The 69,764-nt window shown below is 39.7% G+C and overlaps 2 protein-coding genes across 3 annotated transcripts; one reads left to right on the top strand and one right to left on the bottom strand.

Annotated features, from left to right (window-relative positions):
• Window positions 1-30,292: 30,292 nt before the first annotated feature.
• Window positions 30,293-42,831, top strand: LMOD3 (leiomodin 3). Of its 2 annotated transcripts, XM_036868403.1 has the most exons (4): window positions 30,293-30,424; window positions 30,888-31,210; window positions 33,625-35,016; window positions 42,452-42,831. In XM_036868403.1, the coding sequence occupies exons 2-4, from the start codon at window positions 30,917-30,919 to the stop codon at window positions 42,476-42,478; spliced, it is 1,713 nt and encodes a 570-aa protein (XP_036724298.1). In that variant the 5' UTR covers window positions 30,293-30,424; window positions 30,888-30,916; the 3' UTR covers window positions 42,479-42,831. The 2 variants fall into 2 exon arrangements, with proteins under 2 accessions (XP_036724298.1, XP_036724297.1); XM_036868402.1 differs by lacking the exon at window positions 30,293-30,424 and having other exon boundaries at window positions 30,711-31,210.
• A 1,985-nt stretch (window positions 42,832-44,816) lies between these two features.
• On the bottom strand, window positions 44,817-68,266 carry ARL6IP5 (ADP ribosylation factor like GTPase 6 interacting protein 5). The gene is made up of 3 exons (XM_036868405.1): window positions 67,636-68,266; window positions 48,775-48,992; window positions 44,817-46,810 (listed from the first exon to the last, which is right to left on the bottom strand). The coding sequence occupies exons 1-3, from the start codon at window positions 67,809-67,811 to the stop codon at window positions 46,638-46,640; spliced, it is 567 nt and encodes a 188-aa protein (XP_036724300.1). The 5' UTR covers window positions 67,812-68,266; the 3' UTR covers window positions 44,817-46,637.
• Window positions 68,267-69,764: the final 1,498 nt, after the last annotated feature.

Here is a 69,764-nt window from a genome sequence, read left to right as displayed (position 1 = left end):
GGCTGTGTTGGGTCTTTGCTTCTGTGCGAGGGCTTTCTCTACTTGTGGCAAGCGGGGGCCACTCTTCATCGCGGTGCGCGGGCCTCTCACTGTCACGGCCTCTCTTGTTGCGGAGCACAGGCTCCAGACACGCAGGCTCACTAGCTGTGGCTCGCGGGCCCAGTCGCTCCGCGGCATGTGGGATCTTCCCGGACCAGGGCTCGAACCCGTGTCCCCTGCATTGGCAGGCAGATTCTCAACCACTGCGCCACCAGGGAAGCCCAACAATATATTTTTAACAAGTAGAACAGTGGCCCAAATCTAGGGTTCTCCTTTCAATCAATTAGTGACATTAATAAAGCAATTGTTTTCCCTTCTTTAAAGATAATATGTGAGAAGGGAGATTTATGTCAATTTAAACTGACCGATTTATGAACCATCACATCAATAATCATTCTTTGTCACAGGCTGTTCTTAAATCAGAAACAGAGCCAATCTGGGAAGATCAAATTTGTGGCCACTCTTATCTTCTAAATTCATTCCTGATATAGAGGACAGCTGATCCAAAATAACCTAAATAGAATCTCAATTTGGTTCTATAAATAGGATTTTAAATAGCGTATTTACTTCTACTTATGCTTGGCTTTACAAAGAATTAATTGATGCTAAGTTCCTTGTGTACATAGTGCAATTTGCTTTAAACAAATAGTTTCATAATGGTGCTAATAACTGTTCTCATAACTGTAAATTCTAAAAATCTCTTGGTAGGGTTCCGGTCTCTCTGGCTATAGAACATCTCCTGGCATATTCACATTCACTCCTGTGTTGTAGGCAAAGTTAAATGTACAAATCTAAGAAGGAAAATGGCATGTGATCAATTGTGCTCTAAGACATAGATGCATGGCTCTTGGTCCAAGCTCCCTCTTTGTATATGGCGGTTATGTACTGGGGGGATTCATTCTATATTTCTCTACTTATTCTTTCCTCTAGGACAGGATTTCCCAACCTCTGCACTGTAGACCTTTGGGGCCAGATACTTCCATTGTAGAGCCCTGTCTTGTGCAATGTAGGATGTTTGGCAACATCCCTAGCCTCTACCCTCTAGATGCCAGGAGCACCCTCTCCCCAGCCGTGACAACTGAAAATGTCTCTAAACATTGCAAAATATCCCTCGAGGGGACAACCTCCCACCCCAATAAAGAACCTCCGCTCTAAAAGGAGGAGTTACTAATCTCTTTGGTGACAATCTGACCTCCTTTGGGCCACAGTTCACTGGTGAGGTGGTTGTGTGTTAAAGAGCCCTTAACCTGACCTCTGTTTTGCTTTCTGAAGCTTCTTAAGTCATGAGGGCCCCTAACATAACAGCTGAAAGACCCTGGGTTCAGCCTAAATGGAATTTAATACAGCTTTAGCACTTATTAGCTATTTAGCCTTATTTACCCCTTTCTCTAAGCCTTAGCTTCCGAATCTGTAAAATGGGAACAATAGTAATGTTCATCTCTGGCAGCTGCAGCTCATCCTGTATTCAATATTTATTTATACCACCTTTCTTTGATAGGAAAATCCTCAATTTTGTTTGGGCAACATTGTGCCCAGGGTAGGATTGTCAGATTTAGCAAATAAAAATGTAGGATATTCAGTTGAATTTTAATTTTAGATAAAGGATGGATTTTTTTTTGTAAAAACGTGTCCCACTTACTAGAAATATATTTGTTAGACACATGCCTGGGCTGCATATTCTGTTTGCCCCTCCAGATCTAGCTCTACCCTGTGCTCTGTTCCCAGAGGAGGCTGACATTAATGGACTATCTCAAAGCACCAGTGACCTCCAGCTTCCAAAGGGGTTCAGTCAATGGGAGGCACTAGCAGGAAATTGGAGAGAAAGAGGGAAAGAGAGAGGTTGGAGTATTTATTCCCCAAGCTCTTCCCCCACCCCTGCAGCTTTGGGGCAGTGGCTGCATTCCTCCCCGAAAAGCCACACCTCCTGCCTGATGGCTACAGCTCCTTCTTGAGATTCCACTGACCTTGGTCTTCCCACCCTTCAGGTCTAGAGGTGTAAGAACCTGTCCATGCCCGCCCACTGTATCTCCTGGCAGTTTTCCCTATTTCTGACCCCACCTCTGGCTTGAGGGTACCACCCATTTCCCAGGGGTACTCAGATGAGTACAGTGTCACCCACACAATTTCTAACAGATGAACTTCTGAGGTGTATTGGGATTATCAAATGAGGTGATGATGTCAAGCTTAGCAGGTGCCTGTCACAGCAAGTGCTCAGGAAATGTACAATTGACCTTTTTTAAAAAATAAATTATTTATTTATTTATTTTATTTATCTTTGGCTTCATTGGGTCTTTGTTGCTGCGCGCTGGCTTTCTCTCGTTGCGGTGAGCGGGGGCTACTCTTCGTTGCAGTGCACGGGCTTCTCATTGCGGTGGCTTCTCTTGTTGCAGAGCACGGGCTCTAAGCGAGCGGGCTTCAGTAGTTGTGCCACGCGGGCTCAGTAGTTGTGGCTCGTGGGCTCTAGAGCGCAGGCTCAGTAGTTGTGGCACCCGGGCTTAGTTGCTCTGCGGCATGTGGGGTCTTCCCGGACCAGGGCTCGAACCCGTGTCCCCTGCACTGGCAGGCTGGTTCCTAACCACTGTGCCACCAGGGAAGCCCACAGTTGACCTTTGAACAACAGGCGTTGGAAATGTAAGAGTCCACTTATACGCAGATCTTTTTCAACAAATACACAGTTGGTTCTCTGTTTTCACTGGTTTGGCAACCTGGATCCAATCAACTGTGGATCAGAATTTCCACGTGCAGGTAGTTAAATCTGTGGAAGGGAAACCTGCGGAATGGGAAGACCGACTGTACTATGCCATTTTATTTAAGGGACTTACTTGAGCATCTTCAGATGTTGATATATGCGGGGGCTCCTGGATCCAATTGCCTGCGGATACTGAGGGAAGACTGTACTGTTGTTTGTAAGGAAACATGTAAAGTCAGTAAGCCAAATCAGAAATCCTCTTAAAGCTTGACCTCCCTTATTCATTCTTTACTTCTTCTCTGACAGACCTTTGCCCCTGCCCCTCCCTGTCTCTCTCCTCCCCCACCCCCAATCTAGACAGGTGCAAGTCCCCTTGTGCAAGTCCCAAGATTGAGATACTGCAAAGAGAATAAGAGGGAGTCTCACTTTGTCCTTGAACCTGAGCCAGGTCCGAAGCCTTGCCTTAGGATACAGTGCTCTTACCAAGCATCGAACAATTTTCTATTTTGCCTTTCTTTCTGCAGTTGATCCTTGTATATCTATTCCATGGATCAGAGCCTTAAAAGGGAAAAGAACTGAGTAGTACCCCCAATCCCTAACAAAAGTTGCAAGGAACAAAGCCTGACTACTTGTTAAATGGAATTTCTTCAGGTTTATTGAGTTATAATTGACATATAACATTGTATAAGTTTAAGGTGTACGACATGATGATTTGATACACATATATATTGTGAAATGATTAGCACAATAAGCTTGATTAACACATCTGTCACCTCACATAATTTTTTGTGAGAACACTTCAGAGCTCCTCTCTTACCAACTTTCAAGTATATAATACAGTTTTGTTAACTACAGTCATCATGCTGTACATTAAATCCCCAGAATTTATACATCTTATTACTGGAAGTTGGTACCCTTTGACCAACACCCCCCAAGTCCCTGGAACCACCATTCTATTTGCTTCTATGAGTTTGGCCTTAGATTCTAGATATAAGTTAGATCATATAGTATTTGTCTTTCACCATCCGACTTAACTTCACTTACCATAATGCCCTTAAGGTCCATTTATGTTGTCAAAAAAGGCAGGATTTCCTTCTTTTTTATGGCCAAATAATATTAATATTCCATTGTATTTGTGTATATACATAGATAGATAGATAGATAGATAGATGGGTCACATTTTCTTTATTCATTCATCTGTCAATGGTCACTTAGGTTGTTTCCGTGTCTTGGCTATGGTGAATATGCTGCAATGAACGTGAGCGATCTCTTTGAGATCTGATTTAAATTCTTTTGAATATATGCCCAGAAGTGGGATTGCTGGATCATACAGTAATTCTATTTTTAATTTTTTTGAGGAAACTCTGTACTGTTTTCCATCGTGACTGTACCAATTTACATTCCCACCAACAGTGCACAAGTGTTCCCTTTTCTCCAAATCCTCACAAAGGGAGTTATTATTGTGTGTCTTTTTGATAATAGCCGTCCTAAGAGGTCTGAAGTGATATTTCACTGTGGTTTTAATGTGCGTTTCTCTGATGATTAGTGATGTTGAGAATCTTTTAATGTACGTGTTGGCCATTTGTATGTCTTCTTTGGGAAGATGTCTATTCAGATTGCCTGCCAATTTTTTTATTGGATTATTTGGGGGATTTTTTTGCTATTGAGTTGTGTGTGTTCAATATACATATATATACATACATATATATATATATATATATATATATATATATATATATATATATATATATAATCTCCACTTTGCTGAGAGCTTTTATCGTGAAAGTGTGTTGAATTTTGTCAAATGCTTTTTCTGCATTGCCTGAGAGGATCATATGATTTTAATCCTTCATTCTATTAATGTGGTATATCACATTTATTGATTTGTGTATGCTGAACCATCTTTGCATCCCAGGGATAAATCCCACTTGATCATGGTGTATGATCCTTTTAACGTGCTGTTAAATTCAGTTTGCTAATATTTTGTTGAGAATTTTTGCATCTATATTCATTACGGATCATTATCCTTATCTGGCTTTTGTAACAGGGTAATGCAAGCTTCATAAAATGAGTTGGGAAGGATTCCCTCCTCTTCAATTTTTTTGAAGAGTTTGAGAAGGATTGTTATTAGTTCTTTAAATGTTTCATGGAATTCACCAGTGAAGTCGTGTGATCCTGGACTTTTCTTTGTTAGGAGGTTTTTGATTACTACTTCATACTTGTTAGTCATTATTGGTCTGTTCAGATTTTCTTACCTTTTTTTGAAATTTTATTTATTTATTTATTGACGTATACTTGATTTACAATGTTGTGTTTGTTTCAGGTATACAGCAAAGTGATTCAGTTATACGTGGTGTGTGTGTGTTTGTATATAAAGATATATGTATATATATATTCCTTTTCAGATTCTTTTCCATCATAGATTATTACAAGATACTGAGAATAGTTCTGTGTGCTCTATAGTATGTACTTGTTAGTTATCTGTTTTATATATAATAGTGTGTGTATGTTAATCCCAAATTCCTAATTTATCTCTCCCCCCACCCCTCTTTCCCCTTTGGTAACCGTAAGTTTGTGTTCAGATTTTCTATTTCTTCATGACTCATTCTTAGTAGGTTGTATGTTTCTAGGAATGTATCCATTTCTTCTAGGTTAGGCAGTTTTTTGGTATATAATTACTCATAGTAGTTTCTATGATTCCTTGTATTTCTGTGGTATCAGTTATAATGTCTCCTCTTTCACTTATAATTTAGTTTGAGTCTTTTTTCTTAGTGAGTCTAGCTAAAGGTTTGTCAGTTTTTTACTTTCTCAAAACACCAACCTTCAGTTTCATTGATTTTTTTAATATTGTCTTTCTAGTCTTTATTTCATTGATTTCTGCTCTAATCTTTATTATTTCCTTCCCTCTGATAACTTTGGGATTAGCTTGTTCTTATTTTTCTAATTCCTTGAGGTATAAAGTTAGGTTGTTTATTTGAGATTCTTCTTCTTTCTTAATAAAGGTATTTGTTGCAGTCAACTTCCCTCTTAAAACTGTTTTTGCTGCATCCCATAAATTTTAATATATTGTATTTTCGTTTTCATTTGTCTCATGATACTTTGATTTCCCTTTTGATTTCTTTAACCCATTGGTTGTTCAGGTGTGTGTTGTTTAATTTGCAGGTATTTGTGAATTTTTCAGTTTTCCTCCTGTTATTGATTTCTAAATTTATACCATGTGGTTAAAAGATGTTTGATAAAATTTCAGTCTTCTTAAATATGTTAAGAATTACTTTGTGGCCCAACATATCATCTTTCCTGAAGAATGTTCTATGTTTATTTGAGAAAAATGTGTATTCTGGTGCTGTTGGGCAGAATGTTCTATGTGTCTTTTAGGCCCAGTTAGTCTATAGTGTTTTTCAGGTCTGCTGCTTCCTTATTCATTTTCTCTCTGGATGATCTGTTCAGTATTGAAAGTGTGGCATTGAAGTCCCTGCTATTACCGTATTGCCGTCTCTTTCTCCCTTCGGGTATCTTAAAATTTGCTTTAAATATTTAGGTGGTGCAATGTTTGGTGCATTTATTTTTATTTATTTATTTTTTAAAATAGTATATAATTGTTTAAACTTTCTATTTATTTATTTATTTATTTTTGGCTGTGTTGGGTCCTCGTTTCTGTGCGAGGGCTTTCTCCATCCGTGGCAAGCGGGGGCCACTCTTCATCGCGGTGCGCGGGCCTCTCACTGTCGCGGCCTCTCCTGTTGCAGAGCACAGGCTCCAGACGCGCAGGCTCAGTAGTTGTGGCTCACGGGCCCAGTTGCTCCGCGGCACGTGGGATCCTCCCAGACCAGGGCTCGAACCTGTGTCCCCTACGTTGGCAGGCAGATTCTCAACCACTGCGCCACCAGGGAAGCCCCTGGTGCATTTATATTTATAATTGTTATATTCTCTTGATGAATTAACCCTTTTTTCACTATATAGTGACCTTCATTATTTCTTGTGACCGATTTTGACTGCTCGCAGAGTGTAGCTGTGAGGGGGCTGGAGCTGAATACAGGGGTCTTTCAGGACTGCTAGTAGCACAGATAGGAGTGTCTCCTGCTGGGCCCCTGTGCCAGCAGGCGTGCTCGTGGACTGTGGCTGGAACAGCCTGGAACCCCATTTCAGGGCCCTTTCAGAATCTACAAACTGAGCTTGACAGGCTTAACTCCAGAAGCTCCCAGACCATGGCCAAGAAGGGATGGAGCTGGTTCATGATCCACAGTCAGTACTGAGATATGTATGACTACTGCTCAACTTGTATGTGTGTATTACTCCTCATGGGTAACCTTGGCATTTGGTGCTGATGATGGAACAAAAGCCAAATGGGGTCATAGCTAAGTTCTCAGGGGCATGGAGCTGTTTCTGGGTCTGTAACCAAGACCGTGGTCCATGAATCAGCCACCTGGGTTTAAGCCTGCCTTCTCACAACATCTCTCCTCCGTCTTTGACTGAAAGGGGGTTTTGCAATTCTCTACTTTGGTCCCAAAGCTCCCACAAAGACACTTTTGTCTGTGAATAGATACCAAATTATTGTTGAAGGGGGGACACAAGTGAGGAACATCTTATTCAGCCATATCATTTGATAAATGGTTTTAATTAGGGGCTGAATATAGGTTTCATCTCAGACACTGACTTGATGGATAGTAGCTGCCTGGTGTGTGGGGCTCTGTGAAAGATTCTGAGGTTGCTCCTGGGCTTAGAGAGTGCCATCATCAGTTAGTAATATCTGCCATGGACATGACTTAGGGGAATGCCGATACAAGTGCCATGTATTTGTCATTCCTGATCTGTAATATGAGGCTCAGCCAGTGGTGGTAGTTGTAATTTTCTGCTGGGTCATGCCCTGACTTGGCCTTGGCAAGGTATTCAGATGCCTTGGTAGCAACTGGGTAATTCGCTGTTTACTTATCTTGCCTAAAGTAAGAATTTACTTTTGTGCTAATTAAAATTGTATTTTAATTTTAATAACTGATTGACAACATAGTATGCATATGTGTTTGAGCTCTCAAGAAATGTTTAAGCTTTTAAAATATGTTTGGATGCCAAGAAAGATGGAAAATCTATTAGAATGAATGCAAGAAATAAATTTACTTTAGATCAAAATATGCTAGTGAATATGCTTGTTTTTATTTTTTCATGAAACTTTGGAATGTTATTTCTCTCCGTTCTTGAAACAAATATTTTGAAAAAAAGGGGACGATCATGTTAAAAGAAATTATAAGTGCTGTGACATACAAAAATCCTCCAAATGATTTTATTACAAGCAACAGCAGACTAATTTCTCCCCCCAAATTAGTGCCTACACTAACTGTTAAACATGCAAATACTGTGTCCTCACAGTCTTGTGTCTTACCCAGAGCCTTGCACTTGTATTCCCCCAGTTGCTAAGTGGTTGTTATTGTAAAGGCACCATCTGACCCTCTATAATCCCCAGATTGCATTTCAGTGGATTGCAGTTGGGCAGACAGATAATTTTTTTTTTCAATTTTAGAAGCTCCCATCATACCTACAAGTATTTTTTAAAGTGATGTTAGTTTGTGTTGCATGGAAACGTTTGCTGAGCAAAGTCAGGGAAGGTCTGGCAACCAAAGACAGTGAGCAATGCTTAAATCAATCACTCTGTGATATCAGGGGGGAAAATTTGAAGCCAATAGTGTGAAATTTGTTTTGAAACATTTAGCATATGACACTGTCATTAATTTAAAAATAGGACCCAAGAAATATGTGAAGTATGTAAAGAATGACGTTGGTCACAGGATTAGGGAGACAACCTCACTGTGACTAAAAAAATAAAAACAAAATGGTGGTGATAGGGTGGCCACAAATCAATTTCCAGTTGTAATTCCCCTAATAGTTTTGTTGTGGTTTCTCCCTTCTGGATGGGTTGAATCCATTTAAGGCACTGTGCCTTAAAAACTTGAGAAACAATGACTCTGGCTCACTGCTGGTCATCTGTGGCATTTTTTCACCTCTAACTCCACAGTTTTATCTAGAACATCAAAAGCTCACAAGGTGAATTGATTGTGACTTTCAGTTGCAACTCGAATACCAGCTACAGTATGGCTGGCTATACTGGACTACAGCTGGTTATTTTGGGTTCAAGTTGTTTTAAATGGTTGTCACACAACCTCCGACAGCCTCGCCGTGTAAGCTGACACTCTGGTTAGTCTCCAGGCTGCATACAATTACAAGGTGGTAATATCTGTGTCCTGATGGAGTGGGGGGTGAAATCCCCTAGTGAGAGCTCTGTTGCACACTAGAGACCATTGCAAAGGCCTGGTTCCACATGTCAGGGCAGAGGTGGGGACACCTGAGTTTGGGCTTTCTTTATGCTCCTGTTGTCCTCATACGTTTATCAGATTGTTTTTGATAAGAACTTTGGATGCTTTTGATAAGTACCCCACATACCCTCCTTTCCCCCCCAGTCACCTTAAGTGGCTCATTCATTCACTCAGCCAAAATACTTGATAACCCACTGTGTGCATTGAACCAGGCGAAGACACAAAGAACAGACACTACAGCCCTTGTCCTTCTGAAGTTTTCCAATGCTGGAGACATTGCATTCTTTATAACAAAAGATTTGCCAAGGAATAACCAAGTCAACTTTCAATCAGTTTACTAATAGTTATCTTTTATATTTTTGTCTTAGAACGTCATCTCTCCTCCCTTTTACACCGTGAAGAAAGGGGAAAAATATGTTAATTGAAAACGTTACCATTTGGAGGACAAACTACTGGCATATCCTGTCCAGCAGCATGCCCAGCTCTTCTTCATAATCACTGTAGTCAGGCTGCTATCTCATCTTTCACTCACTAACCCCCAGCCACACTAGAAAGAGAGAGGAGAAGTGGAAGGAAGGGAGAGGAATAGTCATCTTGAACACTGTAAATTATTTCAGCAATCAATTGACCCTCAATACATGAAAATTTATTACCATTCATTCAACATATTAGTTTTGAGTCTCTTTATCTCTCTGGGCACTGAAACAAAGCAAACAAGACAAGACAAAGTTTCTGATCTTACATCGCTTGTATTCTAATGGAGAATAGTCAAATTGAGAATATTTAACAGAATCCTGCATAGGCTAAAGGCAGCTCTCAGAGACATTGCAAAGATGTTTTCATGGATGGCAGAAATATTTGCCATATAAGTGCACATCCTACCGAAAAGACTACAGAAAGGAACTCATTTAGATTGGTAAACTCTAGTGTATTCATTTTTAAAAATCATGTTTTACAGCCATTTGTAGTCATATTTCATGCACAAGCATAAGTAATGGTGCTTTTATATTTGTGCAAAGAAATCATTCGTGAAGAAATATTACTGACTTGGTATTATAGAACACATTCCCAAGTCATAAATGGTAACATTTGAAAGACAAATTGGTTTTGTCTTAGACGACAATAGACCCACCTTTAGAAAAAGAGTAACCGAAGAAAGTATTTTAAGATCACATCACGAGTTGAGGGACAAATATGATTAATTACATTATCTATCTGTTGGCTCTTCCCTAACAAAGACAGCCACAGGTTTCTGCAGTGAGATATGCAGACTCTCACTTACACAACTGAAAAGATTAGAAACGATTTTTTAAAAAAGGTACAGCATTTTTTGCAAAAAAGAGCCTGGAAGAAAACAAACCACATGTTAAGAGTAGTTATATGTTAACGGGTGATTTCAATTTTTTTCTTTCTGTTTACCTATAGCTTTTATTTTTTTCTATAATGAACATGTATTCATTTTTCTATAATGAACATAGAAACATACATTTCTATGTATGTACATAATTTAAATAAAGTTATTTGAAACAAAGAGAAGGCATTAAGTTATTTCCAATGACCAAATTTTCCAGCTCTTTCTTTGGAAAGGGACCAAAGAAGAGGCTTGTTTGTACCTTAGTAAGATTTGATAAATTTCTTGAGACAGTGAACATGGTTTCAGGTTATGCTTCTCCAGTTTCTTGAAGCTCTGGCCTTTTCTCCAATGTCCCGAATGCTTCTTGAGTAACAGAATTGTGATATCTAAATTTCTCCTTGCATTTCAGCCAGCTGAAGTGCCCTTTGCCTTGTCTCCTCAAGTGTGTGGTGCCACCAGTGTCATGGTTCTTGTCTCCACTTATGAATGGCCTACATTTTTTTTAAATTTCACCTTTTGTTTAAAATTTTATTTCTGCATTGAGGTAAAATGTGCATTTAGCAAAATGCCTAGATCTTAGGGGTACAAATAGATGAATTGTAACAAATGTATTCACCTATGTAACTAACACCCCAATCAAGATATAGCCGTCACCCCAGAAAATTCCCTAGTGCCAACTTTCCAGTCAATCCCCATCCTCCATAAACAACTGCTCTTTTGATTTCTATCTCCATAGTTTTGCTTTGCCTGTTTTTGATCTTCATATAAATGGAATCTTACTGCATGTATTCTTTGGTGTCTGGCTTCTTTCACTCAACCAAATGTTCTTGAAATTCAACCATGTTACTGTGTACATCAATAGCTCATTTTTATTGAGTAGTCTTTCCTGTATTCCTATACCACAATTTGTCTACCCATTCTTTTGTTGATGGACTTAATACTATCAACTATTTTTTTAAAATGGCTTTTTATATTGTGAAATAATTCAGAAACAAATGAATAGGATCTTATATAATAAATACGAGTGGACACATTCAGCTTTATCATCTATTTGCTTGAAATATTTTTATTCAATAATTTGTCAAGTATTTTTAAAAATTGTGGTAAAAAAGCATATAACATAAAATTTATCATCCTAACCATTTTCAGTGTACAATTCAGTAGTATTACTATATTAACATTGTTGAGCAATAGATCTTCAGAACTTTTTCATCTTACAAAACTGAAACTCTATACCCGTTTATACAACTCCGCACTGCCCCTCTTTCCAACCCCTGGCAACCACTGTTCTATTTTCTAACTCTATGAATTTAACTACTGTAAGTATCTTACATAACTGGAATCATACAGTTTTTGTTATTTTGTGACTGGCTTATTTCATTTAGCATAACGTCCCCTAGGTCCATCCATGTTCTAGCATGTGTCAGGATTTTCTTCTTTGTTAAGGCTGAGTAATATTGCATTGAAAAGAGAATTCAACTGCAGAAGTGTAACCTTTTCTCTTTTCTTGCCTACCCTGCACATTTTATTTAGGGTTACCACTTCTCTGCTATAGCATCATGTTTTTTTTAAAAACATATTGCTCAAACTATGTTCTATGACTGATTACCTTCCTCTGTGCAACTCTTCGTCACCTCATTTGGATTTTCAGAAAGTCTCAAAAGATTAAAATTTTCCCAATTAGCAAGGTGAGAGTGGATTTGTTTTCTTTAATTCTTCCTTCTCTGTATTCTCCAAACTGTGTTAAAATAACTTAATCCTTTCATACCATATACCCACCACATCACTCGCTTCTGTACCCTGTAAATATTTTATAAATTCCTGTCTAACAGCAGTGCTGAATTTAGAAATTTTAATGTGTCTATTTTGGATTTTTAAGAAGCAGAATATCATGGCACTTTTTTTGGGGGGTGGTTCGGGGAGGAAGCTGAGCAGCTCTTGAGGAATCTTGGTTCCCCAACCAGGGATTGAACCCAGGCCACGGAGTAAAAGCTCCGAGTTCTAACCACTGGACCGCCAGGGAATTCCCTCATGGCACTTCTTTCTTTATGGTTACAAGATTATGGTTAAGTGCCTTGTGGCACTTATCCAGTGTTCTTTAGTGAACAACTAAATTGCTGAAGTAGAGAAACTAACACAAAATGACAGAATGTTAGTTTAGGAGGAACCTCAGAAATCATCTAATCCAGACTCATAAAGCGCACAACATATAAAAATAATTATATATAGTACATAGTTTTATTTGCAGGGTTGTAAATTATATGTTGTAAAATATAACATCAAATCTGATTCATGAATATTTTTACTTAGGACAGAACTTTTCTTTTTTTTATAAAGCAAACAGTTAAGAAAAAGCATGAAGTAAATAATGATACATGGACATGGAAAAAATTGGGCAGGTGAAACATGAATGACTGAAGTTTGATGATACAAAATTCTGACCTAAATTTCTTGTTTATAGCTTAGAAAAATGGTTCTCTAACATCATTAGACAAATGCTTTTTAAGCTAGAATGAACAGGACTTATAACTGTCTACCATTCTTCAAAAAATTTTCTTTAGAAAAAGTGAAAATGTGCCCTACTTTTTCCATGGAATGTCATACCAGACAATTGAAGAGAGAAAATAATGTAATAGAGAGTACTGGACCATGGCATGTGACTTTGTTTTCTAGTCCCTGTTTGCTAACCATAAATTGTGTGACTAACTCAGGACAGTGGATGTAATGTTACCAAATTTTTCTTGCAGCTCCTTAAAAACTGCTATTTCACTACTAGTCAGTTTAACAAACAGCTATGGAATATCTCCTATCGAGCCATGTGCACAGGGAAACAAAGATAAACTATGGTTCTTGTCGTCAAAGAAATTCACCATGTAGGGCAGGAAACTCTTCTCTGTCACCTTTCTGAACTTGAATTCAGTTAAATATCAAGCTGAGTGCCTTCTGTGTTTCTGAGTATTCACTTTGTAGATAATGCTACCATAAACATTCTTGTATGTATTAAGGTGTTTTGGGGTTTTGTTCTCTTTTTTCTGAGGGAGGGGTGGGCTTTGTGTATATATTTTTTTGTATGTTTGTGATTAAATACCTCCAAAATATTATCCAGAGTGGCTCAAGTTTACACACCCATCAGCTGATCATGTTTCCCTACATCCTTATTGACAGTTTTATACAACTTTTTAATTTTGGTAAATGTGAGAGGCATAAAGTAGTATGTTACTATTGTTTGAATCTGCATTATTTGATTACTAACAAGATTGAAAATATCTTAATATGCTTATGAGACATTTTGGTTTCTCATTTTGTGAAGTGCCTCTCCATAGCTTGCGGGATCTTGGTTTGCCAAATAGGGATTGGACCCGGGCCACGGCAGTGAGAGTGCTGAGTCCTAACTGCTGGACCGCCAAGGGATTCCCCTTTGTTCACTTTTCTATTGGGTTTTCTGGTTAATTTTCAGAAGTTCTTTAAAAATTTTAAATATTGGTCCTTAGTTGATGATATACACAGCAAAAAATAGATTCCCAGATTGCCATACATCTGTTACTTATGTCTTTTGTTGAACAGAAATCTTTACCTTGGGACTTCTCTGGCGGTCCAATGGTTAGGACTCCACGCTCTCAATGCAGGGGGCACAGGTTCAATCCCTGGTCGGGGAACTAAGATCCCACATGCTGCATGGTGAGGAAGGAAGAAAGGAAGGAAAGAAAGAGGGAAAGAAAGAGAAGAGAGAGAGAGAGAGAGAGGAGGGAGGGAGGAAGGGAGGGGGGAAAGATCTAATGTAGATAGATCCGTCACATTTTACCTCACAGGTTGTGCTTTCTTCATCTTGTTAACAAACTATTTTCCTACATTTTCTCCTAGTAATGTTCTGGTTGTAACTTTTGTGCTTAGGTCTGAGTTTCTTTGTGTGTAAGAATGATTCAAGTTTTATTTTTGTTCATTCAAGAGAGTCGATTTTGTCAATAGTGTTTGTTAAATAATGCATCTTCCCCCAGTGATTCATGATACCAATTTGATCATATATCCACTCCCCACGGGCATAATTGGCATATGGACCTGTGTCTGTACTCATTATATTCCTGTTTGTTCCTGCAGTAGTATCACGCTTTAACAGTTGCTTTAAACATTATAGCTTTCCAGTATGTCTTAATATCAGGTAGTGTGAATTTATTCTCTCTGCTCTTCATTCATTCATTTATTTATTTATTTATGGCTGTGTTGGGTCTTTGTTGCTGTGCACGGGCTGTCTCTAGTTGCGGCGAGCAGGGACTACTCTTCATTGCAGTGCACGGGCTTCTCATTGTGGTGGCTTCTCTTGTTGCGGAGCAGGGGCTCTAGGTGCGTGAGCGTCAGTAGTGGTGGCACACAGCCTTAGTAGTTGTGGCGCATGGGCTTAGTTGCTCCACAGCATGTGGGATCTTCCTGGACCAGGGCTCGAACCCTCTTCCCCTGCATTGGCAGGCGGATTCTTAATCACTGAGCTACCAGGGAAGTCCTCTGCTCTTCTTTTGAGAACTGTTTTAGTTATTGGTAGACTTTTTCTTCTTCCATGTAAATTTAGAATTAGTTCCAATTCCATTTAAGTCTTGTTGGAATTGCATTATAGTTATGATAATTTTGGAGGGAATCAACATCTTTACAATGTTAAATCTTTTCTTTTGTAAACATTATATATTTCTCCATTTACTTAGGTCTCTTTTAATGTTCTTTTAATTTTTTTCCATAAAGGTTGTGTGCAGCTTTTGTTAAGTCAATTCCTGGATTCTTTACAGTTTTGGTTGCTTTGACATGCTATCTTATTTTCTAATTGGCTACTGCATGTATAGGAAAACTTCTGAGTTTTGAAACATGGATTTTGTATACAGAAATAATGTTGTTTGGGTTTTAATCTTTTTAGTTCTAATAGCTGTCTTTGCTTAATTTTTAATGTAAATAACCATATAATCTGCCATAAATTATATATTTGTCTCTTTACTTCCAGTCTGCGAGTCCAAATGGCTCTTTTTTCTTATCATTGAATTTGTCAGTACTTCCACTACTATAAGGAGGAGAAATCGCATTAGCGGGCATTCTTTTTTTTTGTTCCTAGCCTTAGATGTAAGGCTCCTGAAGTTTCCCCATTAAGTATATTTTCTGTAGGTTTTGATAAGTAGCCTTTAGCACTTTTCTTAGTTTTTTAAGACTTTTTATTGTAAGTAGGTATTAAACTTTAGCAATGACTTTTTCTGTAGCTATTGAGATAAACATGTGGGTTTTTTCCTTTAAGTCCGCGAACATGAATTCCATTGGTTGATTTTCTAATGTTGAATTATCTTTGTATTTTTAGGAAAACCCTACCTGTTCAAAAATTTTTTTTTCTAATACAATGTCGGATTCAGTTAGCTAATATTTCACGTAGGATGTTTGCCTTATTCATACATGTGATTTTCTTTACTTACACCTCCTATCCAGTGTGGTATCAAGGTTATTCTAGTCTTATAAGTGAGTTGGAGTGTTTTTCTCTTTTTCTATGCTCTGCAAAACCCTGTATGAGATAATTTAATCTTTTCTTTAAAGATTTGGTAAAATGTTACCTCTAAAATCATCTAGACTCTCTTTTTTTGTGTATATGGGAAATTGCCATTTCAATTTTTTGAATGTTTATTAGCTTATTCAAGTTTTCTATTTTTTTCTCAGGCTAATTTTGGTATTTGATGGTTTCCCAGAAATTTTACACTTCATCTGAGTTTTCAAGTTTATTGGCATTTATGATATTTTGTATCTAGAGTTATTTCTGCTTTGGTTTGTGTCTTCCCTCACTTTTGACATTCTTAAACAGATTTGGGAGTGGTATGTCAAATATATAAGCTTTTTAAATAATTAAATTTTAGTTTTTGTTAATCTCTAAAAAAAAAAAATATTGCATTGAGTGTATATACCACATCTTGCTTATCCATTCATCCGTTGATGGACATTTGGGTTGTTTCTACCTCTTGGCTATTGTGAATAATGCTGAGATGACTATATCTCTTTCTTAAGAGAAATAACTCTTTGAGACCCTGCTTTGATTCTTTTGGATATATGTGGTAGTTCTATTTTTAATGTTTTGGAAAACTGCCATCCTGTTTTGCATAGTGGCTGCACCTTTTTTTGGGGGGGGGGGGGCACCATTTTACATTCCCATCAACAGTTCTTCAAATATTGTAGTTAGAACTGAGGTCCTAGGCTACCTTTTCCTTTCACGCTCTTCTTTCTCTCCCCAGAGAGAGTCGCTGTCCTGAATTTGTACTTCTGTTGCCAATGCATGATTTTATATTGCTCAATTGACTTTGGGCCTCTATTACTGTGGATAAGATATCTGCTGTCACTCTGATTTTTGTTATTCGTAGATAATTTCTTTTTTTCTCCGGTAATTTCTTTTGAAATTTTATTGCAAGTTTTATTGCAGCTGCAGTTTTATTGCAAGTTGCCTGAGTATGGCCAGGTGCAGCTGTTTTAAAATTGCTGAGGGTCGAAAATGTTTTAAAATTTATTTTGCTTGCTATTCAGACAGTGCTTATACTCTGAAGACCTAGGTCTTTCTTCAGTTCTGGAAAATTAGCCTTAATTTATCTTCAGATATTGCTTCTTCACTATTCTCTCCACTCTCTTATTTTGGAATTCCTGTTAAACAAATGTGGGAGCCTTAGAAACGGTCTCCATACTACGATTACGTTTTCATCCTTTTGGCCCCCGCCATCATGTTTTGAACATCTCAGTTCTATGTTGCAATTAAAAAAAACGCACCCTGTATTCAGCTGGAGTTTATCCCATTCATCGCATGGTTTATTTAAATAATTATATTGTTTATTTCCAAGATGTTTAATTAATTTTTTTCACATTCACCTAGTATGTAATAATCTATAATTGTTTCTGAAACAGAAGTTTTACTTTACTTCTGTGAACATTTTAAGTATGATTGTTTTAAAGTCTGTCAAAGTCTATAAACTGGGTTAATCTGGAGGGAACGAATGTTGAAACACTGATTTTGCTGGTTATGTTTCCCCCGCTCCCACATGATTTGACTCCATGACCCATTTACTTACTGTGTTCTCCTTAAAAAAATTGTCTTCATTCCGAAGTCTTCATTTCAAGATAATAAAACAGAAGGCCATGCTAGCCTCTCCATGATACTGCCAGTACATAGTGGCCTACATTTTAATGATGTAAAATGACCCCTACAGGATATTATCTAAATATTGACACACTTAAAACATGATGTCAGGTTTTTCTGATATTAAAATCATATATGCATTTGTAAAATATTCAAATGACTTGGAAATGTTTAAAGCAGAAAACAAAGATTGTTTCATATTGATAAAGATTCTCTCAAGCGTGGTACAAAATAAATATAAAGAGAATGTATTTAAATGTTTTAAAAATTTTAACAAAATAAGCCATTTAATAACAGGCATTTTTCACTTGATGAATTGTAGATATCATTCCATAATAATAAATATGAAGCTTCATCAGTTTTTTTTAAAAATAAATTTATTTATTTATTTTTGGCTGCGTTGGGTCTTCATTGCTGCACGCGGGCTTTCTCTAGTTGCGGCGAGCGGGGGCTACTCTTCCTTGTGGTGCGCGGGCTTCTCATTGCGGTGGCTTCTCTTGTTGCGGAGCATGGGCTCAGTAGTTGTGGCACACAGGCTTAGTTGCTCCGCGGCATGTGGGATCTTCCTGGACCAGGGCTTGAACCCGTGTCCCATGCATTGGCAGGCGGATTCTTAACCACTGCACCGCCAGGGGAGCCCTGGAGTTGTAATATTTTAGAGTATTTCCTTCCAGTCTTTTCCCCATGTAAACTCATAAAATAGATTATTTTCTTTCTTTGACTCGCTTAGATCATCATTTCACAAAATGTGTTCTGAGAAATATATGCTCTGTGGTAAAAAGCTTTTTGTGCTTATCAGTTCAGAAGACTCTTTTCTCGATTTACAAATTCACAATTCTCATTGGCATGTTCAAAGCTTTTTGATTAAGAAATACCTCTAAATTTCTTTAACCCAGCATTCTCCAGACCAGTTTGATCCAAGAATCTTCCTTACAGTGTCTTAACATTATCAATAGCTGTTTGGTGATATTAGCACAGCTGTTGATGATTACATTACTTGCAATCTACCAATTTTCATCATTTCTTGTACCAACAAGCAGAGCAGTTGCTTTCTTTCTTTTCCCTTTAAAATTTATTTTATTGAAGTATAGTTGATTTAGAATATATTAATTTCTACTGTACAGCAAAGTGATTCAGTTATACATATATATACTTTCTTTTTCATATTCTTTTCTGTTATGGTTTATCACAGGATATTGAGTATAGTTCTTTGTGCTGTACAGTAGAACTTTGTTGTTTATCCATTATTCACATAATAGTTTGCATTTGTTAATCCCAAACTCCCAGTCCATCCCTTCCCCACCTTCCCTCCCGCTTGGCAACTACAGGTTGAGAGCTCCCTTCTAAAAACACTATTTTGGGGGGCTTCCCTGGTGGCGCAGTGGTTAAGAATCTGCTTGCCAATTCAGGGGACACAGGTTTGAGCCCTGGTCTGGGAAGATCCCACATGCCGCGGAGCAACTAAGCTCGTGCACCACAGCTACTGAGCTTGCACTCTAGAGCCCAGAGCCACAACTACTGAGCCCATGTGCCACAACTGCTGAAGCCTGCGGGGTGCCTAGAGCCCGTGCTCCGCAACAAGAGAAGCCACTGCAATGAGAAGCCCACGCACCACAATGAAGAGTAGACCCTGCTCGCCATAACTAGAGAAAGCCCGCGTGCAGCAACGAAGACCCAATGCAGCCAAAATAAATAAATAAATAGATTTATTAAAAAAAAAAAAGCCAAGGGATTGGACTAGTCAAGGTCCATTTTTTTAAAAATAAATAAATAAATAAAAATAAAAAATAAAAACGCTATTTTGGGCTGTTCTGCTTATTTAGGTTGGGACTGATCTTTACCTATTGAACTTTTCTGAGTCAGGATCTAGAGTTTCTTGTCTTCATGCCTTCCTAGATATGACTATTATTTCTTTCTTTTTTTTGTTTAAATTGATTAATTTATTTCTTTTTGGCTGCGTTGGGTCTTCGTTGCTGCGCATGGGCTTTCTCTAGTCGTGGCAAGTGGGGGCTACTCTTCGGTGCAGTGCACAGGTTTCTCATTGTGGTGGCTTCTGTTGTTGCAGAGCACGGGGCTCTAGGAGCGCGGGCTTCAGTAGTCGTGTCACGCAGGCTCAGTAGTTGTGACTTGTGGGCTCTAGAGCGCAGGCTCAGTAGTTGTGGTGCACGGGCTTAGTTGCTCTGCAGCATGTGGGATCTTCCCGGACCAGGGCTCGAACCCGTGTTCCCTGCGTTGGCAGGCAGATTCTTAACCACTGTACCACCAGGGAAGCCCATGACTATTATTTCTTATGTTATACTCTATGGCCAGAGAAGAATGCACTGAAATTGTGGAAATAAATGAAGATCACCCAAATAATAACAAACAGAGGCTATTTATACAGCGCTTGCTTTGGCAAGGGAGTCGGTCACCATCACTGGCATTTGGCAGACACTCAAAGGCAGGCAGGGAAGTGGGAAAGTTTATCGTGGAAACAGGGAGGCTCAGGTCTCAGAGCAGTTGCTCTCTGTGCTATGTGATGCCAGTCTTGTAGGTATGTGAGAAGCCATTTCTGCTGGATGATAGAAAGCTAATAGAGGACATGGATTAAGAGCCCCTTATTTAGAGGCAGTCCTTAACTCAAATGCCTATGTTTCATTTTAATATCTGTCAAAGGAGGTTAATAAAAGTACTGACTCTCCAAGATTATGAAGAAACTGACGTATCATACATATATCACTTAACACATGCTCAGGGACATTAAGTACTCAAATATGTTAGCAATGTGGCTGTAAAATTAATAGCAGCAGTAATAGCAGTAGACTGTCAATATTAATAGGAATAATAGTAGCAACAGCCCTAGTAGTTGTAGCAGCAGCAGTAGTAATAGTAGTAGCCATAGTAGTAGTTGTTCTAATGGTAATAGCAGTAACGGTAGTACCAGTAATAGTGTAGTAGCAGTATTAGTAATAGTGTAATAACATCCTCACGCCTTCAGAAGTTATAGAATTAATTTACCTTTGAAATTAAGCCAAAATCAAATCAATTTAATTTAAGAATTTTGAGATGGCTTGTTAAAACAATGAAAACAAAATAGTAAATATCCACTTGTAATTCATGCTGCTCTGGGGTCTGGTAAGAGCAAGGCAGGCTGGCTGTTTTGACTCTAGGGAAGCACTTGCCTTGTAAATGTAAGAGCCCATCCTGAGGTAATGTAGCCGTGGGTCAGGGAAATTTGAGGAGAGAGAGAGGCGTTATTTCACACTCACAAAATCTTCAGGCAATTTGCAGCCAGTGAGCAGAGTTGTGGTGACCCAAATGGAATTGCATAAGAGAATAGCATGCCACAAACAGGACAGAACTGATTTATTTAGTACCATTTGGGAACCATTTATAGAAGTTGTGTCCATTTATAGCTAGTGTTTGGGGCTGATGAAGGAGATGGCTTATCCACTATCTTCCCTCTCCTGAATGAAGGTAGGATGGAAAAATGAATAGCTCCAAGAAAAAAGTGCTTCTTCTTACCATTAGGATTTTCCTAAATGTATCAAGCTTTAAACATTTCTTCTACATGTATCTTATAGGCTGTTTTGGAAAGAATAAATTGAAGAGCCATTTATTTTTGTTTTGAACAATATTTGCCAGGTATCAGGCAGAAAAGAGTCACACAATTTCTTTGTGAAAATATAAGATTAATATTTAATAAGCATTTAACATGGATTATGTCATTTAGGTTTTTTTTTTTTTTTTTTTTTCAAAAATCCTGTAAAGTACGTATTTACATTTACCATCGCACTTTTACAGATGAAGTAATGAGGCCCAGAGGTTGACTTGCCCAGGGCAGGGGAGGAAAAATTCTTTCTCCTGCTACCTTCCTAGATTTTCCAACTCTGGCCCTGGAAATTGGACTGACAGAAGACAGATTCACAAGAGAAACACATAAAAATTTACTTAAGTTTTGCATGACACAGAAATCTTCATAAGGAAATGAAGACCCCAAGAAATGGTAAAGTTGAGCGTTTTTTTAAAAATTTTTTTTATACAGCAGTTTCTTATTAGTCATCCATTTTATACACATCAGTGTATACACGTCAATCGCAATCGCCCAAGTCATCACACCACCGCCCCCACACCCCCGCCGCTTTCCCCCCTTGGTGTCCATACGTTTTCTCTCTACATCTGTGTCTCAATTTCTGCCCTGCAAACCGGTTCATCTGTACCATTTTTCTAGGTTCCACATATATGCGTTAATATACGATATTTGTTTTTCTCTTTCTGACTTACTTCACTCTGTATGACAGTCTCTAGATCCATCCACGTCTCAACAAATGACCCAATTTCATTCCTTTTTATGGCTGAGTAATATTCCATTGTATATATGTACCACATCTTCTTTATCCGTTCATCTGTCGATGGGCATTTAGGTTGCTTCCATGATCTGGCTATTGTAAGTAGTGCTGCAGTGAACATTGGGGTGCATGTGTCTTTTTGAATTATGGTTTTCTCTGGGTATATGCCCAGTAGTGGGATTGCTGGATCATATGGTAATTCTATTTTTAGTTTTTTAAGGAACCTCCATACTGTTCTCCATAGTGGCTGTACCAATCTACATTCCCACCAACAGTTCAAGAGAGTTCCCTTTTCTCCACACCCTGTCCAGCATTTGTTGTTTGTAGATTTTCTGATGATGCCCATTCTAACTGGTGTGAGGTGATACCTCACTGTAGTTTTGATTTGCATTTCTCTAATAATTAGTGATGTTGAGCAGCTTTCCATGTGCTTCTTGGCCATCTGTATGTCTTCTTTGGAGAAATATCTATTTAGGTCTTCTGCGCATTTTTTGATTGGGTTGTTTGTTTTTTTAATATTGAGCTGAATGAGCTGTTTATATATTTTGGAGATTAATCCTTTGTCGGTTGATTCATTTGCAAATATTTTCTCCCATTCTGAGGGTTGTCTTTTCATCTTGTTTATGGTTCCTTTGCTGTGCAAAAGCTTTGAAGTTTCATTAGGTCCCATTTGTTTATTTTTGTTTTTATCTCCATTACTCTAGGAGGTGGATCAAAAAAGATCTTGCTGTGATTTATGTCAAAGAGTATTCTTCCTATGTTTTCCTCTAAGAGTTTTATAGTGTCTGGTCTTACATTTAGGTCTCTAATCCATTTTGAGTTTATTTTTGTGTATGGTGTTAGGGAGTGTTCTAATTTCATTCTTTTACATGTAGCTATCCAGTTTTCCCAGCACCACTTATTGAAGAGACTGTCTTTTTTCCATAGTATATCCTTGCCTCCTTTGTCATAGATTAGTTGACAATAGGTGCGTGGGTTTATCTCTGGGCTTTCTATCTTGTTCCGTTAATCTATGTTTCTGTTTTTGTGCCAGTACCATATTGTCTTGATTACTGTAGCTTTGTAGTATAGTCTGAAGTCAGGGAGTCTGATTCCTCCAGCTCCGTTTTTTCCCCTCAAGACTGCTTTGGCTATTCGGGGTCTTTTGTGTCTCTGTACAAATTTTAAGATGATTTGTTCCAGTTCCATAAAAAATGCCATTGGTAATTTGATAGGGATTACATTGAATCTGTAGATTGCTTTGGGTAGTATAGTCATTTTCACAATACTGATTCTTCCAATCCAAGAACATGGTATATCTCTCCATCTGTTGGTATCATCTTTAATTTCTTTCATCAGTGTCTTATAGTTTTCTGCATACAGGTCTTTTGTCTCCCTAGGTAGGTTTATTCCTAGGTATTTTATTATTTTTGTTACAATGGTAAATGGGAGTGTTTCCTTAATTTCTCTTTCAGATTTTTCATCATTCGTATATAGGAATGCAAGAGATTTCTGTGCATTAATTTTGTATCCTGCAACTTTACCAAATTCATTGATCAGCTCTAGTAGTTTTCTGGTGGCATTTTTAGGATTCTCTATGTATAGTATCGTGTCCTCTGCAAACAGTGACAGTTTTACTTCTTCTTTTCCAATTTGTATTCCTTTTATTTCTTTTTCTTCTCTGATTGCCATGGCTAGGACTTCCAAAACTATGTTGAATAATAGTGGTGAGAGTGGACATCCTTGTCTTGTTCCTGATCTTAGAGGAAATGCTTTCAGTTTGTCACCATTGAGAATGATGTTTGCTGTGGGTGTCATATATGGCCTTTATTATGTTGAGGTAGGTTCCCTCTATGCCCACTTTCTGGAGAGTTTTTATCATAAATGGGTGTTGAATTGTGTCAAAAGCTTTTTCTGCATCTATTGAGATGATCATATGGTTTTTATTCTTCAATTTGTTAATATGGTGTGTCACATTGATTGATTTGTGTATATTGAAGAATCCTTGCATCCCTGGGATAAATCCCACTTGATCATGGTGTATGATCCTTTTAATGTGTTGTTGGACTCTGTTTGCCAGTATTTTGTTGAGGATTTTTGCATCTGTATTCATCAGTGATATTGGTCTGTAATTTTCTTTTTTGTAGTATCTTTTTCTGGTTTTGGTATCAGGGTGATGGTGGCCTCTTAGAATGAGTTTGGGAGTGTTCCTTCCTCTGCAATTTTTTGGAAGAGTTTGAGAAGGATAGGTGTTAGCTCTTCTCTAAATGTTTGATAAAATTCACCTGTGAAGCCATCTGGTCCTGGACTTTTGTTTGTTGGAAGATGTTTAATCACAGTTTCAATTTCATTACTTGTGATTGGTCTGTTCATATTTTCTATTTCTTCCTGGTTCAGTCTTGGAAGGTTATACCTTTGTAAGAATTTGTCCATTTCTTCCAGGTTGTCCATTTTATTGGCATAGAGTTGCTTGTAGTAGTCTCTTAGGATGCTTTGTATTTCTGCAGTGTCTGTTGTAACTTCTCCTTTTTGATTTCTAATTTTATTGATTTGAGTCCTCTCCCTCTTTTTCTTGATGAGTCTGGCTAATGGTTTATCAATTTTGTTTACCTTCTCAAAGAACCAGCTTTTAGTTTTATTGATCTTTGCTATTGTTTTCTTTGTTTCTAGTTCATTTATTTCTGCTCTGATCTTTATGATTTCTTTCCTTCTGCTAACTTTGGGTTTTGTTTGTTCTTCTTTCTCTAGTTCCTTCAGGTGTAAGGTTAAATTGTTTATTTGAGATTCTTCTTGTTTCTTGAGGTAGGCTTGTATAGCTATAAACTTCCCTCTTAGAACTGCTTTTGCTGCATCCCATAGGTTTTGGATCGTCATGTATTCATTGTCATTTGTTTCTAGGTATTTTTTGATTTCCTCTTTGATTTCTTCAGTGATCTCTTGGTTATTTAGTCACGTATTGTTTAGCCTCCATGTCTTTGTGTTTTTTACGTTTTTCCCTGTAATTGATTTCTAATCTCATAGCATTGTGGTCAGAAAAGATGCTTGATATGATTTCAATTTTCTTAAATTTACTGAGGCTTGATTTGTGACCCAAGATGTGATCTATCCTGGAGAATGTTCCGTGTGCACTTGAGAAGAAAGTGTAATCTGCTGTTTTTGGATGGAATGTCCTATAAATATCAATTAAATCTGTCTGGTCTATTGTGTCATTTAAAGCTTCTGTTTCCTTATTTATTTTCATTTTGGATGATCTGTCCATTGGTGTGAGGTGTTAAAGTCTCCCACTATTATTGTGTTACTGTCGATTTCCTCTTTTATAGCTGTTAGCAGTTGCCTTATGTATTGAGGTGCTCCTGTGTTGGGTGCATATATATTTATAATTGTTATATCTTCTTCTTGGATTGATCCCCTGATCATTATGTAGTGTCCTTCCTTGTCTCTTGTAACATTCTTTATTTTAAAGTCTATTTTATCTGATATGAGTATTGCTACTCCAGCTTTCTTTTGATTTCCATTTGCATGGAATATCTTTTTCCATCCCCTCACTTTCAGTCTGAATGTGTCCCTAGGTCTGAAGTGGGTCTCTTGTAGACAGCATATATATGGGTCTTGTTTTTGTATCCATTCAGCAAGCCTGTGTCTTTTGGTTGGAGCATTTAATCCATTCACATTTAAGGTAATTATCGATATGTATGTTCCTATGACCATTTTCTTAATTGTTTTGGGTTTGTTTTTGTAGGTCCTTTTCTTCTCTTGTGTTTCCCACTTAGAGAAGTTCCTTTAGCATTTGTTGTAGAGCTGGTTTGGTGGTGCTGAATTCTCTTAGCTTTTGCTTGTCTGTAAAGCTTTTGATTTCTCTATCGAATCTGAATGAGATCCTTGCTGGGTAGAGTAATCTTGGTTGTAGCTTCTTCCCTTTCATCACTTTAAGTATATCATGCCACTCCCTTCTGGCTTGTAGAGTTTCTGCTGAGGAATCAGCTGTTAACCTTATGGGAGTTCCCTTGTATGTTATTTGTCATTTTTCCCTTGCTGCTTTTAATAATTTTTCTTTGTCTTATTTTTTGCTAATTTGATTACTATGTGTCTCGGTGTGTTTCTCCTTGGGTTTATCCTGTATGGGACTTGCTGCATTTCCTGGACTTGGGTGGCTATTTCCTTTCCCATATTAGGGAAGTTTTCGACTATAATCTCTTCAAATAATTTCCTGGGTCCTTTCTCTCTCTCTTCTCCTTCTGGGACCCCTATAATGCGAATGTTGTTGCGTTTAATGTTGTCCCAGAGGTCTTTTAGGCTGTCTTCATTTCTTTTCATTCTTTTTACTTACTTCTGTTCCGCAGCAGTGAATTCCAGCATTCTGTCTTCCAGGTCACTTATCCGTTCTTCTGCCTCAGTTATTCTGCTATGTTATTCTTCTAGTGTAGTTTTCATTTCACTATTGTATTGTTCATCTCTGTTTGTTTGTTCTTTAATTCTTCTAGTCTTTGTTAAACTTTTCTTGCATCTTCTCGATCTTTGCCTCCATTCTTTTTTCGAGGTCCTGGATCATCTTCACTGTCATTATTCTGAATTCTTTTTCTGGAAGGTTGCCTATCTCCACTTCATTTAGTTGTTTTTCTGGGGTTTTATCTTGTTCCTTCATCTGGTACATAGCCCTCTGCCTTTTCATCTTGTCTATCTTTCTGTGAATGTGGTTTTTGTTCCACAGGCTGCAGGACTGTAGTTCTTCTTGCTTCTGCTCAAGCTTTTTTATACTAGGTTTGAAGAAGGGTGGAAAGTCATGGGGAAGTGTGACAGGACAGAAGGGTATGAGCAAAGACAGTAAACTAGGGGAAACTGAGCAAGGCCTGTTTGTTTGGTTTCATCTTGGGCCCTCTGTTTTCAGAGGTAAGGATGCTTCTGTCACAGGAGGGTCTTATGACCTGCTTCAGGGGTGAAGAGGAAGGTCAAAGAGTCCTTCCTGCACATGCTCTTTCTCAAATTCCTTCAGCTTAAAATATTCAGTATGTCAAGGTGCCATATTTGGGGTAGCATGTTCTGAACTTCATCAAATGCAAAGTTTCTTAAGTTCTCTGAGCCTGATCTGTAAAGTGAGTGGCTTGCAATAGTGCTGTGATTCTCATACTCATTTATAGATCAGAATCACCTAGAGAGCTTTCCAAAAATACAAATTCCTGGATCCAAACTTGAGAATTCTGATTTAGTAGCTTCTGGGAGGTGCGGGTCCCAGGGCATCCATGCACTTAATAAACCTCTGCCAGAGATTCTGATCTGTGATGCTCTATCTGGCTGTAAAAAAGTCAATCGATTATCCTACAGCTTGTTACTTTCTCTTGACATCATAGCTGGATTCTGTTGTGAGAAGCCGCTGAGGTGGAGGGGAACATCATTAAGAGAAAGCACAGCTAAGTCATCTGTGTGTCAAATGAGGCTAATTGCACCAGCAAAACCCTCCCTGTCAGCATATGGATGAAATGCATAGTGGAAGCAGCTGGGAGAGATGTACCCACTTTCCCAACTCATTCAGCAGGACGGAAGTTAGCTGAAGCAGCACCCCTTACAGAAATTTCTAAATGTGTGTGATCATCAAAAACATTTGGTCACCAGAATAGAATTTGAATCTGAAAGCTTGCAAGCAACAATTCTGATCATTTTCTGAGGATAGCTTCACATTTACATGCAAATGCTGGGTTTTCTATTTATACACATTTCCATCTAAAAGCCTCTGAGTTGCTCTCTGTAAGAACAGCAAGATTTTTTAAAGCGCTTTTGTTTATTGCTGTTAATGTAATGGTTTCTATTATGGAAGTGGTTTATTAAATGTATTACATTTTACAATTGCCTTTGTTTTTCTTTAAATATTTCTGTGGTTACCCATGAAATATGAGACTAGTAATATATAACATCTATTGAGGGTTTTACTCTGTGCCATGCACCATCCTACTTAATTTCCATATCTATATCTAGTTCAATATCTATCTGTATCCTCATTTAGTTCCCTCATTAATTGAATATGATAAATATTACTGTCAGATCTCTTTTATATGATGAGGAATTTGGGTTAAGTTGCCCAGTATCACATAGTTACTAAGGAGTGGAACTGGGGTTTGAATCTGGCAGACTAATTCCAGATCTTCTGCTTTTATATCGGTAGTTCCCAAAGTATGAATTTTGGAAAGTAATTACACAGGATATTAGTGATTTTTAAACGAAAAAAACCCATGAACTAACTGAATAAGTTTGGGAAATATTGAGCTAAATAAATGGATTTCTTTCACATGTGATTTCTCAGAGTCTGTAAAAGCTCATGTGTTTTACAAATCTCTAAAAGACAACTGCAGAATATAACATTTCCATACCTCCTTGTACACAAAACTCTTTTTGGTACAGTCTCTTTAGACCACTGTTTTGAAAGCTCAGTCTCTGAAATAATGGTCTGCAAATCAGTTGTGTAAAGTGGTCTACCTCGCTGCCTGCTGAGGCCAAGCACTTATTTCCCTGTTACAGGACCAGGATGAAAGGAATCCTCACAGGGGAGAGGTCAATAGTAAGCTGTCACAATGCATCTGTGTTCTTTACTTTAAAATGATCATTCAAGTAAATTGGTAATATTTTTCTGGTGAATAGTTTAGCCATATATATGAAAAGCCTCTCAATCTTGGGGTGTTCAAAAAAAACCACTGGGGTTGGAAGAAAATAGTAGCACGTCCATTTAAAACTTCTCACATTTAATTTTTTTGCGTATGTTTTGTTATATAGATGTATATATAAATTTAAATTCATTTATATTTATAAATGTTATAAATATATATTGAAGAATAAGTTGACAATGTGTATTTTATATTTATGTATAAATATAATTATAAATTATGTATAATATTGGAATAGTAACATATATGTATAATTTGCAAATAATTTAATATATATGTATTGGGGATGGGTAATAATAATATTGAGGGAATCACTTAGCCATACATATAAAAAGCCCTTAATTTCCTCATATTCTTTGACCCAGCAATTTCACTTCTTGGAATGTATTCAATTTATCCTAAAGAAATAACTTTGCATGTATATTAATGTTTAACTACAGGGGATATTTATTGAAGAAGTGCTTGTGAGCATTGAAAGCAGTCCAAATATCCAATAATTGGAGATTGGTTACATAAATTATGGTACTTCCATATAAAGAATCTTAACAGGGAGCTATTAAAAATTATGTAGTAGTAGGGCTTCCCTGGTGGTGCAGTGGATAAGAATCTGCCTGCCAATGCAGGGGACACAGGTTCGATCCCTGGTCCGGGAAGATCCTACATGCTGTGGAGCAACTAAGCCGTGCTGCACAACTACTGAGCTAGAGCCAGCAAGCCACAACTGCTGAGCCCATGTGCCACAACTCCTGAAGCTCGCGTGCCTAGAGCCCGTGCTCCGCAACAAGAGAAGCCACTGGAATGAGAAGCCCATGCACCGCAACAAAGAGTAGCCCCCGCTTGCCGCAACTAGAAAAAGCCTGCGTGCAGCAACAAAGACCCAACGCAGCCAAAAATAAATAAATAAATTACTTAAAAAATTAAAAAAAATTATGTAGTAGTAGAATATACTTTGACCTAGAAAAAACCCATGATTTTGTAAGTCAAAAAACAGATGACAAAAGATTATTGAGCTCATATGACTGGAAGAAGGGACTGACTGGAGTGATGAACCAAAATGTTAATGACGGTAGCTCTTAATGGTGCAATAAGGGGAAATTTTTAATTTCTTTATGCTTCCCTGTGTTATCCTAAGTTTTGTACAATAAATGTATATTTTTGAGTAAGCAGTATGTACATAAGTTTCAAAATCTGGCAATTATCGAAGGGTATACAGTAACAAAGTCTTTTTTCCTAGTCCTGTCTCCCAGACAACCCATTTCTTTCTCCAGTAGCATCCATTGTTACTGGTTCCTTGTGTATCTTTCCAAGAATCTGTTGATAAAATCTGTATATATACATATATTCTTTTTACCCTTTATCACACAAAGAACAGCATACAGTACACTGTTTTGTAGTTTGCTACATTGAATAATCTTGAGCACCTATTATTTCACCCATGTGGGAGTGTATCTGTAGGATACATTCCTAAAAGCGGAATGGCTGGTCAAAGAAAATATACGTTTGTCATTTGGATAAATATTGCCATATCGTCCTCTGAAGTTATGAAAAAATCTTTTCATGATTTCTTCCAGTACTTTAATGGTTTGGGTTTTCTTTTTTAACATTTCAATTTAGATCGCTTTAAATTTTTATCCTGGCTTAATGGATACTTAATAAGAAAAACAAATTATTTAAAACATTAAACTCCTCACTCATAGTGGAAATTCAAGGGCTCGTTGTCCCCATCTGTTAGATCACAGGATCTAGATGCAAATAAGGACATCTTGCAAAGGTTCAGTTTACGCAGCGGGTAACATAGCCAGATCTTTGCTCGGCTGTGTGCAGGTTTATTTCCTTCCAGAGTCTCATGGTAGTGAAGAGTCAAGCCCTGAGAGCTTGATTTCCACCTGCAAATGAATTTTTCACTTCAGTAGAACTCAGGTCGCTGTTTGGATTTTCCTCCTGAAATATTGTAAGTTGCTTTCATCATTTGAATAAAAAGAAGTGGCCTCACCAGCAGTACTGGGGTATGTGTGTATGGGCTGCATGACTTAGTGTAGGACAATGTGAGAGCACATAGGAAGAGAACTAATTTTACTCCTACAGGGATTCTGGAGACCTGTTACTCACTGGAAAACCTAAGCAGCTGTACTGAAATGTCAGATGGATTTGCACAGCTGACTCAAGTTGCCGAAAAGAGAGGAGCATAGTAATTCCATAAATTGACCCTCTCCAGCCAAGCCCTGCTTAATATAGTTACGGCTCGAGCTTAGCGGCAGTCACTCCTAGAGGCTCAGCAAACACCACTGGGGTTCTTGGGGGAAAAGAAAAAAGTCTCTCAAGGTGGTATTGACCTGGGACGCTTGGTAACTGGGGGAACTTCTTGAGAGTTTTTTCTTTTTTTAAATCTTCTTTGATTATTTCTCCTTTTCTAATAAAGTATAGAAAAGTATAGAAAAGAATCATGTCGGAACACAGCAGGAATTCAGATCAAGAAGAACTCTTTGATGGGGAGATTGATGAAGATGAAATCTTGGCCAACTTGTCTCCAGAAGAGCTTAAAGAACTGCAGCTGGAAATGGAGGTGATGGCCCCTGACCCCAGGCTTCCTGTGGGAATGATTCAGAAGGATCAGACTGACAAGCCACCAACAGGGAACTTCGACCATAAATCTCTTGTTGATTATATGTATTGGCAAAAGGCATCCAGACGCATGCTGGAAGACGAACGTGTTCCTCTTACCTTTGTGTCATCCAAGGTAACCGGGGATTTGTATGCAACAGAGAAATGGCTGCCTGGGCTGGGTTGGCACGTGTCCCTGTTGTAACTGTTGTTTCTCAAGACTCCATGTTTTGTCGACGTTTATAGATAAATCAGAATATTTCATCCTACGCCAGATGGGAACTTTCTTTAACACTTACATGGTATAATTGGGAGGAAAAAGTGGTAATTTCTTGTAAATATCTCTTTAAAAAAATTGCCACGGTGTTTCTTGTGCAGGAAAGCCTATATTCTGTAGGCATGATACTTAGTGGATTAACTCATAACCCCAGAAGCATTTGTCCTTCATGCTTTTTTTTGGCTCACAGAACCCTTTAAGAAGCTGAGAAGACTCTCCGTTCTCTCCTTCCATCACATGCGTACACGTACAATGTTTCACATACAATCTCAAGGGTGTCACCGTCCCCCTGAAGTCCAGCCACTCGCTCTGCAATTAAACCAAGTCAAATAACCAAAAAATCCAGTATTACCACAGTGCATTGGATATCAGTGGTGAATTTAGAAGTTGATGCTGTTAAGCTGTTTTAAAGATAGTTCTTTCTTTAAATATGTTCCTTATATGAAAAGTAGAATTGTGGTCCACTCTATGGACTCGTATATCCGCATATTGTTTCAAATGTTTCACTTAAAAATGACTTGGCAAAAATAAGACAGAGATCCCCACAGGTAAAGCCGCTTGTAGTTATGCCTGCTAACGTTGATATATCTTGTCACATTACCATCACGCTGGCTATAATTTTAGGAAAGTTATGAACTGATTTCATGGCCAGGGGAATTTAAACATGTACTGCGCTCAGGAAAATGAGTTGTTGGCTTGACCAGGTTAGAGTGTAAGGTACAATTTGCAGATGTTTTACAACTAGAGTAAAAGCCAATTCTATATGAACACCAATTTCAGAGGAAAAAAAACAAATTGGGTACTTTTAACACTTTTTCTTCCTTTGGTATAATTTAAACAGCTTGATAGTTGGCTCCCCCTGCTGAGACAAAGGAGAAATGCAAAGGTGAAGGCTTCAGAGAGTTAAGGTGTCAATTGTCAATTCCAACCTATGATGTTATAAGCAGTAAAATCAAGTTCTTATTTTTTTTAATTACAGGTTTATTTTTTATTGAGGTAACATTGGTTTGTAACACGATGTAAGTTTCATGTGTACAACATTATATTTCTACTTCTATATACCCTACAGTATGCTCACCACCAAAAATTTAGTTTCCATCCATCACCATACAGTTGATCCCCTTTACTTCTTTTGTCCTCCCAAGATCAAGGTCTTGCTCAGATGAGCCTGTGTGTCAAACTGCTACATCAGCTTTCAAAATGACACCTACGAGGTACACATACTTTATGGGAAAATGTGCTAATTGATGTGCAAACATTTAATAAACCTTATTGAGATGACTGTCATTTTCCTTCCCAGACTAAGCAGTTGTTTCTAAATCTCTACTAATCCTGTCCCCTTTTGTAGCTGGCTTTGCCTCCTAGACACTTTCCTTCCAAAGGAACTGGACTATAAAGCCTGTCCCTGGAGTATCCAGGGTAGTTTTCACAGAGCTGAGCAGACAAAAATCAAAGTTTAAGGGTTTTGTTATGTTCCAAATATCAAACTGCTCTCATTTTCCCCACAGTATCTGATTTTCAGGGAAACTTGTTGTACACATTACATTAGATTGGCAAACATATTATGTAAATTTTGGTTAGGGCAATAAGGAAATTATTGTGTAACACAGAGCTATTGAATACAAAGATGCCTATTCAGCTATATACAAAACAAAGATTTCAATGAATGGATAAATCCATAAGGTTTTCAAAACAAATAATTTTTAACTGCTTCTGGAACTGAACCCCATCTTTAAAAACAATAGAGGGTCTGAAAACAAAATTAACTAGGTTTAATTTTAATACACGGGATGAGAAAAACACAACCAAAAACTGTGTTCGTGCATGTGTGTGCCTATAAAAATTTATTTTTGTTGTATTTGCTTGAAAAACTAATATGTGTACTTGGTTTTAAAAAAACTTAGTTTAGAATTATATAATGTAAAAAGTGAAAATCCCCTCAATCCTTCCTTTTCTCAGTTATCTTAATGGTTACCTCTCTTCCTCAGAGATAAGTACTTACTTGGTAAACATTACAAGTCTGTTTTTTCTATACATTTATAAACTTTAATATATATTGTGTGTATATATGTATACACATAAATACGTAAACAAATGGAATACTATACCTACAGCTTATTTGCTTCCTTTTTTCACTTAGTAATAAATCTTTTTATTATCTCCAGTAGATACTGCTCTTCTTCATATTTCTATGTGAAGAAACCCTCATAACGTGTATTCTAACCCTCATAAACCCTGCTATGTATTCTAACCCTCATAAACTTCTCTTTTAGGGAAAAACTCAAGAACAGCATGAAGAAATAGACAAAAGTAATAAAAATGTGTCCCAGTATTTAAAAGAAAAGCTTAATAATGAAATCGCTGCACATAAAACAGAATCACAGGGCAGTGACAATGTCCAAGAAACAAATAATGAAGATAATGAAGATGATGTGGAAGATGAAGAAGATGACACAGAAGATGAAGAAGATGAAGGAAAAGAGGACAGTGAAGAGAGTGATGAAAAAACAAAAAGAGGAGAGGAAGGTGAGGTAAAGGAGCAAATCAGAAATGGTGAGAACAACAGCCAACAGGTAACTGATAAAGTAACTGAAGAACAGAAGGACAGACCAGAGGCCCAAGAAAAAAGTGAGAAAAAAATATCAAAATTAGATCCCAAGAAGCTAGCTCTAGATACCAGTTTTTTGAAGGTAAGTGCAAGGCCTTCCGGAAACCAAACGGACCTAGATGGGAGCTTAAGGCGAGTGAGACAAAATGACCCTGACGTGAAGGAACTCAACCTGAACAACATTGAAAACATCCCCAAAGAAATGTTGTTGGACTTTGTCAACGCGATGAAGAAAAACAAACACATCAAAACCTTCAGTTTAGCGAACGTGGGTGCGGATGAGAACCTAGCATTCGCCCTGGCCAACATGTTGCGTGAAAACAGGAGCATTACCACTCTTAACATCGAGTCCAATTTCATCACAGGCAAGGGAATCGTGGCCATCATGAGGTGTCTCCAGTTTAATGAGACACTAACCGAACTTCGGTTTCACAATCAGAGGCATATGTTGGGCCACCATGCTGAAACGGAAATAGCCAGGCTTTTGAAGGCAAACAACACTCTCCTGAAGATGGGCTACCATTTTGAGCTTCCAGGTCCCAGAATGGTGGTAACCAATCTGCTCACCAGGAATCAGGATAGACAAAGGCAGAAAAGACAAGAAGAACAGAAACAGCAGCAACTCAAAGAGCAGAGGAAGTTAATAGCCATGTTGGAGAACGGGTTGGGGCTGCCACCTGGGATGTGGGAGACGCTGGGGGGACCAGTGCCCGATTCTGGGATGCAGGAGTTCCTCCAGACTCCTCCTCCTCCTCCTCGACCTCCCAGCTCCCACGCAGTCCCCTTCAGTCGACAAAATGAAATGATGAAAAAGCCATCGCACACTCCGAAGTACAGGACGGACCCTGACACCTTCCGCATGGTAAAGCTAAAGAGGATCCAGCGCAAATCTCGGATGCCAGAAGCCAGAGAATCAGCCGAGAAAACCAACCTCAAAGACGTGATCAAAACACTCAAACCAGTGCCGAGAAATAGGCCACCCCCGCTGGTGGAAATCACCCCCAGAGATCAGCTCTTGAACGACATTCGTCACAGTAACGTCGCCTATCTTAAACCTGTAAGTAGGAGGAGGGAGAAATGGTGAACACACACCACAATAAATGTCTCCCAACTCTCTTCCCTGTTCATTTTGACAGCAGGAGATTGTCACTAACTGAGGGAAACTTCTGTAACGATGATACTAATAGCTAACATCTATTGAGCACTTACTATGGGCCAGATTCATTACATGAATTAACTCTTACAATCACTTTAACAACCCTATAAGGCAGGTATTATTATTCTCCCTGTTTTATAAAAAGGAAACTGAGGATTAGAGATGTTAAAAAACATGTCTAGGAGAAACAGCTCAGAAGTGGTAGAGTTGACTTTGAAATCCAGTTGAATCCAGGGTCAAGCTTTTATTCACTCCAGCCACACAGAGCTGACACAAGCAGAGATCCCCAGGGACCTGCTGCAGGAATAAATAAGAGTGAGGCCTAATTAGGCCAGTGTTTGTAGATGAGTGCTTCCATAGTGCTTGAAAAAACATTTTTTTTTAGTAGTTGAATGGAGACTACCTGCAATTGCAATTATACTCTTTATTTTTTAGGTGGGTGGAAAATAATAAACTTCAGATTAATATCTCCATGAATAAATGGAGTTTTAAAATATTTTACTATTATTTCAGTTTTCATATTTACTATGATTCACTATTACTGATGCTGATAGGTGAAAATGTTCTATTCCTTGTCGCTTAAGTTATAGAAATAAATTTTTTTATAGTCATTGCTACGGGGGCATTTATGGAGGCTGAAAGGTGCGTGTCCAAAGGCCACAGGTGGTTGATAATTAACTATTGTTTTAAAATCTAGTATGTAATTTAGCCAAGATATTACATTGACAAAATAGTCAATATATTATTTCATCATTGAGAGTCAGTTTTTGTCAAGATGTTTTAAACAGATTTCCAGGTAAGCTTGTTCTTTTTCTGCTTTTAAAGAGCTTTATATTCTCAAACAATACAGGGAATTCCCTGGCAGTCCAGTGGTTAGGACTCAGCACTTTCACTGCCGAGGGCCCAGATTCAATCCCTGGTCGGGGAACTAAGATGCTGCAAGCCGCGTGGCGTGGCCACACACACACACAAAAAAACCCAATATAATTGGTTCTTATTCATATATACACATGTATGTTCCTTACTCCCATCTCCTAGTAATGCACAATTGACAACATTTCAACTTTTTATTCTTCTGAATCAAAGATGACTTTCAACTGTGGTTTAGAGGAACTCTGATTCTTCTTGGGGCAGGGGGCAGGGTGCAGGGTGAGAGCACTAGAGGTCACATGAGATCAGGCAAGAGACCTTTGCCTGCCCTTGGGCACAACATCAACACTTTTTTTTTTTTAATTTTTATTTATTTATATTTATTTTTGGCTACGTTGGGTCTTTGTTTCTGTGTGAGGGCTTTCTCTAGTTGCGGCGAGCGGGGGCCACTCTTCATCGCGGTGCGCGGGCCTCTCACTATTGCGGCCTCTCCTGTTGTGGAGCACAGGCTCCAGACGCGCAGGCTCAGTAGTTGTGGCTCACGGGCCCAGTTGCTCCGCAGTATGTGGCATCTTCCCAGACCAGGGCTCGAACCCGTGTCCCCTGCATTGGCAGGCAGATTCTCAACCACTGCGCCACCAGGGAAGTCCCAAGTGCTATCAGTTTTGAGTTGTGTTTTGTTTGGTTTTAATGTCCGCTAAGGAAGAAAACTATGCAGCAAAGTGAACTCTGCCACAGTTTGTGAATGGTGGTCTTGCACATCAGCCTTTGCTTTGCAATGTCATTTATCTATGCAAGGGACTGGCATCTTCTCCTGCTTTCAGTTGCCTGGCTTGGCTTGCAATAGACATCTATTGATATGTATCTCAGGTACAGAATGTCATGCACCTTCATCAACGTGGTCCTTTAAAATGCTCTGCAAGAAAAATGTGAAAATGCATTGTCCAACTGACAAAAATTCACTTGACTGACATCAACTCGCTCCCTACTGCTGTGTTTTTGCGCCTTGCTGCATGCATAATAAATGTCTGCTTTAATGCCGACTCATAGTGTAATCTCTCTTAAAAGACATTTTTTATCTTTTTATTTTGAAATCATTTGAGACGTGTGGAAGTTCAAAACAGTAGAAAGAATTCTTACAAGCCCAACACATTTTGTCATATTTTCTTTGTCATTCTTTAAAGGATAGTTTAAATGGCAATACATTTGCACGTGTGCAATTCCAACAGGGCACAGAGCTCAGTGGAAGTGCTAATGGTATGAAAAGCTATACTGTGTTTGTGCTCCCACCTGCAGCCAACTATTGTAAAACACCGTTGACTGTAAGATGCTTTCTGATGTCAGGGCTACGGAAACATTGAAAAATGTGCATCTTAGACTCAGTAAAATGCTGTAAACGCCATCAGTGGTGATATCACAAGATCCCAGCAGAAAGGGCTATTTTTAGCTGGTCAAATGAGACACATCCACACTCACTTGAAGGAGGTGAAACTAAAGGTTATGGGGTTTTTTCCCCCCACTTGTGTTGGAGGATAGAGATGCTCTCTAAATCCCTGGATTTTCACATATGAAGTTAAAACCCGATTTGGAAATCTTATAATTGTTTTTACTGATGCTCCTAACTAAAACACTGAATGTCCATAAACATACTTAGAAATTATTTATTTTTAAAGGAAAAATGATTATTTTTTTCTCTCATGGACTTGGAAATATTATTTTTGTATTTTCTAGAGCATAGCGCATGAGGTAGTTTATATTTTAAATTTGTATTTTTTCCTTTTAGTGTTTATTCTCTCCCCATCTCATGCTTCTGGCTTGGGATCCCTGAAATGAAGTTTCTAGCAGAGAATGAAGGGAAGTCTGTATACTTGCTTGGCTCAAATGCTACCTCTTCCAAAAAGCTGCCCATTTAATTCAGTTTAAGAGAGATGTATTCTGGGGGCCAGGTATTGAAAACTAGTGGACTATAAGCCCGATTTGCAGGCCTGTTTTGTTTGGCTTGGGTATTGTTGTATGAGTTATAAAATAACACATGATAATAGGCAGATATCTGGCAGCATTTGAAACATCACATCCAGCCACACGGGGCCTGCATGTGCATGGCACAAATAAGCTGAATCTGTGTTGACTTCTCCCTTGAGATAGGTAATGGACTCTCCAGTTTTTCCTCAGTCTCCACCATGCCCTACTGCCTAATCCCTGGCCTTTTTCACTCATTTACGTTACTTATTTGACTGCTGTAGAATTTTTTGGTTTGTCACGTTGCTCTTATTGTTTTTAGCTATGTTTTAAAAGTCTTTGTCTTGTCTAACTGAATTTATTAATCGCTCATTTATTTCCCTCTGAGTTGATAACTCTGAGTCAATGTGATGCCAGCCCAAAACAAAGACGTTAGGCTTGTACAGGCTTATCCCTCCCTGGTAATTGTATGATTTCCTTTCCTCTTTAAAAATTTGGTGGTCCGCTCACTGCCTACCATCCCAGATGAGTATCTGTACTTTTCATTGAGATAAAAAATCTCATCTGCAGCAACTATTTAATTTACTGAGGTCAACTACGTTTATATCATATGCAACTTTTGGTGCCAGTCAAACAAGGTAAATTTTAACATTCACTTAATTTTACTTTGGGCTCACCTATGTGTGTCTGGACTGGTTTCACCTAGATGCCTAAAGACATGATTAAATTTTTCCTTCAGAAAGATTTCAGTATAATAATTTCCCGAGCAGCCTTAATTAGCCAAAATGCTCTGTGACACATTAGCAGTTGTTACGATTACAAAAATATAAGAACATAGACTCTTGAGTCTTCATCTGTGGCCATTTTTTCTTTGCCTCATTTATAATATCCTATTTCTTTTGAACTAGGATCTCTAGATTCTGTCCTTTTGCAGTTTTCTCCTTTTTCCCATCTTAGCTTCTCCCTTTGTTTCAATTATCACATAATCTAGGACAATCCCCAAATTTCCCTTTCCCTTTAGATCACTCAGGGTTTTCTTAGTACCTTTATTCAATCTGTCCCCAAACCAAGCTTTTCCTTTCGAGATCTAGTTGTTGTTTCTGGTTCCCAGTTTTCCATGCTGTCTCCATTCTCTCACACATTCAAGTCTGAAGCCTCAGAGTTCCCTTCAATTCCTTCCTTTTTTCTGTCCCTTTTTTTTGCCTTAAAAAAAACCAAAACCCAAGAACCCAAACCTACCAGAATCTCCAAGAGCCAAGGCCAAATCTAGATCAGAGCTTTAGAAATGTTATACTCTTGATAGAGGGAGTCTCCATGGGAGAAAGCAATGTAACATTTCAAACTCATCTCAAAAGAGCACAAGTGGGCTAGAATTATACAGACCAGGAACTGTCCTTCCCTAATACCTAGTGGAAAAAAGAGTTTTTTGGTTTTTTTTTAAAGCAGAATCTGAATCAGTTGGTTTGGGACTGGGCCTGAGATTCTGCTTTTTTTTTTTTTTTTAAGCCTTTATTTATTTATTTATTTATTTATTTATTTATTTTTGGCTGTGTTGGGTCTTCATTTCTGTGCGAGGGCTTTCTCTAGTTGTGGCAAGTGGGGGCCACTCTTCATCGCGGTGCGCGGGCCTTTCATTATTGCGGCCTCTCTTGTTGCGGAGCACAGGCTCCAGACGCGCAGGCTCAGTAATTGTGGCTCATGGGCCTAGTTGCTTCGCGGCATGTGGGATCTTCCCAGGCCAGGGCTCGAACCCATGTCCCCTGCATTGGCAGGCGGATTCTCAACCACTGCGCCACCAGGGAAGCCCCCGAAAAAAGAGTTTTTGATGTACAATTTTTCTAAAGTCTATGATAGTGATTCTTAAATTTTAGCGTGCATCAAAAGCACCTGGAAGGCTGAATACAGATTACTGAGCCCATCTCTAGAGTTTCTGATCCAGTAGGTCTTGGATGGGGCCTGAGAATTTGCATTTCTGACAAGTTCCTTGGCAATGCTGATGCTGCTTTTGGAGACCACACTTGGACAACCACGGTTCAATGACATCTATGGCAAACCATACCTCCTGAATTTTTCCCCTGAAGGACCTTCTTTTCCTCTCTCCCCACAACACTTTGCTCAAGTTACTTATTTTCTGTCTCTGTCTTTCAAAATACATCCAACAGGCTTGGCTCAAGTATGGCTTCTAACAACAAAAGAAACGAAACCAAAGATCAGTGGTGAATACCCTTCCTGTCTATTTCTACTGCCCCTCACTTGTACCTCTCTTTCAGCATCTTCCACATGGTGCCTTAGGTTGACAGCTCTTACAGGCACAGTGTAGGTCTCCTAGTGGATTCTGAGTTCCTCAAGGTAGGTCTTCCTCATCTATGTCCTGGACACCCATTGAGGTGTTGGCCCAGAGCAGGAACTGCAGTCGAGTGTGCTGAATTAAACAACCCCTGCTGAAATGGGTCTTCCCATCCTGCCCAATTGCTCCCAGTCTCTGTGGGCGTATGTACGTGTGTGTGCGCACTGTGTAACGCTATACACACGCACTTTTTAAAAAAACTAATTTTAACCAACAAGTGAAGGGGGAACAGGGCCCCCTAACAATAATGCGAGTTGATTCTTGTTTGTTGTAAGTTTTATATTTTTGTAACATCAGATCTAGCTATCTTTTCCTTTATGGTTTCTGTCTTTTGTATTCTGCTTAGAAATGGCTTTTTTGAACCTTATTGAAATATTTGCCTATCTTTCTTGCTGCTTTTAGAACTTCTGGTTTTTAAAAAATATTCCATATTATAGATGCATTAAAGGGTTAGATTTTAGAAGTAAGTAGGAAGCAAGAAGTCTATTTTATTTCTTTGCCAAGTAGCTAACCACTGATCATTTAGTGACCCATTCTTTTCTCCAGTGATCTGAACTGCCAGTCTGGGCATATTTTAAATTAGTTAATATGTCTCTGGGTTTACTATGTTGGGGCATTGCCATGTTTCACTTTTCAAAATATTTTAATTAATTTGGAACCCTTCTATGCATATAAACATATATCAGGAATTACATACCATAAAAATATTTTTTCCATTCAGTAATACAAAGAACACAGTTTTTTTGACTATTTGTTACAGCTCTGCAGTTATTTTAAATAACTGGCATTATATATTTTGTTTATTGGTGGTGTTCACTGTTGATGTTCTCCTTGGGTGACCCTTACCAATCTATAGTCACACCCCTCCTCTCCTGAAAGTCTGATACTAGGGAGGGAGAGAGCCAGAGCACATGGAGGACCCTTTGGTTTGAAGGCTGTGCAGGTAGCAGCGACACATCCAAAGTTCTCTCCAACGGGAAGGATGTTGGGAAACCTTTTTACGCAAAGGTTGTGGGCAGAGAACTGGCTAAGAGGGTCCATAGGAGATGGCCAAAATAGTTCCTCACATTGGCAGGTGGACATGGGCCATAGAAGGAGAGACATTTTAAAGTCATTATTATACAAACTCTGAGGGTCCTTTGGACTCTGTCAGTGTTCTCTGAAAGGTACATCCATGATGGATGAGTCATCTTCCTAAAATATAACAGCACTTGAAACCCGTTAAGGACTTACCTTATCTTTAAGTTGTTCCTGTGAAACAAAGCTCAAAGTTGATTTGCAGTCAGACTTATGCTACTCTTTTGCAATTTTTTTTGCCCTTGGGCCTTCTCCAAATACTATTGTAATATTTGGTGAGTATCACATTAGGAATGTGCTTTAAAGAGGAAAGACCAGTTCTTAAAAGAACATGCATTTTATATTCTTATGGTGGTATTTATTTGATGAGTATTTCAATACTCAGGAAGGCATTGAAATCAGGCAGGTCTAGGTTCAAATCCATCTCTGCCACTTCCTAGCCATGTGACCTGAAGCAAATTGCTTATCTCTCTGAGCCTGTTTCCTCTTTAAAGGTGGTATTTATTTGGTGAGTATTTCAATACTCAGGAAGGCATTGAAATCAGGCAGATCTAGGTTCAAATCCATCTCTGCCACTTCCTAGCCATGTGACCTGAAGCAAATTGCTTATCTCTCTGAGCCTTTTTCTTCTTTACAAGGTGGTTGTAAGACGAAATGAGGCAATGCTTTAAAAGGAAGTGTTAATGTTGATTACTAACTTGTATTACTTAATCCTTATGGTAGCCTTGTGAATAAGATACTGTTCCTGTCATTTTATAGCTGAGAAAGTTGATGCCCAACACCATGCAACTAGTAAGTGCTAGTTCCAGGATTTGAACCAGGCAGAGTCCAGCACCCACCCGCTTGTTTATGTGATAAGCTTCACCATTGCTCAGAGCCCTTGCATCTGTCCCGTCATCAGTAAATGCCCACTTCATGGTGGCTGTGGCTATTATTGTTGTTTTATCATGATTTGAGGGGTCTCTCTGGCCAGAATTTCTAATCCGCTTTACACCTTTTGAGGCATGTACATTTTGTCATTTTTGCTGTAAAACACTTGACTACGATTAATTTTTCTCCTCTTTTCAAATGCTTAAATCACAGGTGCAACTGCCAAAAGAGCTGGCATAAGAGGCAACAGAATAATCTCGGAGAAGAAGGAATTCACATAATGACTCTTGGATTAGAGTTGGGAGACTGTTTCAGCAGCATACTTCTGGATCCAGGTGGTGGAACTGGGAACATTGCTAACTGATAGGAGTATTTTGTAAAAGGCTTGGCCCGTGACAAAATAGGGGCTGAAAAGGCAGGGGGAAGGAGATAAAATATGAATATTCAGGGCAAGATTTTCTACTTCCAATCAGTTGGAGTGACTTAGGTGAAACTGAGTCTTCTAGCAGAAGTTAATTTTTTCGTAAACATTTGCTTTATTATTGCTTTCTTCTGGTAAATAACAATAAATACTATAGCGGTGTTAACTATTATATTCCCATTTTTTTCTCCTTCCGTCTGCTCTGCTGTAATTCATCACACAGTATCTTAAAGGGAACAGAACATGTTTCACTCTGTGGAAATGTGAAGGGTAAATTGAACTCCAGGCCCTCCAGATGCTTTGAAATGGAAGAAATGTTAATTGCCTCTTCTCTGGAGAATCAGTGCGATTTCCGGTTTCCAACCCTGCCTAGCTTTCTCTCTTGGCCATTTTCCTGTGTATTGGGATATACTTCTGATAGGGGTATCTGTGAAGAGCAGAACGCTTAAGCCATGGGACGTGGAGAGAACAGTGTTTCCAGAAAAACTAACAGGGAAAACAAATGCTGCTTATGTATAAAAACTTCCCTGTTTCCACACATACAGAGACAATGGGAGACAGCATGCTAGTTTTGTTAAAAAAAAAAAAAAAAAGAAAAAGAAAGAAATTATGAATAATATATTTACTGAGAAGCTTTTGGTTTTAGCTAAGTATGTATATATATATACACACATAGATATATTTTTAAGTTTAGTCTGTGAATGATCTTGATCTTGTTCTTCTCAAAAATCTAAGGAAACTTGCTATAGGATTAACCTTGAATTCCTTATCCTATCATTCAAGGCCCTCATTGCCTGTTTTCAGTTTAGTAATTCAGTCTTATCTGCCACAAATTCTTTATACTATTCTTTCACCTTTGTTTTGTTTTTTAATTTTATTGAAGTATAGTTGATTTACAATGTTGTATATATACTATTCTTTTTTTTTTAAAGCATTATTCATTTTAATTAATTTATTTATTTATTTTTGGCTGTGTTGGGTCTTCGTTTCTGTGCGAGGGCTTTCTCTAGTTGTGGCGAGCGGGGGCCACTCTTCATCGCGGTGCGCGGGCCTCTCACTGTCGTGGCCTCTATTGTTGCGGAGCACAGGCTCCAGATGCGCAGGCTCAGTAGTTGTGGCTCACGGGCCCAGCCGCTCCACGGCATGTGGGATCTTCCCAGACCAGGGCTCAAACCCGTGTCCCCTGCATTAGCAGGCAGACTCTCAACCACTGCGCCACCAGGGAAGCCCTATATATACTATTCTTGATAAAACATCCTCATGCTTTTGCTTTCATTGACCCTTCTATGGAGTATCCTGAGAGACTCCACAAAAATCTTCCAGACAACTCCATCCCCAGTGTCCTTTCCTTTTCCAAGTTCCTAGAGCCCATAATTATCCATTCAAGTCTCTAGGTGCATAGAATATGAAATTTTGTATTGAAGTGGCATGAACCTTAGAAATCAGGAAATCACACTTTGTTGCTTTTTCTGTCTTCCTCACCTGAGCAAATAATTGGCACCTGCCTTCTTTCTCTTTTTATATAATCATAGGTGGTACATCACAGGCAAAACAGGCTAGGAGAGAATGGACTTAATGGGGACAAACAATACATTATTTCGAAGGACAAGCCATGGGAAAGAAATATGGTGTTTCCATTTTTTAAAGATAATTTAGTGGGTAGAAAAGTATCCAAATTTAAATAGTTATAGTTTTCAATCAAGTAATTAATTTTAGAATACCCCAAGGCTGAGAGTTTTGTTTTCTCTTACTTTACCATTTCTATAAAGCATCCTTGCATACAAAGCCAGATGGTTTAAAAAACACCGCGATAAATAAAACTTTTAAAGTGCCTAGCATATTCTGCGTTTAAGAGGCTAAACTCTGATGGGACAAAGCACTCTGAACATGTTTAAGCTTAATGTGTGTCAGTGGTTGAAGTTCTGGAAGCTCTTATGTGTTTGCTTATACAGCAACAGTATTAATAAATAAGCCAGGAATTTCAAAAAGCGTGAATAGTCCTGAAAGAGGACGTTACTCTTAGATGTGCAAAAAGAAAAGATCCAAATTCAAATTTACTGCCTCATTACACAGGTTTTGTCAAGAAACAGGTGAAGCCATTCATATTATGCTTTTTATCTGTTCACCCACTCCCACCCTAAAAATCTTAACTGAAAATTTTAACTTGTTTTTAAAGTGAAATAATTTATAGCATTTCCATGCTAGAGTTTTCTATTCTGACCACCAACCATTAGTAATTGTAATGAGTATATTTTTTTCATTCACGTCGTCACTTTCTCCAAATTTACTGCATTTAGTCTACAGATTTCACCATGTAGAAAATGGGTCTAAAATACGTATAAGCCCATGCCAGGTTTAAAAAAGGGTTCCATTAGTATTCGGTTTTATTCTGGCTGGAAATTAATAAAGCATTAAAGTTTTATTAACAGTATTTGAAACACAAGCTGTTTTTTGCTGCAGAGAGAATATTTGCATGTTTATAGGGCTGTCACTGAGTTTCTCAGACATTTAACACAGATGTACAGTAAATAAAGTCTCATCCCCCCCAAAAAAATCTTTGATAAATTTTATTCATATTTGGCTATGGGTACAAATTCTAGGCCATGTATGTGAAGTCATGGTGATATCACTTTGCTAGAGAGAAAGACTGCAGGTTGGCTAAGAAGTTAAAATGCAAGAAAAAAGCAGGAGCGGCACATGCATTGCTTCTTATTCTAGGACATACAGGGTCTCTTCAGTAAGTACTGCTCCAAACGTCTTCCTAATTCCATGCTAGGGAAAGCTAAATATTTTCTATTCATCTATGAAATCACTCAGTTGGCAAGGAAAACATGTATCATCTATTTCTAAATACATGGGAAGTGAAAGGAAGAAAGTAATAGAAAATATAAACTCATGCTATCTTAATTCTAATGTCTAGCTATAAAAACATATAATTGTACCAAGTGCTACCTAATATTTTTATGAACTGCAGAAGCTGATGATCACTCCCATTTTTAAAAGTCTTTTTGCTTGGTCATCTAAAGATGCTTTTCAGATTTCAAAAGATCAGCTATTATTGTCCTCTTTCTGCCCCTAAGGAATTAGTAAAATGCACGTTCATTTCCTTCTTTCTAAATGTTCCAGTTAAAAACTAAACAGTGAAGAAAAAAGGGAAACATTATCTTGGACACCTTTTTGTCATTATAACAACAAAAACTGTGCAATAGAAACTCAAGTTTTATTCTGATTTTTTTGTTTGTTTTTTAACAAGACTGTCAAGAATAATACAGGTTACAGAGCTGTAACCTCCTTAAAGAAGATGATATTTAGTTTGCAACAAATGCCTTCTAGTGAGAACATATTACTAGCACTTCAAAAATTTACAAAAAGTTGACAAAATATTCTCCTAAACAGCTAGCTTTATATTTATAAACAAAATAGAAACAACTGGTTTATCCACTGCACATCAAACAGGAGGCAAAGTGATCGAGATCATCTTTGATTTTAAAGAATAATAAAAACTACTTTATACCCCACGTATTATAATGCTAAGGAAGGAATATTTTTGAAGGATGCTGAGGGGAATTAAAACAGGCTAATGCATGATATCATCTCCTTTCGTAGTCTTTTCATTTACTCATATTGCCTTGATCCTTTACAATTACTTTTTTCCTACAAGATAAGCATATTGTTGCCGTACAATCCATAATTCTTTTCTTTTATTCCCCTTAAGAAATAAGTGCGACCCATTTCCTATCAGCTTTCATAAACACACTTGAAACTTCAGACATAATAGGAGGGTGGTTTCTTTCAGTTTGAGGCCTTTTCTCTGCAACAGCAGAGATGAGAACAGGGTGACCTCTCCGTGCGTGCTGCCATGGATAGCTGGATGGTTTGTGCACCTCGTATTTCAAAAACACAAACGGAAAGTAGGTCTGGACAAGGACAAACTGCAACTCGATTTCTGCTGCAACCCTATCAGCAGGTCAGCTCTATTTACTCCTTCACTTTACTGATATAGTCAGTGAACTTGCTGATGTTTTCTTCCTGCTGTTCTAGGGCATCCAGGACAATGCCCATGGGCGTCCTCTTCAGACCGATTCCCTCCATTTTATTCTCCAGTTTGTTCTTGAGGTTCCGGAGTCTCAGCGATGCGTGGATAAACATCACTGCAGGGAAGTGAAACGTGGTTAGCATCAAAGCAACGGTTCTCTGTTTCCCTTCACACTTGTAGCAAAAACCCCCTCTGTTAGCTACAGTCCGGTCTGGTTCTCTCATTGATCCAAGTCCCCACATGGATCCTTGGACTTTATATAAAGTATTCTTTGTGCAGGAAAATGTTGTGTTCAGCAGGAAGGACCATAATCTGGCTGCCACTCTCATCCCTTCACACATTGATATCATTACCTTTCAGATGCTACTTAAATGCCCTGAAATTCAAAGTGAATCCATGCGATTCCAACTTCACTAAAAAGCAACTGAACACTAAGCTTTCCAGAAAAGAGCTCATGCTCAGTTCAGGGATTACCTGTATTTTGTCCCCGCAGGAGGCATGCAGGTGAAGTCCTCTTAGAAAATGCCTCCTATGGGGCAGTTTTCCACAGTGTTGGATATAGATGTCTAGATAAAAAGCTAAGGGTTTTATGGGCCTTATGCAACCTGGTGTTCCCCAGATTTGCCTGAATATTAAGAATTACCTGAGTTTGTTTATAAAGATTCTCTGGCCTCTCTCCTGGACCTTCTGAACCAGAATCTTAAAGGGATGGTCCTGGGAGTCTGTATTTTAAACAGACACACTTGGTGATCTGCACCAGCAGTTTTCAAACTTCTGTGTACATACAAATCACCTGGAGAGACGGTTAAGTAGGCAAATTCCCAGTCTTCATCACCTAAAATTCAGACTGTTCAGACTGAGGTAGGATGCCAGAATGTAACGTTTCAGTAATCATTGTGGATGCTTCTGACAGGCGATTTTGGACCTTCATTTTGAGACGCACTGATGTGTGTTCTCTCTGGAGGCTCCTAATCTAGAGTGGCCCTTAGAAACATTTGAGAAGCTTTCTAAAAAAAAAATACAGGTTCTTTGGGCACCACTGTGGACCCAAAGAATCAAAATCTCCAAGGGATGTAGCTGGCAAATTTATATTTTTAAAAATCATCCAGGATGACTCTCAAAATCGTCAAAGTTTGGGAATCACTGATCTTGTCTAATTTCCTTCTGTTATAGATGAGTGAACTACAGCCCATAGAGGGTAACTGGTCCAGATCACATGGCTGGTTTCCAGCAGGTCTAGGAATAGAAACCTGGACCCTTGACTCTTGACTTCTCATACATTTCATTACCCTGGCTTGTGTTTTACAAGCTGTGCATTTAAGCAGAATCACTGAACTACTAAGCCTGTAGCACATAAAGAAAACCTGAAGAGTATTTCAAAAAGTCTGAATTTACTGATTCAATTATTTTATCCAATAAGGTATGAGATTCACATATAAATATTCTGGGCTTAATCTAACAAACCCCAAACAAGCAATTGATTTTATTTAATGGTATAGCGGCACACGTGAAATGCTATTAAAGGTTAAAGGGATATTCCTGTCACTTAATACACTATAATTTTAATCAGATTTCTATTGATGAGACTGGAATTTTATCTGTTCTCTATTTCAGGCTTCAAGTGCTTGGGAATCTCGGTAAACAATGCATATAGACTTTAGAAAATGTCTATTTCTCTTCACCAGAATTGGAGTACTTGGTATCTATATTCTGGGCCAACTTACAAAACTTTCAACACTAATTATGATCTTCTGAGTAAGTAGAGAGTAAACATTCATTTCTCTGTCACCACAGGATGCCTGGCACTGAACGACTGAGAACAGACTCTAATATCAGATAAATCTGGATTCCAATGCAGGCTATACCACTTTCCTGCTGTATGATTTGCGATCCGTATTTGTTTTGTGTACCGTATTTGTGCAATTAATGGACTATTAGGCCTTGATCTGCTGTTTCAGAAAATTCTGATAATTTTGTAGACCTGCCAACACACCTCCGAAACAGGTTAGGTTATTCCCACTGAACGATCGCGCCTACATTCTTTACGATATAAGGAAAGGAAGACCCAGGTTCACTTACACAGCAAAGGAAAAGTAATGCCAAACACAAAGACCATGACTCCCCCAAACATGGATATGAGGAAGTAGCTGGCTAGCATGACCACCATGACAAACGTTGTGGGGTACCGCTTCTTCATCCGGCGGAGGATGTCTTTATTATGGGCTGCCCACACAAAGCCCGTGAACACCAGCACCACCACGATGCCTCCAAGAATCATGTTGAAGGGACTCAGGAACCTGGGATATGAAAAAAGAGGGAGCCCAGGTCAGGAGGAAGAAGATGAGGAAGGGGAGGAAGAGTAACAACAAAGTACTTACTAAGCCTTTTATGTAAGTTGTCTCAAGTAATCATATCTTGATGAGGTAGATGCTATCAATTTACTTCTCAAAGGAAGAAACTTAGGCACAGAGGTTAGAAAATGGTAGAGCAAAGATTCACACGGAGGCAGTGTGACTCCCACCAAACAGCCCGTCTCGATAGAGGCCCAGCATTTTAAAAGACTAGAGCCCCTCTTTTGGATGGGCTGTCTTTAGCTTTTATACATCCTGGGCTCTAGTACACGTTGATTGTATTTTCTGAGCTCCAAGGGCTTATTTAAATCCTCCTAGAAGCTGCCATGCTAGATGAATGTGGAGTACAGGTCACACAGTGGTCTCCATGAGCCCGATCCAGTCTGCAGTCACACTTGTGTTTGGACTGTGCAATAATTTTTAAAACTTTTACTTGAATCCCAATGTGTTTTTTAAAAAAAAAATCCATAAATCTTGGGATTTCTTGCTTCTCCTGGAAACAAGAAAATCTCACAAAACTGGGCCCAGTTTCCCACGTCAGCCACTGGCTGGAGTGCCTTCTCATTTAGATAGAATAAATGCTCTCCATTTAGCGTCAGCCCTCCCCCTCGCCCCCCAATATCTATGGCATCTCTGACACAGAGGCCCCCAGTGAGCTGCCATTAATATTGTTTTTCTAACAGCTGCCCTGCACTGCTCTCTTACATAAGCTGCCTGGCCCATGGAGGCATTTGGGTTTATGACTCCTGGCATAGAGAGGTCATTATAATTCTTTAAAAGGCCCAGAGTATCATTAGGAGATGGGTTATCAACTGAGATTTCCAAGCATAGAACCTCCAGTTTCACTGTTACATGAAGCAAAGGTTACTCCACTGTTGATAATGGGGGAAACACATTATAAAGAGGAAATTTAGATCAAGTATTTCATAAGTGAGAATGACGGGGCATTGTAGCCCCACTCAGCCCAACCCTCCCACCCCACTCTGTGTACAAAATCCTCAACAAGACATTTGTGGTCAGCAAGTATGATGAATTACTAACTTTTTACCCTTCTAAGAGGCTAATGAGCATTTTGCTTGGGAAGGACAAGGAGGGTCAGTGTGTTATCATCATGCTCTGAATATTAACATCACTGATTTGGAAGACAGGATAATGAAAGGTGATGCCCAGAGCTTACTTTCTCTGAAATAGAACAGATGAAGGAGTCATATTCATATTGGGATGCATATTTAGGACAATTAAGATTCTTTTTTTAAAAATCCCTTTAAATTTTAGCTCTGATTCTGCCTCCTGAAACACAAAAGCTATTTTAAATAGTTTCAAATAGGAGTGAAAGTATTGCATATCTTAATGGGTGAAATCAGGGATATAAGTTATGTCAAACTCCTTTGAAAAAGTTAAAAATTTCTACCAAAATGCATGCAGTTAAACAGTGGTAAAAGCAGTAGCACGTAATTTAAAATTAAACCCTACAATAATAAGCTGCTTATTTCATTCAGAACTCTTGCAAATACTTACACCCTTCAAGGCAAAAATCTCCTCTTTAGAATAGTCTAAGGAAGTGAATAAAAATGCAAAGACTGAATTGTAACAGTATTCACACAAGTGGTATTTATGATTTATAAACTTTAGAAACAACCTATGTGGCCAACAATTTACTAAATGGTGGCATATACAACTGTTTTCAAAAAGTCAAAGTATACTTAATAATGTGGGAAGACAATAATATATTGATTGGGTAAAAGCAACAATTCTCTCTGGTAGGTGGATTTAGCACCTATGTTATATAACTCAGAAGTAGAAATTTTTGCAATTCATAAATTATTTTGTAATCAGAAACAAAATGAACATATAAAAAATGAAATATAAAGATGTAAAATGGGACCTCCCTGGTGGTCCAGTGGTTAAGAATCCGTCTTGCAATGCAGGGGACACGGGTTCGAGCCCTGGTCAGGGAACTAAGATCCCACATGTGGTGGGGCAACTAAGCCCACGTACCGCAACTACTGAGCCCACACACCTCATCGAGAGAGCCTGCACGCTGCAACGAAAAGATCCCGTGTGCCGCAGCTAAGACCCGAGACAGCCAGTAAAAAAAGATAAAAAAAAGATAAAACCTGACCTTTAAAAAAACAAAGAAAAAAAAAAAGACTATGGGATGGTTAATTCAAAAAAAAAAAAAAAAAAAGATGTAAAAGTAACTGCTCCTCAGCCCCACAACTCCAGCTTGGGACAGGCCAACTACAACAGTCCAATCATCTTACCTTGCCTCATCTCTCCAATAACATGAATGCAATTTCAATTCATACGCACAGCCAAGCTCTTCCTTCTCCCTTCCAAACCTTGGTTTCCCACCCATTCTCTAGATCCTCTTGTAACCAATCCACCACCACCCCCACAAGCTTTCCCACCATCCAGCACACGTGCTAGTCTATCTGTCCTCCTCCCTCAGTTTTTTATTATTTAGGTCTCTTCGTCTCTTTGTTCTTTTTTCTTTTCTTTTTCACAGTTTTATCTGTCTTATACCCTGTCTCCAGCTTTGACCCTGGAATTGGTTTGGGAAAGACAAAAATTTCCTTATAGGTCTGAGGAAGGGAAGATTTGGACAGGGCCAAAACAAAATCCTCTTTAGCAAGTGGTAGGGAGACTGGGTAGAGAGGCTCAGAAACTCTCACAGATTAATAAATTTCATTTCTAGCACCAAAAAGATTCTGAGAGAAATGATACCAAAAGACTCCAGTAGTTATACTGGGTAATAGGATCATGGGTAATATATTCCCATTTGCTTATTTCTATTTTCATATTTTTTCAATAGCCATGTATTAGTTGAAAATAAAAAAAATTGATATTTAAAAATAAAAGAAATGGGGGAAAGATGCCTGAAAGAGACAAACCCTTTTACATAGCCTTGATGTTGACAAAATCAACATTAACTCAAAGAAGTAGAGCAGAGAGTTCAAGTTTAGGAAACTCCTTTGCATAAGCTGCAAATAGGAGATGGCTGGTTGGTGGCAAAGTGTCAAAGGTGTCCGGCTCAGTTCTTCCTAGAATATCTGTTAAAATAATAATTCACGAGGTGTAGCATATAATAAAATGCATGCCAAGCTGTTTCTATTTTTCTTGGGACAAGTGAGGTAGATACCTAGGCTGAATGTCTAAATAAAGCCCAGGACAAAGAACAATGAAAAATCCAGGCATGACTCAAGTAATTCCAAATTTGCTTTTCACCTGTTCCTGTTGCTCATGTTCAAGGGAAAAGAACAGAGCAGAGTCCTACAGAAGTGGTTTTAGCTCACCACATGCCCAGCCATGATCTGTAACTAAGCCAAAGTTCCAAGCTGGAAAAAATGAACAAAGTTACTTGGAGTAGAAATGATTTTCTTCCTTACTCTGCTCAAGGGCAATTCCATTCTAAGAAAGGGTAAAACGCACACTACTCCCACTGCCCTGGCACCTTCCTCTACTTGGAGCAAAATAAAACAGACCATCCTCCAGAGATTAATTTCATTTTCCAGTGAGTGCAGGAGTTTGGGAACCAGGTCTCGACTGAGATGAGTAAAGCTGTTTTACTCAACAGTTGGGTTCTTAGTGACGTCAGTCACAATGAAGCCCAAGGACCTTTAGGACAAAACTTCCATAAATGTGCCGCCCCAGCTTTCATGTGGACAATTGGGCTCGGTGGGTGCCATTTCATTTTTTGGTAGTCTGTGAATGAGAGAGAGGGAGGAAGGGAGGAAGGAAGATAGAGGGAAGCAAAGGAGAGAGGGAGAGAGGAGGGAGAGAAAAGAGAGCGAGATCGTGATTTTCTATCTTTGTTGAAAATAGGACCTAGTTTTACAAATCAAAAACAATACGTTTTTCAATTGTGAGTTACAAATATATACCTACATACATATGTATCCTATCCAATTAAAAAGTTGATAGATAAATGTAATAGTTAAAAATTCTGGTGGAATCACTGACAGTTGTATAAAGGTTTAGAATCCCATCACAGAATTCCTGTAGCAGACTCGTCAAAGAGGAATCATCCCAGTCCCATTAAACAGATGCATAAACTGAGGCCCAGGGCAGTGAAGAAACATAGTCAAAGGGATCCAGGGGGAGAAAAACAGTGCCAGTTGATGTAATTGTGACAGCAATTCATAATAACATAGCCCATTCTGTGTTGTTAACCAGCTCCAGAGATTTCCCCCCTCAACCATTTTAGAACCCTATCCTTCCAGTTGGGGTAAGCAACTAAGGATCATTCTGGGAAATCCCTCAGCATTCTCATTTCTCTCTAAAGGAAGGCGGCTATGAGCGGCTGTGGACACAGGTCCTAAACTTGCCAACATGACTCAGCTAGCTATGGCTATAGTTTCAGCACAAGTTGCTAAAAAAAAAAAAAAAAATCTTGGCCAACCACAGAATTTTAGAGCTAGGATGGATCTTGAAAACACACCTCGTTCTACATAGAAGCAAAGTAAGGAATAGATAAGTTAATAAATTTGTCCCAAGGCCACCAATTGCGGTGCTGGTGATAAAATTTTACCCAGAGGGCTTCAGATCGACTCAAGTGCACGTTTGGTAACTCCTGCCATGCTGTGACGCCAACAAGAGCCAAAGAGGTGGTGAAATATTTTCTGAGCAGCAGAAGCAGCTTTGCACTGAGTTCCAATTTTCTAACCCAAAAAAGCTCTTTTGGCAGTTTGGTTCCTGAGGAAGCCTGACTCACCAAGAAAGGGGGGAACAATTTACTCACAGGGCACTTCTCTAAATTGGCGATGTTTCTCTGAGGTTCTTAAACAGCCAGAGGGGTCACTGCCAATATGAATCCACCCATCCATTTTCTTGCTTCTCATCACTCTCAGGATAAAAACAGGATTCTCTCCACATTCTACAAGGCCCCTCACGGTCTGGCCCGTGCCTGCCTCTGCAGCCAGGGTATGTAGTTTTTACCTGGGACAATGGGGCTGAGCTGAGGGCATAAATGGGGCCGGAAATTCAGGTCACAGTTCACCCTCCGAGCCTGCAATTTGCCTTAAGCTGCATCTCCCAGGACGAAGGGACAATTTTAATCATCAGTATGAGGGATGGCTAAGGGGTACAGCATCTCTGCCTGTCAGCTTTCTCATACCTCCGCCTCCTGATTTTGCAGGCCATCTGCTGGCATTCCTATCTGTCTCTAGAACTTACCCTGCCCCCGGCCATCGCAGGCCTGAGCACAAGCCGTTCTTTCTGCCCGGTTCACTCCTATCTTCTTCGAATCTCAGCTTAATCAGCTTTTTCTCAGTCTCTCTGACCACGTCCTAGCACCGTCTGCCTCTTCATCATAGCTCTGAACCCAGTGGCAATTTGATATTTATTTGAATGAATATTGGATAAATGTCTCTGTCTCCCACTAGAGACTAAGCGCTATGAGGGCAGGGACCGTGACATTTTCTCCCCAGCACTTGGCACAGTGGCTGGCACAGAGCAGGAGTTCAGTAAATATTTGTTGCAAGAAAGAAAAAGGGTAAGTAAGAATCTAGCACATTTTCATGTTATTTAAAGTAAGCTCAGCAACTTTCTATGGCCACAAATTCAGTGACAAGAGATTTGTCTTGGACAAATCGCGATTATTCTCACTGTACACTAAGTATTACTGTAGAGATGGTCCCCGTCTTAGTACCTTCACAGAGCTGTGATGAAAGGAACAAAACAAAAACCGAAAGTAGGAAAAACTCCTATGCAAACATAGGAGATAATCAGATGAAATCACAGGGCCCTTGGGCTTGCTGGAAGGAGGAATCTTTGTAAGTTCTGTCACTAGTGCTGGCTGGGGGCCAGGAGGGAGAGTGGGTGGGACAGAGAGAGATTCATCCACCTGCAGACCTGTCTATATAGGCCCTCTTGCTCTTGGATTCCTTAGATAGTCCCAACTGTCTTCTGTGGTTATTTTGGTTTCCCAACACGGCTTCCTTCCTGGCAAGAACTATCTCTGACTATAAAGGATAAATGTAAATGTACAAATCAGTTTTGAGTAGACGTGATCAGTGTCTCCTGGGCCTAATGATCACAGGCAGTTAAGGTGGGTCAGGGATCAGACTCTTTAGTCACAGAAAGGTTAAAGTAACCTAACCTTGAGATTTTCCTAACCAACTGAATCAGCTCAGCTCATAGTATTTATTGCGTACTCGCTGTGTACTGAATACTTATCACACCGTGTGTATTGGTCCCATCAAACTAAACACATCCAAATGATCCACTGTCTTGGCAGCAGGCGGCATGTAAAAAGTATCCATTCTAAGACATATGAACCTCCGTGTTTTCTTTTGTATTTATCAAGCTCATTGCTGGTTTTATTTTTAATAAACAACAGCTTGGACCTGGGTTAGAAGCCATGAGTCTCACCCCTCCCCTAGCCATGGAGCTTCAAATAGTCACTATACAAGGGACTAATTAGACTGCAACAGATCCTTTTTAAACTTTTTTTATGGCAAATTTCTAAAGGTAGAGAGAATGGTATAATGAACCCTCATGTACACTGATCACTGCCTTCAACAATTAGGAACCCATAGTTAATATCACAGTAATGCTTTAGAACTCAAGTGGAAAGATATTTGTTTACAAACTGTTCTTTCTGAATGCTTTTAGTGGAGTTGATTAAATGGTTGTCACATGGCAAGTTCTTACAGCACTGTGGAGAGAAGACAGGGGTTTGGACAAATGCTAATGAGCCTGGTGACACATAAACTCCCTTCCTACAAGCAGTTCCTGTCTATTTACCACCCACTAACCCCAGTTTCTGCATTCCTTTTTGTTTCCTGCAGACGAGGACTTCACTGATGGGATACAAAGCAGACCAGGAGAAGCAGGAGCCAAAGCCCCAGTTTTCCACTTCAGATGGGCTTTCTGTCTTCCAGGTATCTCCATTTCGCGAATGCTCCCTGGGAGAAAACGCCAGGAAATCCTATCTATTTATGGTAAATGCTTGCAGAACGGAGATGCAGCCTACAGGTTTTTTCTTAAGATCACGGGCACAGAAGTGTTCCCTGAAACAAGAAGCCAAGCTCGTTACAAGAGCCAGGGGAGGATGTTATAAGTATTCTGAAGCTGAGTGATTCATTTGTCCGAAAGGAAAATAAAAAATCTCTAATGGGGCTGCTCAATTTGGTATAGGTCCAGTTCATCTTTTAGAATTGCATTTCCTGTACAGAGCTCTCTGCCCCTAGTAAGTTGATTGAGAGCTTTTGCCCTCTTAGAAAGGGGTAAAAAAGAACCCCCAAATCCGCCTATTTACTTGAACATTTCCCCAGAATCATTGTAAATCCTTATATAGGGAAAGGGGATAGAAACTACCAACCCCAGGAAATATTTTAAAAAATAAAGTGTGTATGGGGAGATGTTGAGAAGAACAAGGTTATATACATAGTGTCAGAAGATGATTTAACAAAAGAATTCTTACTTGAGGAAGAATTTTGAGATTAAAATTTCACTGAGTGTTGATAGACCTCTTAAAGTTTTGTACTCAGAAGAAACACATGACCCGCCCCGGAACGACATGTGCCAGCATGCCATGTGCAGTGCCTCAAGTGCAAATAAAAGTGCGTGGAAGGGCAGGAAGAGATTAATTCTGGGAGGATTTGGGATGGCTGGGTGGACTTGTACTCCTGCTGGTATCCTCAGAGCATCAGCAGTACCTGGCAAGTAGCAGGTGCTCAGTAAATATTTGTCCAACTGAGTAGAAGGCATCTGCGCTGCAGGTGAGGATGGTTCCATTTAATAATCCTTTCCCCATCCATATACTCAATGCCTCTCCTATTTTTGACACCGGAGAGTTTTGCGATTTGGCATCATAACGTATAGGGGAGATCAGGTAAGTCAGGTTGAAAATGATGTGTGTTTATATATGTGTATGTTTCTGTGCACTTGTATAAAAATTAATTCTTACGTGTTCAGCATCCTCTTGGTGCCTCTATAAACATGGTGAAGGCAGGAACCACAGCTGTCTCATTCTCCACTGTATCTCCCAGCACGGTGCCTGAGAAATTGGTAAGTGCCTCATATTCTTTGTGGAGTGAACAAATGAAACAACACAAATAGAGTAATATGGTAGAATTGGCTGATGAATCTCAGAAACATTTCCACTAGGTTTCAGCATGTTTATGCAATTGATTTCATCTGCAAAGGTTTTAATACATTCCCATCCATCCGAGGGCTCTCTGATTCTTTTCTTCCTCTACCAGCTAGAAACTTGGTTTTTCTTCCTTTTTGCAGGAAAAGGGGCAAACAATCTGCCCATTTCTTAAAACCAGATGCTGGTGGCTACCAGCCTAGAACATATTATGGGACCACACTCATTTTTTAAAAAAATCATTTTTATTTTTTCGCTGCGTCAGGTCTTAGTTGTTGCACGCAGCATCTTTCCTTGCGGCATGTGGGGTCAGTAGTTGTGGCACGTGGGCTTAGTTGCCCCGTGGCATGTGGGATCTTAGTCTCCCGACCAGGGATCAAACCAGCATCCCCTGCATTGCAAGATGGATTCTTAACCACTGGACCACCAGGGAAGTCCCGGGAGCACACTCATTTTGAAAAGATTAGAGTAATACTCTTTTCAGATAGAAGAAACTCCTTACCATCTCAAGCGACTAAAAGCAAAAAGTGGTAACTCTAGTTTCCACCCAGTGGTAACACCTTCATGGGCCACATGGAGATGAAGTATCAATACTTTAGCTAAGGAGAGACCTTCAAGATGGTGGAGGAGTAAGATGTGGAGATCAGCTTCCTCCCCACAAATACATCAGAAATACATCTACATGTGGAACAACTCCTACAGAACACCTACTGAACATTGGCAGAAGACCTCAGACTTCCTAGAAGGCAAGAAACTCCCCACGTACTTGGGTAGGGCAAAAGAAAAAAAATACAGAGACAAAAGAATAGGGATGGGACCTGCACCTCTGGGAGGGAGCTGTGAAGGAGGAAAAGTTTCCACACACTAGGAGCCCCTTCACTGGCAGAGACGGGGGGTTGCAGGGGGGAAGCTTCGGAGCCATGGAGGAGAGCACAGCAACAGGGGTGCAGAGGGCAAAGCGGAGAGATTCCCACACAGAGGATCGGTGCCGACCAGCACTCACCAGCCCAAGAGGCTTGTCTGCTCACCCGCCGGGGCAGGGTTGGGGGCGCTGGGAGCTGAGGCTCAGGCTTTGGAGGTCAGATCCCAGGGAGAGGACTGGGGTTGGCAGCGTGAACAGAGCCTGAAGGGGGCTAGTGCATCACAGCTGGCCGGGAGGGAGTCCAGGAAAAAGTCTGCACCTGCCTAAGAGGCAAGAGACCATTGTTTCGGGGTGTGCGAGGAGAGGGGATTCAGAGCACCGCTTATAGGAACTCCAGAGACGGGCGTGAGCCGCGGCTATCAGCGCAGACCCCAGAGACGGGCATGAGACGCTAAGGCTGCTGCTGCAGCCACCAAGAAGCCTGTGTGCGAGCACAGGTCACTCTCCACACCACCCCTCCCGGGAGCCTGTGCAGCCCGTCACTGCCAGGGTCTTGTGATCCAGGGACAACTTCCCCGGGAGAACACACGGTGCGCCTCAGGCTGGTGCAATGTCACATCGGCCTCTGCCGCTGCAGGCTCGCCCAGCATTCCATACCCCTCCCTCCCCCCCGGCCTGAGTGAACCAGAGCCCCCGAATCAGCTGCTCCTTTAACTCCATCCTGTCTGGGTGGGAACAGACGCCCTCAGGCGACCTACACGCAGAGGCGTGGCCAGATCCAAAGCTGAACCCCAGGAGCTGTGCGAACAAAGAAGAGAGGGAAATCTCTCCCAGCAGCCTCAGGAGCAGCGGATTAAATCTCCACAATCAACTTGATGTACCCTGCATCTCTGGAATACCTGCACAGACAACGTATCATCCCAAAAGTGAGGTGGTGGACTTTGGGAGCAACTGTAGACTTGGGGCTAGCTTTCTGCATCTAATTTGTTTCTGGTTTTATGTTTCTCTTAGTTTAGTATTTAGAGTTTATTATCACTGGTAGATTTGTTTATTGATTTAGTTGCTCTCTTCCTTTTTTTTTTAATATTTATAGATATTTGGGTTTTTTTTCCTTTTTCTCTTTTTGTGAGTGTGTATATGTATGCTTCTTTGTGTGATTTTTGTCTGTATAGCTTTGTTTTTACCATTTGTCCTAGGGTTCTGTCTGTTTTTGTTTTTGTTTTTGTTTTTTGTATAGTTTTTAGCGCTTGTTATCATTGGTGGATTTGTTTTTTGGTTTGGTTGCTCTCGTCTTTCTTTTTTCTTTATTTAATTACTTTTCAATTTTAATAATTTTTAAATTTTTTTATTTTATTAACTTTATTTTATTTTTTTCTTTCTTTCTTTTTTTCTCCCTTTTCTTCTGAGCCGTGTGGCTGACAGGGTCTTGGTGCTCCGGCCGGGTGTCAGGCCTGTGCCTCTGAGGTGGGAGAGCCGAGTTCAGGACATTGGTCCACCAGAGACCTCCCGGCTCCACATAATATCAAACAGCGAAAGCTCTCCCAGAGATCTCCATCTCAATGCTAAGATCCAGCTCCACTCAATGACCAGCAAGCTACAGTGCTGGACACCCTATGCCAAACAACTAGCAAGACAGAAACACAACCCCACCCATTAGCAGAGAGGCTGCCTAAAATCATAATAAGGTCACAGACACCCAAAAACACACCACTGGATGTGGTCCTGCCCACCAGAAAGACAAGATCCAGCCTCATCCACCAGAACACAGGCACCAGTGCCCTCCCCCAGGAAGCCTACACAACTCCCTGAACCAACATTACCCAGTGGAGGCAGACACCAAAAACAACGGGAGCTACGAACACGCAGGCTGTGAAAAGGAGACCCCAAACACAGTAAGTTAAGCAAAATGAGAAGACAGAGAAACACACAGCAGATGTAGGAGCAAGGTAAAAACCCACCAGACCAAATAAATGAAGAGGAAATAGGCAGTCTACCTGAAAAAGAATTCAGAGTAATGATAGTAAAGATGATCCAAAATCTTGGAAATAGAATGGAGAAAATACAAGAAACGTTTAACAAGGACCTAGAAGAACTAAAGAGCAAACAAACAATGATGAACAACACAATAAATGAAATTAAAAATTCTCTGGAAGGAATCAATAGCAGAATAACTGAGGCAGAAGAATGGATAAATGACCTGGAAGATAAAATAGTGGAAGTAACTACCACAGAGCAGAATAAAGAAAAAAGAATGAAAAGAATTAACAGTCTCAGAGACCTCTGGGACAACATTAAACGCACCAACATTCAAATTATAGGGGTCCCAGAAGAAGGAGAGAAAAAGAAAGGGATTGAGAAAATATTTAAAGAGATTATAGTTGAAAACTTTCCTAATATGGGAAAGGAAATAGTTAATCAAGTCCAGGAAGCACAGAGAGTCCCATACAGGATAAATCTAAGGAGAAACATGCCAAGACACATATTAATCAAACTATCAAAAATTAAATACAAAGAAAAAATATTAAAAGCAGCAAGGGAAAAACAACAAATATCATACAAGGGAATCCCCATAAGGTTAACAGTTGATCTTTCAGCAGAAACTCTGCAAGCCAGAAGGGAGTGGAAGGACATATTTAAAATGATGAAAGGGAAAAACCTACAACCAAGGTTACTCTACCCAGCAAGGATCTCATTCAGATCTGACGGAGAAATTAAAACCTTTATAGACAAGCAAAAGCTAAGAGAATTCAGCACCACAAAACCAGCTTTACAACAAATGCTAAAGGAGCTCCTCTAGGCAGGAAAAACAAGGGAAGGAAAAGACCTACAATAACAAACCCAAATCAAATAAGAAAATGGTAATAGGAACATACATATCGATAACTACCTTAAATATAAATGGATTAAATGCTCCAACCAAAAGACATAGACTGGCTGAATGGATACAAAAACAAGACCCATACATATGCTGTCTACAAGAGACCCACTTCAGACCTAGGGACACATACACACTGAAAGTGAGGGGATGGAAAAAGATATTCCACGCAAATGGAAATCAAAAGAAAGCTGGAGTAGCAATTCTCATATCAGACAAAATAGACTTTAAAATAAAGACTATTACAAGAGACAAAGAAGGACACTACATAATGATCACAGGATCAATCCAAGAAGAAGATATAACAGCTGTAAATATTTATGCACCCATCATAGGAGCACCTTGATATATAAGGCAAATGCTAACAGCCATAAAAGGGGAAATCGACAGTAACACAATCATAGTAGGGGACTTTAACACCCCACTTTCATCAATGGACAGATCATCCAAAATGAAAATAAATAAGGAAACACAAGCTTTAAATGATACATTAAACAAGATGGACTTAATTGATATTTATAGGACATTCCATCCAGAAACAACAGAATACACTTTCTTCTCAAGTGTTCATGGAACATTCTCCAGGATAGATCATATCTTGGGTCACAAATCAAGGCTTGGTAAATTTAAGAGAATTGAAATCATATCAAGTATCTTTTCTGACCACGGCGCTATGAGACTAGATATCAATTACAGGAAAAAATCTGTAAAAAATACAAACACATGGAGGCTAAACAATACAGTACTAAATAACCAGAGATCACTGAAGAAATCAAAGAGGAAATCCAAAAATATCTAGAAACAAATGACAATGAAAACACAACAACCCAAAACCTATGGGAGCTCCAGAGACGAGCTCCAAGGTTGTTCACTCTCACCAGTATTATTCAAGATAGTTTTGGGAGTTTTAGGCACGTCAATCAGAGAAGAAAAAGAAATAAAAGGAATCCAAATTGGAAAAGAAGCAGTAAAGCTGTCACTGTTTGCAGATGACATGATACTATACATAGAGTCTCCTAAAGATGCTACCAGAAAACTACTAGAGCTAATCAATGAATTTGGTAAAGTAGCAGGATACAAAATGAATGCACAAAAATCTCTTGCATTCCTATACACTAAAGATGAAAAATCTGAAAGAGAAATCAAGGAAACACTCCCATTTACCATTGCAACAAAAAGAATAAAATACCTAGGAATAAACCTACCTAAGGAGACAAAAGACCTGTATGCAGAAAACTATAAGACACTGATGAAAGGAATTAAAGATGATACAAACAGATGGAGAGATATACCATGTTCTTGGATTGGAAGAATCAACATTGTGAAAATGACTATACTACCCAAAGCAATCTACAGATTCAAGGCCATCCCTTTCAAACTACCAATGGCATTTTTCACAGAATTAGAACAAGAAATTTCACAATTTGTATGGAAACACAAAAGACCCCAAATAGCCAAAGCAATCTTGAGAAAGAAAAGCTGGAGGAATCAGGCTCCCAGACTTCAGACTATATTACTATACTACTTCAGACTATACTGACTACAGGAATCAAGACAGTATGTTACTGGCACAAAAACAGAAATGTAGATCAGTGGAACACGATAGAAAGCCCAGAGATAAACCCACGCACATATGGTCACCTTATTTTTGATAAAAGAGGCAAGAATATACAATGGAGAAAAGACAGCCTTTTCAATAAGTGGTGCCGGGAAAACTGGACAGTTACATGTAAAAGAATGAAATTAGAACACTCCCAAACACCATACACAAAAATAAACTCAAAATGGATCACAGACCTAAATGTAAGGCCAGCCACTGTGAAACTCTTAGAGAAAAACCTAGGCAGAACGCTCTATGACATAAATCACAGCAAGATCCTTTTTGACCCACTTCCTAGAGAAATGGAAATACAAACAAAAATAAACAAATGGGACTTAATGAAACTTAAAAGCTTTTGCACAGCAAAGGAAACCATAAACAAGACAAAAAGACAACCCTCAGGATGGGAGAAAATATTTGCAAATGAAGCAACTGACAAAGGATTAATCTCCAAAATATACAAGCAGCTCACGCAGCTCAATATAAAAAAAACAAACCTCCCAATCCAAAAATGGGCAGAAGACCTAAATAGACATTTCTCCAAAGAAGATATACAGATGGCCAACAAACACATGAAAGGATGCTCAACATCACTAATCATTAGAGAAACGCAAATCAAAACTACAATGAGGTACCACCTCACACCAGTCAGAATGGCCATCATCAAAAAATCTACAAACAGTAAATGACATTTTCGATGGTCACAACTGAAGGGGAGGGCACTTTTTTTTTTTCCAAATTATGTTTTACTAATAGAACAAGTAAAAACTGATTTATCAATCTTCACATAGTAGAGAGCAGAGATGGTGCTAAACATCCTACAATACACAGGACAGCCCCCTACGACAAAGAATTCTACGATCCACAATGTCAGCAGCGCCCAGGTGGAGAAACACTACAGAAGGGTATTTCACCAAATTTGCAAGGGCAATATGAATCAGCAAAGAGTCTGAATTCTGAACTGTTTAAAATTGAATTTTTACACCGTAGTAATCCTAACCAATACGTAGTAAGCACTGTTAGCAATGACCCAGTTAGAATCACTCCAGGAGCATGTTGCTGTATGCGCTTCAGAATAATTTATTCCGTTAAGTACGTTAAAAGTTGCCCCCGTGATCACGTTGAAACCTTATGTTCATTTATTTATTCTTTGCATTCGCCAGCTAAGCATCTGCTGTATTGTAGGCCTTGGGGATACAGGGAATAAAAATAATGCTAACCACCACAACAAGAAAAAGAAAAAAATAATCACAAACAAAACCCACAGGGACCTCCCTGGTGGTCCAGTGGTAAGACTCTGCGCTCCCAATGCAGCGGGCCCGGCTTCCATCCCTGGTCAGGGAACTAGATCCCGCATGCATGCCGCAACTAAGAAGTCTGCGTACTGCAACGAAGATCCCGCGTGCTGCAACTAAGAGCTGGTGCAGCCAAATTGATTAACTAATTAATTAATTTAAAAACCCACAGTCTCTGGCCTCAAGGACTCAATAGTGCAGAGTGAAGACAAGTGAAGAGACAAATTAAAAGCCTGTGGGGTAAATACCAGAAAAGATATGGGCACAGGTGTGGGGAGTGAGGGGCAAAGTCCTGTAGGAGAAGCAGGAGGAGATGAGTAAATTGGGGACTGGTGTTTGGGTGGATGGAGCTGCTGGGATACAGATGCTATCTGTGTTTCTCCTTAAGTCAATGATAACACCAACAATGATAAAAATAATAATGAAAACTCCAAAATAAATTTCGTGAAGCAAAAAGTAGGAGCCGGACACTGTTCTAAGAAACTTGCCTATATTAACTCAGATAATCCTCAGAAAAGCCCTACAATGCAGGTACTATCATTAGTCTCATTTTACAGATGAGGAACCTGAGGCAAAAGGTGGTTCAAGTGGCCTACCCAAGGTCACTAGTGACTGCTAGTTGAGATTCAAAATTTACTTAACCAGGCTCTGGTGCTGAAATTCTTAACCACTACTTTCTACTCTGTGAAGAGCCAGAAGATATGGCAACTGTCCCCCACAAGGACTATTAGCTAAGAGACTTAGACTTAATCTAAGAGGCAGAATAGATCTCCTGAGTGGAAGTCATATGCCTGGGAAACCATGCTTTTAGGATGAAGACCAAACTTCTAACCATGGATTACTAGGCCCTGCCTGATCAGGCCCTCACGAACAGATCTATCTCTATCCTAATCCCTCTTAATCTCCATCTTGGTCTGGGCAGCCCTTCCGGGTGTTTTGGAGCTAGATAATATCCACTTGGTCCTCCTCCTCCCTTCCTGCAATCTTCATGAGCAGGCTTTCTCTATCCTTACCCAAGCCAGTTTTCAACTCAGAAGTCTTCAGACTTGAGGCTAGAGCCCTCCAACAATGACCTGGCGGTCCCTTCTGTCCAGCAGGGGACAGCACCATTGAAGAAGACACTTCCAACACAGTCCTTTCCCCGGGAAACACCCAGGCCACATTTTCACACACACTCTACCAAGATATCATGAGAAACCATCAGATGCCAGTAGAGAATCCAGTCAAACAGCCTCCAGCACTGTTCTGACCCTCCCATCTACTGAATCACCAAAAGAGGAGAGTTCTCTTTAGAATGAGAAACGTTCCGGGCATCAACTAAGCCTCCCTGACCCTGAAGACATTTGGTTTCTTCCAGCTTTAAGATACTACAGTTCCAAACCTCATGACTCATAGGAAGATGGCATAGTAGTTAAGAGTCTGGGGTTGTGACTTTGAGCAGGTCATTTAAACTTTCAGAGCCTCAGGTCTAATAATAACAATAATAATAATGCAATAATAATATGTCATCTCATTGGGTTGTATGAGGGAATTTGCTAAATTACTTAGCAAAGTACCTGGCACACAGAGCACTCAATATACGTTAACTTTTATTATTATTAAATTATAAAGGAAGAAAAGTGCAATCTGGAAAGAACTACAGGCTGTGCATTTGTAGATGTATAGGAAACAGTTGAAGATGTCACACCAGGTTTTACTGGGGTACAAAGGGAATCCCACACTCGGCACACAATTTTCAAAACAACCTACTAGCCTGTATCTTTTGTAAGTTTTTAAAGATAAGATTAATTAAAAAATGAAATGGCGGGTGGGATAGGGAGGGTGGGAGGGAGACGCAAGAGGGAGGGCATATGGGGATATATGTACACGTATAGCTGATTCACTTTGTTATACAGCAGAAACTAACACAGCATTGTAAAGCAATTATACTCCAATAAAGACATTTGAAAATATGAAATGGCTACTTTTCACTTTCACTTTCAAAAATTTGACTGCCAATCCCCATCTCCTATTTGAAAAGGGAAATAGGAAGGGCCAACACCCCAAACTGCCTGAGTTAGTAGGCTAAGACACCACAATGAAGGAGCTATATTTAGTCAGGGGGCCCACCCCTAGCATTCATAGTGAAAAATGAATTCCATCAAGGTAGCAAGGCTGCTGGAGCTTGTGGCTGATCTGGGCAGTACATCTTTTTGAAAAGCAAGTTTTTTTGTTTGTTTTTGTTTTTTTTCCTGTACATTTGATTGGTCTGTGTCAAATCTTGCCCTATATCTAGCTTTGGGGGAGTGTACCTCAACAAAAAAAAAAAAAGACCCCATAGCTAGACGACCAGGTAAGATGCCTTTATAAAGAAAGAGAAAAGAAAAAGAAAGCAAAACAACAGAGGCAATCCTATTTACCAGTGATTTTGTTTTAAAGAAATTTTTTTATTGTTCGGAGAAATAAGCCTTAAGCATAAAGCTAGGGGTAGGTTCAGAAGGCAGCTGCTCCAGGCCTGTCCGACTCCAACTAATTTTAACTTGGCTGCCGTATAATTCAGAGTCGGTTCAGAGCCCACGCTGTCCACACACCAAGCCATTCTGAGTTGGAAATTCCTTAAGCAACACATCACGAGGATCTGTGTAATTGTCTATTCAGTCTCACAAATGAGAGTCCACTTCTGCATGGGGGCAAATATTCTGAACCACACCCAGAAACTGTGAACTCTCCCTCTCCCCCCTGTGCTGGGTATTTGGTCCTACATCTTCTCAACAACTGTCACGGTCCCTTTGGTCAGGATTCATGTGTGATTGATCTTGGTGTGCCCAAGCTTGGCACAGAGAAGTGACTCAATAAATATGCCAAAGAACAGCAAACCAACTACAGAAACCACCCTATTTGCCCTTTCCCACACCTTCCAAGTTTAGATTTTTCCTTTCTCCCAGGCCAGCTTGCTTTTTCCCTCTGTGTTTGCTTTCAAATAGAAATGCCAGACACTTCTTTAATGGCAAGTGGGTTTCTTTATAAAGTCTGAGGGTGCTTTTTTCTTTAAAGACGCATGGGATCAGCAAGATCTAGAATATCACCACCCCATCTTGCAAAAGTGAGTGAAGCATTTCTTAAAGGGTGAACTACAAGAAAAAGTGGTTTCTAGAAGAACAGGTGTTGTGTGAAATCGCATATAACAGAGGACACAATTTTAAGACCGGGTGTGAAGATAAAGTGACCATGCCTGGCAACTCCTGGAAGAAAAAAGAGCAAAAGGACACCGTTTCTAAAGTCATGGCAGATTTCACCCCACACTGGGAGATGCGCCACCAGCCTACACCCACCCTTTTTCTCCCAAGCTCAGCTTTCCCGTACAATGTGGCAGGCATTAGGCAGAGAAACCTATAAAGAGAGTCGTCTCTCTGATGCCCCTTCTACACTAACACCCCAGAAGGCAGAGTCCGGATCCACACCCTGGCGCCCCAAGCCTTCCAGGGCGGCGTCCGCCCCAGCCAGCCCCAGCATAAGGTTACACCACTTTCCTCTTTCTTCTTATTTTTAAGAGACTGGGGCGCTACAAATATCACCCCCAGCAAAAGCGTAATTGGGGCACAGCGGGAAGAAGTCATTTTTTTCTTGCCTGAGGTTGGCAACATTTCCTCACCCCAGGACTCCCCATCACTCTTCAGCCCGAGGCGCGGAAAAAAAAAAAAAAAAAAAAGGACCCCCAGATTGCTGCGGCCTCGCCCTGCGAACAAGTTTCCACTGGTTTGGCCGCTTGCAGTTATCAGGACAGGAGCTGGTCTTGGAGAGCGTTTACGCATCCCGGGATCTTGCACCAAGAGCCCACTCGGTGCTGACCCCGATCAGTGCCCGGGAGGGGGACCCCACTTACCCCACAACGGAAATCATCATGGCAGCCACCACCAGGTAGTTGGTCTGATAATAGAGCAGGTTGCTCACCACGCGGTTGTTCCATTTGGAAATGTCCCTGAAGTCCGGCCGGGCGAAGCGGTCAGAGCCTGGAAGAAATCGTCCAGGCGCGGAGCGGAGCGATATATTCACGTCCATGTTCTCGCTTCCCAGCTTTCTTGTTCTTTGCTTCTGGAATCTGGCGGCGGCGGCGGCGGCAACCGATCAGCTGAGCTGGGTTAAAGATGACAGCGGCTCTGGCTCGGTCGGCTCTGCGGTTGGCGGGCAGAGAAACCAAGGAAATTGGGAGCGGGCGGGCGTTTCTTCTCTTCTTTACTTCTTGATTGGTTCTAAGTGGTTGGTTACAGGAAAACTGGGGCCCCGCAACAGAGCAAGGAGCAGAGTGCAAAACAGAGGTGAAATGACAGAAAGAAATCGGCGGAAATCCCCTGTCTGAAGAGAAGTGGCAATGCCTTCCCGGGCAGTCCGAATACGGCCTGCTTTAAAATACCCCTTTTGAGGGTCTAGTCTACGAATGTCGTCTGGACTTTAAGGACAATTTTTGCAGTTGTTCAGAAGCCAATCTAAGTGAAATGGAGTGGGAGGCAACTATAGTGTTTCTGGAGGATGAGCTGGTTTTGAAAATTAAGTAGTTACTAACCTTTGCACATCCGAATGCAATTCACATGTTTTCTCTGTTTCACCATGAGTCACTATGAGTGAAATCAGACGGGCAAAATGGGAAAGAAGGATGTGTAGAACGGAAGGGCTGGTTTGTTCTTTCACTTTTCTTCTTTGTTCCCTATCTCTGTTCTCTGGGGGCAAAATTATACAACTACTGTTCCGGTCTGATGAAGTGGGCACTCTGGTCACTTCAGCCCTGAGCTGAGCATGTTGTTTACGTTTGAAACTAAACAGTGATCTGCAGTGAACTAATTGTTCTGCACCCAGTATTTTCTGGACAGAAACGTGGATTCGACTCCAAAAAAAACTTGCTTAGTTTTTTTTTTTTTTTTTTGGCTGCATTCCGTCTTCGTTGCTGCGCACCGGCTTTCTCCAGTTGCAGCAATCTGGGGCTACTCTTGGTTGCGGTGCGCGGGCTTCTTATTGCAGTGGCTTCTCTCGTTGCGGAGCACGGGCTCTAGTCGCGCGGGCTTCAGTAGTTGTAGCCCGCGGGCTCAGTAGTTGTGGCTAGCTGGCTCTAGAGCGCAGGCTCAGTAGTTGTGGCGCAGGGGCTTAGTTACTCTGCGGCATGTGGGATCCTCCCAGACCAGGGATTGAACCCGTGTCCCCTGCAATGGCAGGCGGATTCTTAACCACTGCGCCACCAGGGAAGTCCCGCTTTCTTAGTTTTATCCTAATATCTGTGAACATCTCTAAGGGAGCACAGTATTTTAATATCTACCTGATAGCTTTGTATCCCAGCCCAAAGAACTGCCAAGAGATGTATTAGCTGTAAATTTCCTTCTAGGGGCTCTGAAGAGTCATCTTTTTTTCAGTTAAGGGTCTGGTTGATAAAGTAAACCTCCTTTTATCAAGATGCATAAGAATAAAGTATTCTGGTTAATTGTGTGGTAGGTAGATTTCTAAGATGCTAGCATGTAAGATAACGAAGTCTTTAAACCTTCAAGTGGTGCTGTTTTTAAAAACTGAATTCACTTTCCGCAGACCACCAATTTTCAAAAGATTGGAAAGCCATAAATATGCGTAATGCAAAGTCTAGAAGACATAATTTGATTTCCCTTGATGATTCAGAAGACAGTTAAGAAAATTTCAATGACTCTAAGAAATTACTCCTGCCACTGGTGTTTAGGAAAGTTTGGTGATTGAATCCAATTGCTAAGATATAGCCTAGATCAGCGGTCCCCAACCCTTTTGGCACCAAGGGCCGGTTTTGTGGAAGACAATTTTTCCACGACGGAGTGGGGGGATGGTTTCGGGATGATTCAAGCACATTACATTTATTGTGCACTTTATTTCTATTATTATTACATTGTAATATGTAATGAAATAATTATACAACTCACCGTAATGCTGACAGGAGGCGGAGCTCAGACGATAATGCGAGCGATGGGGAGCGGCTATAAATACAGATGAAGCTTTGCTCGCTCA

This window comes from Balaenoptera musculus, chromosome 11 (genome assembly GCF_009873245.2).
Source record: "Balaenoptera musculus isolate JJ_BM4_2016_0621 chromosome 11, mBalMus1.pri.v3, whole genome shotgun sequence".
In the NCBI taxonomy this organism is placed as follows: domain Eukaryota; kingdom Metazoa; phylum Chordata; class Mammalia; order Artiodactyla; family Balaenopteridae; genus Balaenoptera; species Balaenoptera musculus.
This window is presented reverse-complemented; position numbering and strand designations above follow the sequence as displayed.

Coding starts and splice junctions, on each gene's coding strand:
- ARL6IP5 (XM_036868405.1), bottom strand. CDS start 67,811: ATGGACGTGAATATATCGCTCCGCTCCGCGCCTGGACGATTTCTTCCA. Junction 48,993..67,635: donor ATGATGATTTCCGTTGTGGG/GTAAGTGGGGTC, acceptor TTCATATCCCAG/GTTCCTGAGTCCCTTCAACA. Junction 46,811..48,774: donor CATTACTTTTCCTTTGCTGT/GTAAGTGAACCT, acceptor ACTTCCCTGCAG/TGATGTTTATCCACGCATCG.
- LMOD3 (XM_036868403.1), top strand. CDS start 30,917: ATGTCGGAACACAGCAGGAATTCAGATCAAGAAGAACTCTTTGATGGG. Junction 31,211..33,624: donor TTACCTTTGTGTCATCCAAG/GTAACCGGGGAT, acceptor CTTCTCTTTTAG/GGAAAAACTCAAGAACAGCA. Junction 35,017..42,451: donor ACGTCGCCTATCTTAAACCT/GTAAGTAGGAGG, acceptor CTTAAATCACAG/GTGCAACTGCCAAAAGAGCT.